Here is a 72,089-nt window from a genome sequence, read left to right on the forward strand (position 1 = left end):
CCTGGTGAAGATCCTGGGACCCAGAGGTCCAGGTGACACCACGTAGGAGACAGAAGGAGTCGCAGGGCCACGGGTAGTCCTAGAGGTACCACGAGCAGTCCTAGAGGTCCCAAGGAGAGAGGGCCTAGAGGCGCCACGGGTAGTTGTAGGCTGCGGTGGCCTGTTGCACAATAACATCGGTGGAGTGATCAAGCTGCGACAGGGGACGGTCCCTAGAGACTGGAGGAGTGCAAAGACAATCTCCAAACAGTAAAAACCGAGGCCCAGGGAAGGTTGTAGACTCCCAGGGCCAGAACCCATAGCAGACTTCCAGAAAAGGGGCAATCAGCCGACAGGTGACCCCCCAGCCTGGAGGCTGTAGTGGAGGCCAAGCCAGGTCCATCCTAACAAAGGCAAGGCTAAGGAAGACAGCAGAAGAAGGAGACACTAAGAGAAGGGCACCGGCATTCACTCTCAGAATCACCCAGAAACAGCGGAGGTCCCTGACAGTGGTCCCAGCAGTCCAAGGGTTCCCGGGACCCGACAAGATTTGTGAGTAAAGAACTTGAACTGCACCCTTGGAGTAGTCTCTGTTATTTCTGCTGCATAGACACTTACAAGCACCAACAGTGCCCCGGGCATTGCTCCACCTGTGGGGAGCAGTACCACCATTGCTGCCATATCATCCCCCGGAGGCCTCATACAGCAGCGGCGGCCTATTAGCTGCATACCACAGGTGGCGTCACGAACATAACCTTTATTCACCAAGCCACATAAGCTACTGACACCCACCAGGGCCACGGAGCCGGGCCCAGCCACCACTGACTACCACCGGACTAGTCCGGCCCGGCACCGGGTGTCCCACAGCCCTGGGGTGGGCGAGTCAATTACGGCTTACAGACAGTGAAAACTCAAATGTCATTATCTCAGAAAATGTCCCAAAAAAGTGCCAATCCTTGTCCCCTGTAGTAACGTGCCCATTCTTGTCTCCTGTAGTATTGTGCCCATCCTTGTCCCCTGTAGTATTGTGTCCATCCATGTGCCTTTCCTTGTCCCTTGTAGTAATGCACCCATCCTTGTCCCTTGTAGTAATGTGCCCATCCTTGTTCCAATTATTGTCTCCTGTAGTAATGTGCCCATTCTTGTGCCCTGTAGTAATGTGTCCGTTTTTGTCTCCTGTAGTATTGTGCCCATCCTTGTGCCCTGTACTAATGTGTCCATCCTTGTCCCCTGTAGTATTGTGAGCATCCTTGTGCCCATCCTTGTCCTCTGTAGTAATGTGTACATCCTTGTTCCCATCCTTGTATCCTGTAGTATTGTGCTTATTCTTTTCCCCTATAGTAATTTGCCCATTCTTGTCTCCTGTAGTATTGTGCCCATCTTTGTACCCCACAGTAATGTACCAATATTTATCTCCTGTAGTATTGTGCCCATCTTTATCCTTTGTAGTATTGTGTCCATCCTTATCTCCATTAGTGATGTGCCCATCCTTGTCCCTTGTAGTATAGTGCCCATCCTTGTCCCCCAATGTAATGTGCCCATCCTTCTTTCATGTAGTATTGTGCTCATCCTTATCTCGTGTAGTATTTTGCCCATCCTTGTCCCCTGTAGTATTATGCCCAGCCCTGTCCCCTGTAGTATTGTGCCCATCCTTGTCTCCTTTAGTAATGTGCCCATCCGTGTATCTTGTAGTAATGTGCCAATTCTTGCACCCATCCTTGTCCCCTCTAGTAATGTGCATATCCGGGGAAAGAGACAGATCGGGGAAAGAGACAGATGAAGACAGACGGGGAAAGAGACAAGACTGGGAAAGAGACAAGACTGGGAAAGAGACAAGACTGGGAAAGAGACAAGACGGGGAAAGAGACAAGACGGGGAAAGAGACCAGACGGGGAAAGAGACCAGACGGGGAAAGAGACCAGACGGGGAAAGAGACAGACAAGGAGAGAGACAGACAAGGAGAGAGACAGACAAGGAGAGAGACAGACAAGGAGAGGGACAGACAAGGAGAGAGACAGAGAGAGAGACAGACAAGGAGAGAGACAGACAAGGAGAGAGATAGACAAGGAAAGAGACAGACAAGGAGAGAGACAGACAAGGAGAGAGAGACAGACGGGGAGAGAGACAAACTGGGAGAGAGAGATGGAGACAGACCAGGGAAAGAGACAGACCGGGGAAAGAGTCAGACGTGGAAAGAGTCAGACGTGGAAAGAGTCAGACGTGGAAAGAGTCAGACGTGGAAAGAGTCAGAAGTGGAAAGAGTCAGAAGTGGAAAGAGTCAGAAGTGGAAAGAGTCAGAAGTGGAAAGAGTCAGAAGTGGAAAGAGTCAGAAGTGGAAAGAGACAGACGGGGAAAGAGACAGACAGAGACTGGGAGAGAGACAGAGAGACAGTTACTATCCCGGGCAACGCCCAGGCACTACAGCTAGTTGTTAATACATTTAAGTTGAAAAAAAGTTTATTCCCTTCACGACCTTGGACTTTTATACTGTACATCTAAGGTTGTGTACCGCCGTTTACCGCGGGCTGCGTTAGCGAGCTTGCGGTAAATCACGCATATGTCTGCTGATCTGATCAACAGACTGTAGCATTTGCTGGCTCCTCTTCCTCTCCTCTTCCCCTTACTGTCAGAGTTCCTCAGGGTTCCCTTCTCTTCTCTCTATACACTGCTCCTATTGGACAAACCATCAGCAGATTTGGTTTCCAGTACCATCTCTATGCTGATGACACCCAATTATAAACATCACCTCCTGACATCACCCCTGCATTATTACAAAATACCAGGGATTGTCTGTCTGCAGTCTCCAACATCATGTCCTCCCTCTATCTAAAACTTGAATCTGTTCAAAACTGAACTTCTCATGTTTCCTCCCTCTCGTAACCTTCCCAAACCGAATTTTACCATTTCTGTGTGTGGTTCTGCCATTACTCCCCAGTAGCACGCTTGCTGTCTTGGGGTCTTATTTGACTCCGATCTCTCCTTCACTCCCCACATTCGTTCACTCGTTCGTTCATGTCACTTCCACCTCAAACACATCTCTAGAATTTGGCCTTTTCTTACAGTTGACTCTGCAAAAACTCTTACTGCTGCTCTTATTCATTCTCACCTTCATTACTGTAATTCTCTACTAAGTGGTTTCCCTATAACAAAACTCTCCCCTCTCCAATCTATCCTGAATGCTGCAGCCAGGATCATTTTCATCTCCAACTGCTTCACCGATGCCTCTGCTCTGTGCCAGTCATTGCACTGGTTGCCCATCCGTTACAGAATCCAACATAAACTTATCACTCTGACCCACATAGCTCTTTTCAGTGCAGCACTACCCTACATCACCTCCCTCATCTTTGTCTATCATCCTACCCGTGCCCTCTGTTCTGCTAATGACTTAAGACTGACATCCTCAATAATTCGAACCTCCCACTCCCGCTTGTAAGATTTCTTGCGAGCTGCGCCTATGCTCTGGAACACACTACCAAGGACAATCTAATTAATTCCCAAAATCCACACTTTTAAGCGGGCCCTAGAAATGCTTTTCTTTAGACTAGCCTATCACCTCACCTCCCTCATCTAATCTAGTCCCATTCTAAATTTTCTTCCAATTCTTGTCCCCTGTATCTTCTGGTTGCTTTTCTCTTTATGTACTTTCTTATACTCTGTACTTGTATAAATTCTGGCTGGTGACCGGTTCATACAGCTGGTTTTGAATCCCCTATTATATTGATAGCTGGACCATATATGACAAGCTTTTTCTCCCCAGCCCATCCCCCCCTATCCAATTTTTACCTTTTGTACCTCCCCTATTTCCTCATAGATTGTAAGCTTGCAGGCAGGGCCTTCACTCTTAGTATCTGAATTTTGTTATTCTATAATGTCTGATAATCTGTACATGTCCCTTTTGATTTGGAAAGTACTGCGGAAAATGTTGGCGCTATATAAAAAAAATATTATTAGAACAGACATGTGGGACTAACAGGTGAGGGTTGCGCCGGCTCTCACAGGAACACAGCATTTCTGCTGAATCATTGCTCTGATCAGCACAGGCGATTGGACACTGCAGTTATAAAGTCCCCCCAGGAGACTAAAGGGTGCTTTACATGTTGCAACATCGCTAGTGATAGCTAGCGATGTCGTGCGTGATAGCACCCGCCCCCGTCGTTCATGCGACATTTGGCTACGGCAGCTTCACACGCACATACCTTTTTAGCGACGTCGCTGTGACCGCCGAACAATCCCTCCTTCAAGGGGGAGGTGCGCTTTGCGTCATAGCGACGTCACTTCGGCGACACTACGCGGCTGCCCAATAGCAGAGGAGGGGAGGAGATGAGCGGCCGGAACATGCCGCCCACCTCCTTCATTCCTCATTGCCGGTGGACTCAGATAGGATGATGTTCGTTGTTCCTGCGGCGTCACACATAGCAATGTGTGATGCCGCAGGAACGACGAACAACCAGCGGCATGCACCACCAACGATATTATGAAAAGGAGCGACGTGTCAACGATCAACGATTTTTGATGCTTTTCCGATTGTTGATCGTCGCTCCTTGGTGTCACACGCTGCGATGTCGCTAACGGCGCTGGATGTGCGTCACTAACGACATGACCCCGACGATATATCGTTAGCGATGTTGCAGCGTGTAAAGCACCCTTAAGGCTATGTGCCCACGGGACAATATACCCGCGGATTTTGCCGTGGAAAACCTGCGGATTTATCTGGATTTTCTAGATAAATCCGCAGGTTCCAGCAGGTACAGACACTCCCCATGTTATCCTATGGAATTTGGGGAGTACTGTATCAATGCTCCGGTATGTGTGGCTGCAGAATATGCTGCGGATGTCCCGCAGCCGCATGTGATTGCATGTCAATTATTCATGCGAAAATATCTGCGGAATTACCGTTCCTCCACTATGGAGATACAGGGTGGGAAATCCGCTGGAATTCTGCACGAAATCGGCACTGTTTCCACAGGTTTTCCGCAACAACTCCGCAGATATACCGCAGGAATTGATAGCTGCGGATTCCGGGGATCAGCTGCGGGAAACCTGCGGACAAACCTGCGGAAATATCCGCAGGTACATTGTCCCGTGGGCACATAGCCTAATAAAATCAGTAAAAAGAAATAAAAAACCTAAGAAGTTCAAATCATCCCCTTCTTTCGCTCCATGAAAATAAAACAAAATTGTTTAAAAAAAATATGCATATTTGGTATTGCCGAGTTCAGAATTGCCCGCTCTATCAAAATGTTACATCAATTGATGTGATCAGTACACAACGCAGCAAGTTAAATATTCCAACCACCAAAATTACATTTTTTTCGTCGTCGCAACATTGTATTAAAATACAATAAATGGCGATGAAAATGTGGCATGTACGCAAAAATGGTATTAAAAACGTCAGCTCAAGATGCAAAAAATAAGCCATGAATGAGCCCCAGGCCCCGAAAAATGTGAACACTATGGGTCTTGGAAAATGGCACCACAAGCACTATGCTTTTTTTGGACAGACTTCGGAGTTTTTTTTTCACCCCTTAGGTAAAAGTAAACCTATACATGTTTGGTATCTCCAAACTCGTACTGACATATTGCATCACACTGACCCATCAGTTTTACCATATAGTGAACATAATAAATAAAATACCATCAAAACAATCGTGCAATTGCACTTTTGTTTTGCAATTTCACCGTAGTTGGAATTTTTTGTTGCGTTCTCCAATACACTATATAGTAAAACTATTGGTATCAATCAATAGTACAACTCATCCCACAAAAAATAGGTCCTCATATGGCTATATTGATGGAAAATTAGAAGTTTTGGCTCTTAGAAAAAACGAAAATTAAAAAAAAAAAATCACTTTGAGTAAAGAGGTTAAATTGAAAAAGTTTTTATTTCTAAGATATCCGCAGCATTAAACACATATTATATAGTGGCAGAATCCCTTTACCTATGACAGGAGATCCCAGCTGGATCCATGATGGTTGGGAGCTAGACATATTGACATAGTGATGACATCACAATGACGGGTGCTGGAATGTGGAGCATTATGACATCACAATGGCGGGTTCCATACACAGGCGCACAGCTAACGTGCTTTGCACTCATTCACTGCAGGACAGCAGAGACACATGTGAGCGCTCATAGTGGGGAAAGCGAAGAAGACAAAGGATTTGGAAACCAAAAGGATGGGAAGAAAAGTGTGGAGACAGGAAGTAATAGGGAATATGGACAGTGAAAGGCGAGAAAAGCCAAGAAAAACAGGATTTACAGCAAATCTTCCAGAGACCCAGGATCCAGTCACATCGGCCTGGTGGCCAAGAAAGGTGAGAAGTTATTTAGATTATATATCAGTATTACCACGGTTCTTGTTACCCATAGCAACCAGTCAGGACTTAGCTGTTATTAATCCTGACTGGTCTCTATGGATAACTAGGTGAGGGTTTTATAAAATTACAAAGCTTTGATTAATGAGGAGAGATTTTACTAGACTAAGTGGAAAAACAAATCAACATCCAAAAACGTCTGCGTCAGTATGGTAGGCCTCACATTGTGTCACTTCACTCCAGGGGCGCACATAGCATTAATGCAGTTCAGCTGCACGGGGGCCTAATAGGTGAGGGGGTCACTTACATTCTGCCCATAGTCCCTTGCCCATGTCGCGGAGCTTTATAGTTATTCGCCAAAAAAACACTCATGGTTAGTGGTTGGGTGAAGCCATTTTTTGTCAAACTACTGTTTCCTCTTTTTAAAAATTACAAGCAAACAGGTGACAGGTGAGGATGTTACCTTTATTAGCCGTTCACACCCATTTGTGTCATCTTCTGTGCATGTCATCAGGCCAAAATCACCAGGGTGTGTAAACTTTTGATCAGCGTCATTTGGATGTTTTTGGTTTCCTTTATGATTTAAAAAGAGAAAACACAGTAGTTTCACAATAAATGGCTTCACCGAACCACTAACCATGAGTGGAATAAAAGTTTTTGTGTTATTATTCATATTTTCTGAAAGAAGGCCAAGAAAGCAAAAAATCTGCCGGAGTATGTAAACTTTTGAGCACAACTATATACACAGCCAGCAACCTCTATAATATATACAGTACATATATTGTGAAGCAGCGGGTGTCGGAATGTGGCAGCATTATGACATCACAATGGCGGGTTCCATACACAGGCGCACAGCTAACGTGCTTTGCACTCACTCACTGCAGGACAGCGGAGACACATGTGAGCCCTCATAGTGGGGAAAGCGAAGAAGACAAAGGATTTGGAAACCAAAGGATGAGAAGAAAAGTGTGGAGAGAGAAAGTGATGGAGAACATGGACACTGAAAAGCGGGAAAGGCCAAGAAAAACATAATGGATAACTGTTTCTTAGCGCACCGTCATGGAGCAATGGCAAGACTCACCAGATGTAAGTGCAGGACGAGCCAATACAGCAAATCTTCCAGAGACCCAGGATCCAGTCACATCGGCCTGGTGGCCAGGAAAGGTGAGAAGTTATGGAGATTATATATCAGTATCACCATGGTTCTTGTTACCCATAGCAACCAGTCAGGACTCAGCTGTTATTAATCCTGACTGGTTTCCATGGATATCTAGGAGAGGGTTTTATAAAATTACAAAGCTTTGATAAATGTGGGGAGATTTTACTAGACTAAGTGGAAAAACAAATCAACATCCAAAAATGGCTGCGTCAGTATGGTAGGCCTCACATTGTATCACTTCACTCCAGGGGCGCACATAACATTAATGTAGTTCAGCTGCACGGGGGCCTAATAGGTTAGGGGGTCACTTACATTCTGCTCATAGTCCCTTACCCATGTAGCAGAGCTGCGTGTGTTAGACATTATATCTAAGGTGCACTTTTTTCTTGACATATGTCTTTATAGCACAAAATAGCCTCTATATTAAACCGGAATGACATGAATCAAACCCATCAACTGAGCAGCTAATGTAAACAATTAAAGCAGCAGTGACCTATCGTTCATAGCGTGAGACCACGCAATGGGGTAGGGGAGAGGCAGGGCTGTCACCAGGAATTTTAGGGCCCCATAATAGAAACATTTTTGGCCCCCTTGAGACTCTGCCCAGGCTCCAACCCAACTTCAGAATGTTGGTGTGTCACAATGCAGACAGGGAAAGAGGCAGAGACAGACAGACAGACAAAGAGACAGACAGCGAAAAAGGGAAAGAGACAGACAGGGAAAGATACAGACAGGGAAAGAGACAGACAGGGAAAGATATATAAAGACAGACAGATAGACAGAAATATAGAGATTGACAGGAAAAGAGACAGAGAGGGAAACGGACAGAGACTGGGAGAGAGGGAGAGAGAGAGACAGAGAGACAGTTACTATCTTGGGCAACGTCGGGTTCTACAGTGAGTATATATATTACGTGAGGCAGTGACAGGTGTCATTTATGAAGGTCGCTATATATCCCCCAGAATCTGCTTGGAGACCTTGTGAGACCCGCTGTAGTGTGTTGTAATTACAGTCACCACTGTGAGTGCAACACAAAATAAGAGGATGGACTGGGTCAAGATATTTGACCAAGTATTTTGTTTAACTAAACCAGTTTGGGTTTTTAATTTTGGAGAGTTCTGTAGGTTTGGTAGTAGGACGGAACTCTCCCTCCAGTCCGGGTTTTTCAATTAGCCCCTGTCCGGGAAACACATTTAGGCCGGTTTCAGACGTCCGTGTTTAATCAGGTACCAGTCACACGCATGGTTATGGTCATACGTGTGACACCCGTGTTTGCATATGTGTGACAGGTACCGGAGAAAACACGGGTCTGTGAAATAAGAAGATTTTCCATATTTACCTGCTGTCTTTGGCTCTGCTGCATCCCGCTCCTGACCCCCGCTCATTATATTCATCGAATTATTCACCGCACTCAGGACCTGGAAGCCTGAGCATCGCGGGGACAGCGCTGGATACAGCACCGCCAAGGACAGCACTGCGGGGACAGGTGAGTATTCTGCACGCACAATGACATCCAGGAGGTCATTGGAGTTCCCAATGAACTCTCATGACATCCTGATGACCCCCTAGACACCCGCGCTACAGCTTCACGGGTTCATCAGGGTTTATTGGGAACTGTGATGAGTCCCTGCGATGATTTGGCTTCCAGGTTCTCACTACACACACACACACTCAGGACACACACACAGGAATACATTGAGCACATATACACACACATATGTATACACACATAGCGTACACACATGGATACACCGAGCACATGCACACACATAGCGCACATGCATGTACTGAACACACACACACACTGCTGTATACTCACCCAGCGATGCGGTCCCCGGCACTGAAGTCCCCCGAATATTCAGCAGTGCCACAGAGAGCATCACTAGATACAGTTAAATATAGAAAATCTTTTTATTAAAAAGACCCGTACTTTCTCCGGTACGTGTCACACTGATGTCACACAGATCACATCAGTGTGCGATCTGTGTGACACCCGTGCTGCCGGAGAAAAAACGGACATGTCTGCGTGTAATCGTGCGGGGTCATGAGCGGTCACATGGTCCGTGTGAAAACACGGACGTGTGAGTAACAGCAAACAACAACATGAGTACGTGTGGCATCCGTGTTGAAAACGGATATCACACGTACCTGAAACACGGACGTCTGAAACCAGCCTTAATCCTGTAGAGCCAACATGGTGTGTCTCGCTCTGGTATCCACACTGGCGGAGCAACATGTGCTATGTATGCTGCCTGTGTAGAGCAAACACAGGCAGCACTGAATGATCTGGATGTTTAGTTGTGGACTGCATGTTATGGGAACCGGCTGCGCCTGGGTGTACAGGTGAGTAACCCTTTATCGTGTGAAATAAAGACTGTGGTGTGAAGAACCTAGGTCACTGTCTCACTGGGCTGGCTCTGTGTAGCCGCTGCCTCACAATATATATACAGTACTGTATATATTATAGAGGTTGCTGGCTGTGTATATAGCTGTGCTCAAAAGTTTACATACCCCGGCAGATTTTTTGCTTTCTTGGCCTTTTTTTCAGAAAATACAAATAATACACAAAATCTTTTTTTCCACTTATGGTTAGTGGTTGGGTGAAGCCATTTTTTGTCAAACTACTGTGTTTTCTCAATTTTAAAAATTACAAGCAAACAGGTGACAGGTGAGGATGTTACCTTTATTAGCCGTTCAAACCCATTTGTGTCATCTTCTGTGCATGTTATCAGGCCAAAATCACCAGGGTGTGTAAACTTTTGATCAGCGTCATTTGGATGTTTTTGGTTTCCTTTATGATTTAAAAAGAGAAAACACAGTAGTTTCACAATAAATGGCTTCACCGAACCACTAACCATGAGTGGAATAAAAGTTTTTGTGTTATTATACATATTTTCTGAAAGAAGGCCAAGAAAGCAAAAAATCTGCCGGGGTATGTAAACTTTTGAGGACAAATGTACATACACAGCCAGCAACCTCTATAATATATACAGTACATATATTGTGAGGCAGCGGGTGTCGGAATGTGGCAGCATTATGACATCACAATGGCGGGTTCCATACACAGGCGCACAGCTAACGTGCTTTGCACTCACTCACTGCAGGACAGCGGAGACACATGTGAGTCCTTATAGTGGGGAAAGCGAAGAAGACAAAGGATTTGGAAACCAAAAGGATGAGAAGAAAAGTGTGGAGAGAGAAAGTGATGGAGAACATGGACACTGAAAAGCGGGAAAGGCCAAGAAAAACATAATGGATAACTGCTTCTTAGCGCACCGTCATGGAGCAATGGCAAGACTCACCAGATGTAAGTGCAGGACGAGCCAATACAGCAAATCTTCCAGAGACCCAGGATCCAGTCACATCGGCCTGGTGGCCAGGAAAGGTGAGAAGTTATGGAGATTATATATCAGTATTACCATGGTTCTTGTTACCCATAGCAACCAGTCAGGACTCAGCTGTTATTAATCCTGACTGGTTTCTTTGGATATCTAGGAGAGGGTTTTATAAAATGACAAAGCTTTGATAAATGTGGAGAGATTTTACTAGACTAAGTGGAAAAACAAATCAACATCCAAAAATGGCTGCGTCAGTATGGTAGGCCTCACATTGTGTCACTTCACTCCAGGGGCGCACATAGCATTAATGCAGTTCAGCTGCACGGGGGCCTAATAGGTTAGGGGGTCACTTACATTCTGCCCATAGTCCCGTACCCATGTAGCAGAGCTGCGTGTATTAGACATTATATCTAAGGTGCACTTTTTTCTTGACATATGTCTTTATAGTATAAATAGCCTCTATATTAAACCAGAATAACATGAATCAAACCCATCAACTGAGCAGCTAATGTAAACAATTATAGCAGCAGTGACCTATCGTTCATAGCGTGAGACCACACAATGGGGTAGGGGAGAGGCAGGGCCGTCACCAGGAATTTTAGGGCCCCATAATAGAAACATTTTTGGCCCCCTGAGACTCTGCCCAGGCTTCACCCCACTCTTGGCAAAACTCCAATTCTGCAAAATGCCCTCACCAATCATACATTAAGGGTATGTGCGCACGTTGCTTTTTACCTGCTTTTTACCTGCTTTTTTGCTGCTTTTTCTTCTGCGCTGTTTAATGCCAAAATGGATGTGTTCTTCTATTCAAGCAAAGTCTATGGGAATTTGGGTTTCTTGTTCACACTATGTTGTTCAAAATGCTGCCTTTTTGTGGCAGAACTTTGGTCAAAAACTCAGCTTTTCAAAGAAGCAACATGTCAATTGTTTTTGCCATTTGGGTTTTGCACTGCAAAGCTGAGTTTTTGACCAAATTTCTGCCACAAAAAGGCAGCATTTTGAACAACATAGTGTGAACAAGAAACCCAAATTCCCATAGACTTTGCTTGAATAGAAGAACACATCCATTTTGGCATTAAACAGCGCAGAAGAAAAAGCAGCAAAAAAGCAGGTAAAAAGCAGGTAAAAAGCAACGTGCGCACATACCCTAACAGTTCAAATCAAACACCATCTGTCGGCTGAAAATATACACATATATATATATATATATATATATATATATAAATAAATAAATATCTATTATATAAAGCTGAGTGTATGAATGTATATGTGTGTGTGTATGTCCGCTAAAGGAATCCGCACCGTCGCATGTACAATCACGAAATTTTGCACAGACACCCCATTTGACTCAGGGAACGTCAGACTATGTTTTGAGGGGAAATTTTAACCCCACGCTTTATAGATATTCGCCAAAACACCTGCCTCCATTAAAGTCAATGGAGCTGGGAGCCACAATGCAGACAGAATTTCAGAATGTTGGCGTGTCACAATGCGCAGCCACGACCTTGAATGGAAAGTTGGTGTGTCACAATGCAGACAGGGAAAGAGACAGACAGACAAAGAGACAGAGACAGACAGGGAAAGAGACAAAGATATACAAAGACAGACAGATAAACAAAGGTATAGAGATTGACAGCAAAAGAGACAGACAGAGAGGGAGACAGAGACTGGGAGAGCGACAGAGAGACAGTTACTATCTCGGGCAACTCCAGGTACTACAGCTAGTTATTATATATTATGTGAGGCAGTGAGAGGTGTTAATTATGAGGGTCACTATAAATCCCCCAGAATGTGTTTGGAGACCTTGTGAGACCCGCTGGAGTGTGTTGTAATTACAGTCACCACTGTGAGTGCAACACAAAATAAGAGGATGGACTGGGTCAAGATATTTGACCAAGTATTTTGTTTAACTAAACCAGTTTGGGCTTTTAATTTTGGAGAGTTCTGTAGGTTTGGTAGTAGGACGGAACTCTCCCTCCAGTCCGGGTTTTTCAATTAGCCCCTGTCCGGGAAACACATTTAGGCCGGTTTCAGACGTCCGTATTTAATCAGGTACCAGTCACACGCATGGTTATGGTCGTACGTGTGTCATACATGTGTCACACGTGTGACACCCGTGTTTTCATACGTGTAACAGGTACCGGAGAAAACACGGGTGTGTGAAATAAGAAGATTTTCCATATTTATCTGCTGTCTTCCGCTCTGCTGCATCCCGCTCCCGACAGCCACTCATTATATTCATCGATTATTCACTGCACTCAGGACCTGGAAGCCTGAGCATCGCGGGGACAGCGCTGGATACAGCACCGCCAAGGACAGCACTGCGGGGACAGGTGAGTATTCTGCACGCACAGTGACATCCAGGAGGTCATTGGAGTTCCCAATAAACTCTCATGACATCCTGATGACCCCCGCGCTACAGTTTCACGGGTTCATCAGAGTTCATTGGGAACTGTGATGAGTCCCCGATGCTGTCCCCACGGTGATTCGGCTTCCAGGTTCTCACTACACACACACACTCAGGACACACACACAAGAATACATTGAGCACATATACACACATATGTATACACACATCGCGTACACACATGGATACACCAAGCACATACACACACATAGCGCACATGCATGTATACACTGAACACACACACATACTGCTGTATACTCACCAAGTGATGCGGTCCCCGGCACTGAAGTCCCCCGAATATTCAGCAGTGCCGCAGAGAGCATCGCTAGATACAGGTAAATATAGAAAATCTTATTAAAAAGACCTGTGCTTTCTCCGGTACGTGTCACACTGATGTCACACAGATCACATCAGTGTGCGATCTGTGTGACACCCGTGCTGCCTGAGAAAAACAGAACGTATGCAGTGTAAGCGCTGTGAACATGTGGAAACCTACAGTCACCTACAGTGATTGCAGACATTCATCTCACACCTGGACAAGCCCTTTAATTATAAAATTAAGCCCTGTAGCATGCCCAATCTTAACATCGTGTAATATACTCACTGTCAGGATTCGTCTCTGCTTGCTGGTTCCAGCAGTCATCACATAGCCACCCCACTTATATGCGATTTTCATACTTACGCGATAATTAGCTTTTCTTCTGGCCACTCTTTTTTTCACTGAACATTGAGAGAATTAGGCCGCAGTCACAGTTGTGAGTGCCTCGCGTGTAACTCGCATGAGTCTCTCATTGAATCATCCGGCACAGAATCACACTCCCCTGACAGGAGCGGGTCGACTTCATGTATCTCTATGCAGCTGAGACGCTCCTGTCCGGAAAGTGTGCGGCCGTGACGGGTGATGCAATGAGAGACTCGCACGAGTTACACGCGAGGGCACTTGCAAGTGTGACTCTGATCTTAGGAAGAGTAGTTCGTCATCCCATGACTCTATAAGTATGAATAATACATACATACAGTATGATGGATTGGTCATATGATGACTACTCAAACAACTTTGGAAAAAATCCACTTCTGCACTCCACTCCCTCCCCCAATGTGGACAGTGGAACTATGAAAGGTAGTGATGTGTCGTTCGCGAACGAGCCGATTCTTTGAGCCGGCTCTTTGAAGTGAACGATATGAGCCGAATCATCAAAGTGAACGAGCCATAAAGAGCCGCTTTTTTTTTTTTTTTTTTTTTCTCTGCTTCAGGGGGAAGCAGGAGATAAGGAGAAGAGTAAAGTAAACACAAGCTCTGGGCAGGAGCTGACACTTAAAGCTATACACACATAGTGGTTCTTCCTTAGTTCAGTGGGCACAATTGAGTACCAGGGAATGATGTGCTAGGGTTAAGTTTTCTGACCTCGACTGGCACATATGGTAATGTGTAGGAGGAGAGGGGCTCAGCTTGTTTGCTGATAACAATGATCATCTTCTCTAGGTATTAATTAGGGTTCAGGACCACTACAGTAAAGACCTGACCAGTTGCTGGGTAATAGCATTTTAGACCAAACATATGTAAAGAAGTGTATACAGCTTCAATCATTGTATAGAGTTAGTGTCCAGTGTGTGCACAGCACAGATGACCGCTGACATGTTCATTTAACCCTGTAAGGTTTTCTTTCTGGCATAAAAAAGAGAAAATCATTGATCATAAGCCATGTCTCCATTCCTTCAATGTTTAGTGGAAGCTGCTGTGTGTGTGTGTGTGTGTGTGTGTGTGTGTGTGTGTGTGTGTGAGTGTCTGTGTGTGTGTGTGTGTGAGTGTCTGTGTGTGTGTGTATTTTTTTTTGTGACCACAATTGATATTTTTTTACTAGTTTGGTGACTACATACAACATATTCATTAGCCTCTATATGCATGTGTCTGTGGCGTTGCGGTGTCACAATTCTCGCAGTTGAGACTTTTTTTCTATTTCTGTTAACAAATCCTGGTATTTTTAGATGTAAATAGATCTGACATCTGCACACATCTATAAAACACTTTTTTTTGTATCGCTTCCTAATTATCAGTGGCATAACTAGAGTCTGGTGAGCCACAGTGTGAAATGTAGACCTGGGCACTCCCCCACCTGTCACACTCCGCGCGCACACATGTTGGTCAGATCATATGTATGGGCCCCGTGTATATATGTCCCTTATCCTGGTATATATGGTCTTCCCCTCCCACCACCATAGTCATCCAATTATTATAACGCATCCCCATATTCCTCCATATATCACAATGTACCCTCATAGTCATTTATATATTATAATGCATCCCATAGTCCCCATAGTCATCCAATTATAATAATGCACCCCCATTATCCTCCATATAGTATAATACTGCCTCACAGCCCTCCATATAGTATAATGCAGCCTCACAGCCTTCCACATAGCATAATGCAGCCTCACAACTCGCCATAGACTATAATGCACCCCCCTCCTCCCCCATAATCCTCTGGCGAGCGTGTACTCATTAAAAAATAAATCTGTACTTACCTTTCCTGGTTTCCCCGCAGCTTAATGTGACTCACGATATCGCCACAGCGATGTCACTGTGGCGATATCGTGAGTGCATCGCCACGTGTGACCCGGCAAAATCGCCCCACAATTTATCGCTGGTCGCAGTCGCGAAGTTTTCGGTCCGGACCGAAAACCACGCAACTGCAATCTAGCGACATCGCTGCATGTGACACCTTCACACCAGCGACTTCAGGAGCTGCACTATAGCTCCTGGAGACACTGGTGTGATGCTATGGCATCACACAGCGACATTGCAGGAGAAGTCGCAGGTGAGATCGTCACATATGACATCTCACCCGTGACGTTGATGCGGTGGGCGGGGTCACACGGTCATCAACGACGTTGCCCACCACATTGACATGTGTGACAGGGCCCTTACTTTAATTCAGAGATGGGAAACTTCAGGTCTTGAGTGCCACACACAGTGTAGATGATTCAATTATCAACTGTGCAATACTAAAGACCCCGTCAGACAGGGAGGTATCACTGGCGATGTTGCTGCAACTTAGTAGGCATGGTCAAGTTACAATGACATCGCCAGTGTGTCGCCTCGTGTGACAGGGCAATTTCCCGCTGCCACCGCTCATCTCCTGAATTCGGAGGTTGCCTAGCACTGCTGGGAAACCTGGCGATGAGGAGCAGGCGATCTGAACACATTGCCGCGTGTGACGCAGCAATAGTGTTCTGACACATGACGGGAGCCATACAAAGTATAGCCCCCTGCCTCGCCTGGACTACAGGCATGTTCAGAGGCGATCCTCCACCAGTGTGACAGTACCATAAGGAAATCCTGAACACATGACCTGCACCCTCCAGACCTGGAGGTCCTCACCTCTGCTTTAGTTGATCAATGTGTGATTGCTGTAGGGCAGCACCCGACACCTCGGATGATCAGCTGTTCTTAATGTTGGCCAGATTTGCTGTTATGAAGGTGCTCCGTCTTGTATGTAGTGACAGCGGCTAGATACCGCACATCCGCCCTCCAGCCATCACACATTGATTACCTATTATAATAAGGCCAGGCCATCAATGTTAGTCAGGACAACCTCTATACATTTGTTTTATGTGCAATACTACCTCAATGACATTTATTGTCACTTAACTGTTAAAAAAGTTGGTATGTAATTAGTGTTGCATTGCCATATTGTGTTCCACTTGCTGGGACTTGTAGTGCTGTGCACCACCAGCAGAAGGTGGACCCATGCTATGTTAGCATTTAAACATTTCTGTTCCAGGTTGTGTTGAAAAGAACTGATTTTGCTATTCAGTATCCTATGCTTCCATATGTTGGTGTGCGTACAGTGTGTGTGTACAATGTGTGTATGTATGTGTGTCCTTTGTGTTCAGTATGTACAGTGTGTGTGTGTTGCACATATAGTGACAGGCAGCACAGTAATTGCAACTCGCCTTTATTTTCAGGAATTATAATCTTTTGTAGGAGCGACACATATCAGAGCACTGACTAATGTAGAAAGGACATGTACAAAAAACACCACATAAAAGAGGAGCGAGGGCCCTGTCCAGAAGAGCTGACAATCTGAGGAAACGGAAACAATAATGCTAAAAACTGTTTTTACTGCTTCACTAGATACATACAAGGGTGTAGAATGAGGTTCCCAATGTACAGGGGAGGTTCTGCATCACCACAAGGTGTAGCAGAGGGTTTTTTTTAAAAAAAGAGCCGTTTTTTGAGCCGAAAGAGCCGATTCTTTTTGGTGAGCCGAGCCGAATGAGCCGGCTCATCAAAAAGAGCCGGACTGCCCATCACTAATGAAAGGTTTGAGAATTGGAGGCAGAGCTGGGTAGAGCCTGGGCGGAGTCTAGAGGGGGCCTGAAAATTTTGCTAATATGAGGCCCTAAAATTCCTGGTGGCAGCCCCAATATGTATGATGTGTATATCTATGTATGTCATTATATATGACTGTGTATCGATTTATGTCTGTTTATATGTGTTTTTGTGAATTTGTCTTCAAATATGTCTATGTAAGTATGCCTGTATGTATCTGGGTGCTCCTGTCACTGGCGTGACAACGTCATCAGCCAGCGGCGGCATCAAGAGGGCCTGGAGACAGGTGGATCTGAGCAGAGTGACGTAGAAAAAAAAGACAAAGGTGGGTATGTGTTTTTATTTTTCTTATACAGTATGTGTATTTTTCTTATATGTGTACCTATATATAGGGGCCACATGGGGGCCGCAGCTGCACACAGGGAGGCCTAGTGGGGGATCCAGCTGCACACAGGGAGGCCATGTGGGGGCTCCGGGATGCACACAGGGAGGCCATGTGGAGGCTCCGGGATGCACACAGGGAGGCCATGTGGGGGCTCCGGGATGCAACACAGGGAGGCCATTTGTTGGCTCCAGGATGCACACAGGGAGGCCATGGGTTGTCTCCATGATGCACACAGGGAGGACATGTGTTGTCTCCATGATGCACACAGGGAGGACATGTGGTGGCTCCAAGCTTCACACAGGGAGGCCATGTGTGGGCTCCATGATGCACACATGCAGACCATAAGTGGGCTCCACGATGCAACCAGGGAGACCATGTATGGGCTCCATGATGCAACAAGGGAGGCCATGTGGGGGCTCCATGATGCACACAGGGAGGCCATGTAGGAGCTCCATAATGCACACAGGGAGGCCATGTGGGGGCTCCAGGATGCACACAGGGAGGCCATGTGGTGGCTCCATGATGCAACCAGGGAGGCCATGTGGTGGCTCCACGATGCACACAGGGAGGCCATGTGGGGGCTCCATGATGCACACAGGGAGGCCATGTGGGGGCTCCTTTATGCACACAGGGAGGCCATGTGGGGGCTCCATGATGCACACAGGGAGGCCATGTGGGGGCTCCATGATGCTCACAGGGAGGCCATGTGGGGGCTCCATGATGCACACAGGGAGGCCATGTGGGGGCTCCATGATGCACACAGGCAGGCCAGGTGGGGGCTCGGGGCTTCAACACAGGCAGGCCAGGTGGGGGCTCGGGGCTGCAACACGGGCAGGCCAGGTGGGGGCTCGGGGCTGCAAGAAATGCAGGCCAGGTGGGGGGCTCGGGGCTGCAACACAGGCAGGCCAGGTGGGGGCTCGGGGCTGCAACACAGGCAGGCCAGGTGGGGGCTCGGGGCTGCAACACAGGCAGGCCAGGTGGGGGCTCGTGGGTGCAACACAGGCAGGCCAGGTGGGTGATCGGGGCTGCAACACAGGCAGGCCAGGTGGGGGCTCGGGGCTGCAACACAGGTTGGCCGGGTTCAGGCTCCGGGATGCACACAAGGAGGCTAGGTGGGGGCTCCAAGATGCACACAATGAGGCTAGGTGGGGGCTCCAAGCTGCACACAGGGAGGCCATGTGGGGGCTCCAAGCTGCACACAAGGAGGACATGTGGTGGCTCCAAGCTGCACACAGGGAGGACATGTGGTGGCTCCAGGATGCACACAGGGAGGCCATGTGGTGGCTCCAAACTGCACACAGGGAGGCCATGTGGTGGCTCCAGGATGCATACAGGGAGGCCATGTGATGGCTCCAGGATGCACGCAGGGAGGCCATGTGGTGGCTCCATGATGAAACCAGGGAGGCCATGTGGGGGCTCCATGATGCACACAGGGAGGCCATGTGGGGGCTCCATGATGCACACAGGCAGGCCAGGTGGGGGCTCGGGGCTGCAACACAGGCAGGCCAGGTGGGGGCTCGGGGCTGCAACACGGGCAGGCCAGATGGGGACTCGGGACTGTAAGAAATGCAGGCCAGGTGGGGGCTCGGGGCTGCAACACAGGCAGGCCATGTGGGGGCTCGGGGCTGCAACACAGGCAGGCCATGTGGGGGCTCGGGGCTGCAACACAGGCAGGCCAGGTGGGGGCTCGGGGCTGCAACACAGGCAGGCCAGGTGGACGCTCGGGGCTGCAACACAGGCAGGCCAGGTGGGGGCTCGGAGCTGCAACACAGGCAGGCCAGGTGGGGGCTCGGGGCTGCAACACAGGCAGGCCAGGTGGGGGCTCGGGGCTGCAACACAGGCAGGCCAGGTGGGGGCTCGGGGCTGCAACACAGGCAGGCCAGGTGGGGGCTCGGGGCTGCAACGCAGGCAGGCTAGGTGGGGGCTCGGGGCGGCAACACAGGCAGGCCAGGTGGGGGCTCGGAGCTGCAACACAGGCAGGCCAGGTGGGGGCTCGGGGCTGCAACACAGGCAGGCCAGGTGGGGGCTCGGGGCTGCAACACAGGTTGGCCGGGTTCGGGCTCCGGGATGCACACAAGGAGGCTAGGTGGGGGCTCCAAGATGGACACAAGGAGGCTAGGTGGGGGCTCCAAGATGCACACAGGGAGGCCATGTGGTGGCTCCAAGCTGCACACAGGGAGGCCATGTGGTGGCTCCAAGCTGCACACAGGGAGGACATGTGGTGGCTCCAAGCTGCACACAGGGAGGACATGTGGTGGCTCCAGGATGCACACAGGGAGGACATGTGGTGGCTCCAGGATGCACACAGGGAGGCCATGTGGTGGCTCCATGATGCAACCAGGGAGGCCATGTGGGGTCTCCATGATGCACACAAGGAAGCCATGTGGGGGCTCCATGATGCACACAGTGAGGCCATGTGGGGGCTCCATGATGCACACAGGGAGGCCATGTGGGGGCTCCATTATGCACACAGGCAGGCCAGGTGAGGGCTCGGGGCTTCAACACAGGCAGGCCAGGTGGGGGCTCGGGGCTGCAACACGGGCAGCCCAAGTGGGGGCTCGGGGCTGTAAGAAATGCAGGCCAGGTGGGGGCTCGGGGCTGCAACACAGGCAGGCCAGGTGGGGAATCGGGGCTGCAACACAGGCAGGCCAGGTGGGGGCTCGGGGCTGCAACGCAGGCAGGCCAGGTGGGGGCTCGTGGCTGCAAAACAGACAGGCCAGGTGGGTGCTCGGGGCTGCAACACAGGCAGGCCAGGTGGGGGCTCGGGGCTGCAACACAGGTTGGCCGGGTTCGGGCTCCGGGATGCACACAAGGAGGCTAGGTGGGGGCTCCAAGATACACACAAGGAGGCTAGGTGGGGGCTCCAAGATGCACACAAGGAGGCTAGGTGGGGGCTCCAAGATGCACACAGGGAGGCCATGTGGTGGCTCTAAGCTGCACACAGGGAGGCCATGTGGTGGCTCCAAGCTGCACACAAGGAGGACATGTGGTGGCTCCAAGCTGCACACAGGGAGGACATGTGGTGGCTCCAGGATGCACACAGGGAGGCCATGTGGTGGCTCTAAACTGCAGACAGGGAGGCCATGTGGTGGCTCCAGGATGCACACAGGGAGGCCATGTGATGGCTCCAGGATGCACGCAGGGAGGCCATGTGGGGGCTCCATGATGCACACAGGGAGGCCATGTGGGGGCTTCATAATGCACACAGGGAGGCCATGTGGGGGCTCCATGATGCACACAGGCAGGCCAGGTGGGATCTCGGGGCTGCAAAACAGGCAGGCCAGGTGGGGGCTCGGGGCTGTAAGAAATGCAGGCCAGGTGGGGGCTCGGGGCTGCAACACAGGAAGGCCTGGTGGGGGGGTTCGGGGCTGCAACACAGGCAGGCCAGGTGGGGGCTCGGGGCTGCAACACAGGCAGGCCAGGTGGGGGCTCGGGGCTGCAACACAGGCAGGCCAGGTGGGGGCTCGGAGCTGCAACACAGGCAGGCCAGGTGGGGGCTCGGGACTGCAACACCGACAGGCCAGGTGGGGGCTCGGGCCTGGATCACCGACAGGCCAGGTGGGGGCTCGGGGCTGCAACACGGGCTGGCCAGGTGGGGGCACGGGGCTGTAAGAAATGCAGGCCAGGTGGGGGCTCGGGGCTGCAACACAGGCAGGCCTTTTGGGGGGGCTCGGGGCTGCAACACAGGCAGGCCAGGTTGGGGCTCGGGGATGCAACACAGGCAGGCCAGGTGGGGGCTCGGGGCTGCAACACAGGCAGGCCAGGTGGAAGCTCGGGGCTGCAACACAGGCAGGTCAGGTGGGGGCTCGGAGCTGCAACACAGGCAGGCCAGGTGGGGGCTCGGGGCTGCAACACAGGCAGGCCAGGTGGGGGCTCGGGGCTGCAACACAGGCAGGCCAGGTGGGGGCTCGGGGCTGCAACACAGGCAGGCCAGGTGGGGGCTCGGGGCTGCAACACAGGTAGGCCAGGTGGGGGCTCGGGGCTGCAACACAGGCAGGCCAGGTGGGGGCTCGGGGCTGCAACACAGGAAGGCCAGGTGGGGGCTCGGGGCTGCAACACAGGCAGGCCAGGTGGGGGCTCGGGGCTGTAACACAGATTGGCCGGGTTCGGGCTCCGGGATGCACACAAGGAGGCTAGGTGGGGGCTCCAAGATGCACACAGGGAGGCCATGTGGTGGCTCCAAGCTGCACACAGGGAGGCCATGTGGTGGCTCCAAGCTGCACACAGGGAGGACATGTGGTGGCTCTAGGATGCACACAGGGAGGCCATGTGGTGGCTCATAACTGCACACAGGGAGGCCATGTGGTGGCTCCAGGATGCACACAGGGAGGCCATGTGGTGGCTCCATGATGCAACCAGGGAGGCCATGTGGTGGCTCCATGATGCAACCAGGGAGGCCATGTGGGGGCTCCATGATGCACACAGGGAGGCCATGTGGGGGCTCCATGATGCACACAGGGAGGCCATGTGGGGGATCCATTATGCACACAGGGAGGCCATGTGGGGGCTCCATGATGCACACAGGGAGGCCATGTGGGGGCTCCATGATGCACACAGGGAGGCCATGTGGGGGCTCCATGATGCACACAGGGAGGCCATGTGGGGGCTCCATGATGCACACAGGGAGGCCATGTGAGGGCTCCATGATGCACACAGGGAGGCCATGTGGGGGCTCCATGATGCACACAGGCAGGCCAGGTGGGGGCTCGGGGCTTCAACACAGGCAGGGCAGGTGGGGGCTCGGGGCTGCAACACGGGCAGGCCAGGTGGGGGCTCGGGGCTGTAAGAAATGCAGGCCAGGTGGGGGCTCGGGGCTGCAACACAGGCAGGCCAGGTGGGGGCTCGGGGCTGCAACACAGGCAGGCCAGGTGGGGGCTCGGGGCTGCAACACAGGCAGGCCAGGTGGGGGCTCGTGGGTGCAACACAGGCAGGCCAGGTGGGTGATCGGGGCTGCAACATAGGCAGGCCAGGTGGGGGCTCGGGGCTGCAACACAGGTTGGCCGGGTTCGGGCTCCGGGATGCACACAAGGAGGCTATGTGGGGGCTCCAAGATGCACACAATGAGGCTAGGTGGGGGCTCCAAGCTGCACACAGGGAGGCCATGTGGTGGCTCCAAGCTGAACACAGGGAGGCCATGTGGTGGCTCCAAGCTGCACACATGGAGGACATGTGGTGGCTCCAAGCTGCACACAGGGAGGACATGTGGTGGCTCCAGGATGCACACAGGGAGGCCATGTGGTGGCTCCATGATGCAACCAGGGAGGCCATGTGGGGGCTCCATGATGCACACAAGGAGGCCATGTGGGGGCTCCATGATGCACACAGGGAGGCCATGTGGTGGCTCCATGAAGCACACAGGGAGACCATGTGGGGGCTCCAGGATCTACACAGGGAGGCCATATGGGGGCTCCATGATGCACACAGGGAGGCCATGTGGGGGCTACATGATGCACACAGGGTGGCCATGTGGGGGCTGCATGATGCACACAGGGAGGCCATGTGGGGGCTCCATGATGCAAACAGGGAGGCCATGTGGGGGCTCGGGTCTGCAACACGGGGGGCTCGGGGCTGGAAGAAATGCAGGCCAGGTGGGGGCTCGGGGCTGCAACACAGGCAGGCCAGGTGGGGGCTCGGGGCTGCAACACGGGCAGGCCAGGTGGGGGCTCGGGGCTGCAACACAGGCAGGCCAGGTGGGGGCTCCAAGCTGCACACAGGGAGGACATGTGGTGGCTCCAAGCTGCACACAGGGAGGACATGTGGTGGCTCCAGGATGCACACAGGGAGGCCATGTGGTGGCTCCAAACTGCACACAGGGAGGCCATGTGGTGGCTCCAGGATGCACACAGGGAGGCCATGTGGTGGCTCCATGATGCAACCAGGGAGGCCATATGGGGGCTCCATGATGCACACAGGGAGGCCATGTGGGGGCTCCATGATGCACACAGGGAGGCCATGTGGGGGCTCCATGATGCACACAGGGAGGCCATGTGCGGGCTCCATGATGCACACAGGGAGGCCATGTGGGGGCTCCATGATGCACACAGGGAGGCCAGGTGGGGGCTCCATGATGCACACAGGCAGGCGCAGGCCAGGTGGGGGCTCGGGGCTGCAACACGGGCAGGCCAGGTGAGGGCTCGGGGCTGCAACACAGGCAGGCCAGGTGGGGGCTCGGGGCTGCAACACAGGCAGGCCAGGTGGGGGCTCGGGGCTGCAACACAGGCAGGCCAGGTGGGGGCTCGGGGCTGCAACACAGGTTGGCCGGGTTCGGGCTACGGGATGCACACAAGGAAACTAGGTGGAGGCTCCAAGATGCACACAGGGAGGCCATGTAGTGGCTCCAAGCTGCACACAGGGAGGCCATGTGGTGGCTCCAAGCTGCACACAGGGAGGACATGTGGTGGCTCCAAGCTGCACACAGGGAGGACATGTGGTGGCTCCAGGATGCACACAGGGAGGACATGTGGTGGCTCCAAACTGCACACAGGGAGGCCATGTGGTGGCTCCAGGATGCACACAGGGAGGCCATGTGGTGGCTCCATGATGCAACCAGGGAGGCCATGTGGGGGCTCCATGATGCACACAGGGAGGCCATGTGGGGGCTCCATGATGCACACAGGGAGGCCATGTGGGGGCTCCATGATGCACACAGGGAGGCCATGTGGGGGCTCCATGATGCACACAGGGAGGCCAGGTGGGGGCTCCATGATGCACACAGGGAGGCCAGGTGGGGGCTCCATGATGCACACAGGCAGGCGCAGGCCAGGTGGGGGCTCGGGGCTGCAACACGGGCAGGCCAGGTGGGGGCTCGGGGCTGCAACACGGGCAGGACAGGTGGGGGCTCGGGGCTGCAACACAGGCAGGCCAGGTGGGGGCTCGGGGCTGCAACACAGGCAGGCCAGGTGGGGGCTCGGGGCTGCAACACAGGCAGGCCAGGTGGGGGCTCGGGGCTGCAACACAGGTTGACCGGGTTCGGGCTCCGGGATGCACACAAGGAGGCTAGGTGGGGGCTCCAAGATGCACACAGGGAGGCCATGTGGTGGCTCCAAGCTGCACACAGGGAGGCCATGTGGTGGCTCCAAGCTGCACACAGGGAGGACATGTGGTGGCTCCAAGCTGCACACAGGGAGGACATGTGGTGGCTCCAGGATGCACACAGGGAGGCCATGTGGTGGCTCCAAACTGCACACAGGGAGGCCATGTGGTGGCTCCAGGATGCACATAGGGAGGCCTTGTGGTGGCTCCATTATGCAACCAGGGAGGCCATGTGGGGGCTCCATGATGCACACAGGGAGGCCATGTGGGGGCTCCATGATGCACACAGGGAGGCCATGTGGGGGCTCCATGATGCACACAGGGAGGCCATGTGGGGGCTCCATGATGCACACAGGGAGGCCATGTGGGGGCTCCATGATGCACACAGGGAGGCCATGTGGGGGCTCCATGATGCACACAGGGAGGCCATGTGGGGGCTCAATGATGCACACAGGGAGGCCAGGTGGGGGCTCCATGATGCACACAGGGAGGCCAGGTGGGGGCTCCATGATGCACACAGGCAGGCGCAGGCCAGGTGGGGGCTCGGGGCTGCAACACGGGCAGGCCAGGTGGGGGCTCGGGCCTGCAACACGGGCAGGCCAGGTGGGGGCTCGGGGCTGCAACACAGGCAGGCCAGGTGGGGGCTCGGGGCTGCAACACAGGCAGGCCAGGTGGGGGCTCGGGGCTGCAACACAGGTTGGCCGGGTTCGGGCTCCGGAATGCACACAAGGAGGCTAGGTGGGGGCTCCAAGATGCACACAGGGAGGCCATGTGGTGGCTCCAAGCTGCACACAGGGAGGCCATGTGGTGGCTCCAAGCTGCACACAGGGAGGCCATGTGGTGGCTCCAAGCTGCACACAGGGAGGACATGTGGTGGCTCCAGGATGCACACAGGGAGGCCATGTGGTGGCTCCAAACTGCACGCAGGGAGGCCATGTGGTGGCTCCAGGATGCACACAGGGAGGCCATGTGGTGGCTCCATGATGCAACCAGGGAGGCCATGTGGGGGCTCCATGATGCACACAGGGAGGCCATGTGGGGGCTCCATGATGCACACAGGGAGGCCATGTGGGGGCTCCATGATGCACACAGGGAGGCCATGTGGGGGCTCCATGATGCACACAGGGAGGCCAGGTGGGGGCTCCATGATGCACACAGGCAGGCGCAGGCAAGGTGGGGGCTCGGGGCTGCAACACGGGCCGGCCAGGTGGGGGCTCGGGGCTGTAAGAAATGCAGGCCAGGTGGGGGCTCGGGGCTGCAACACAGGCAGGCCAGGTGGGGGCTCGGGGCTGCAACACGGGCAGGCCAGGTGGGGCCTCGGGGCTGTAAGAAATGCAGGCCAGGTGGGGGCTCGGGGCTGCAACACAGGCAGGCCAGGTGGGGGCTCGGGGCTGCAACACAGGCAGGCCAGGTGGGGGCTCGGGGCTGCAACACAGGTTGGCCGGGTTCGGGCTCCGGGATGCACACAAGGAGGCTAGGTGGGGGCTCCAAGATGCACACAGGGAGGCCATGTGGTGGCTCCAAGCTGCACACAGGGAGGCCATGTGGTGGCTCCAAGCTGCACACAGGGAGGACATGTGGTGGCTCCAAGCTGCACACAGGGAGGACATGTGGTGGCTCCAGGATGCACACAGGGAGGCCATGTGGTGGCTCCAAACTGCACACAGGGAGGCCATGTGGTGGCTCCAGGATGCACACAGGGAGGTATGTGGTGGCTCCATGATGCAACCAGGGAGGCCATGTGGGGGCTCCATGATGCACACAGGGAGGCCATGTGGGGGCTCCATGATGCACACAGGGAGGCCATGTGGGGGCTCCATGATGCACACAGGGAGGCCATGTGGGGGCTCCATGATGCACACAGGGAGGCCATGTGGGGGCTTTATGATGCACACAGGGAGGCCAGGTGGGGGCTCCATGATGCACACAGGCGGGCGCAGGCCAGGTGGGGACTCGGGGCTGCAACACGGGCAGGCCAGGTGGGGGCTCGGGGCTGCAACACAGGCAGGCCAGGTGGGGGCTCGGGGCTGCAACACAGGCAGGCCAGGTGGGGGCTCGGGGCTGCAACACAGGTTAGCCGGGTTCGGGCTCCGGGATGCACACAAGGAGACTAGGTGGGGGCTCCAAGATGCACACAGGGAGGCCATGTGGTGGCTCCAAGCTGCACACAGGGAGGCCATGTGGTGGCTCCAAGCTGCACACAGGGAGGACATGTGGTGGCTCCAAGCTGCACACAGGGAGGACATGTGGTGGCTCCAAGCTGCACACAGGGAGGACATGTGGTGGCTCCAGGATGCACACAGGGAGGCCATGTGGTGGCTCCAAACTGCGCACAGGGAGGCCATGTGGTGGCTCCATGATGCACACAGGGAGACCATGTGGGGGCTCCAGGATCTACACAGGGAGGCCATATGGGGGCTCCATGATGCACACAGGGAGGCCATGTGGGGGCTACATGATGCACACAGGGTGGCCATGTGGGGGCTGCATGATGCACACAGGGAGGCCATGTGGGGGCTCCATGATGCAAACAGGGAGGCCATGTGGGGGCTCGGGTCTGCAACACGGGCAGGCCAGGTGGGGGCTCGGGGCTGGAAGAAATGCAGGCCAGGTGGGGGCTCGGGGCTGCAACACAGGCAGGCCAGGTGGGGGCTCGGGGCTGCAACACGGGCAGGCCAGGTGGGGGCTCGGGGCTGCAACACAGGCAGGCCAGGTGGGGGCTCGGGGCTGCAACACAGGCAGGCCAGGTGGGGGCTCGGGGCTGCATCACAGGTTGGCCGGGTTCGGGCTCCGGGATGCACACAAGGAGGCTAGGTGGGGGCTCCAAGATGCACACAGGGAGGCCATGTGGTGGCTCCAAGCTGCACACAGGGAGGCCATGTGGTGGCTCCAAGCTGCACACAGGGAGGACATGTGGTGGCTCCAAGCTGCACACAGGGAGGACATGTGGTGGCTCCAGGATGCACACAGGGAGGCCATGTGGTGGCTCCAAACTGCACACAGGGAGGCCATGTGGTGGCTCCAGGATGCACACAGGGAGGCCATGTGGTGGCTCCATGATGCAACCAGGGAGGCCATATGGGGGCTCCATGATGCACACAGGGAGGCCATGTGGGGGCTTCATGATGCACACAGGGAGGCCATGTGGGGGCTCCATGATGCACACAGGGAGGCCATGTGGGGGCTCCATGATGCACACAGGGAGGCCATGTGGGGGCTCCATGATGCACACAGGGAGGCCAGGTGGGGGCTCCATGATGCACACAGGCAGGCGCAGGCCAGGTGGGGGCTCGGGGCTGCAACACGGGCAGGCCAGGTGAGGGCTCGGGGCTGCAACATAGGCAGGCCAGGTGGGGGCTCGGGGCTGCAACACAGGCAGGCCAGGTGGGGGCTCGGGGCTGCAACACAGGCAGGCCAGGTGGGGGCTCGGGGCTGCAACACAGGCAGGCCAGGTGGGGGCTCGGGGCTGCAACACAGGTTGGCCGGGTTCGGGCTACGGGATGCACACAAGGAAACTAGGTGGAGGCTCCAAGATGCACACAGGGAGGCCATGTAGTGGCTCCAAGCTGCACACAGGGAGGCCATGTGGTGGCTCCAAGCTGCACACAGGGAGGACATGTGGTGGCTCCAAGCTGCACACAGGGAGGACATGTGGTGGCTCCAGGATGCACACAGGGAGGACATGTGGTGGCTCCAAACTGCACACAGGGAGGCCATGTGGTGGCTCCAGGATGCACACAGGGAGGCCATGTGGTGGCTCCATGATGCAACCAGGGAGTCCATGTGGGGGCTCCATGATGCACACAGGGAGGCCATGTGGGGGCTCCATGATGCACACAGGGAGGCCATGTGGGGGCTCCATGATGCACACAGGGAGGCCATGTGGGGGCTCCATGATGCACACAGGGAGGCCATGTGGGGGCTCCATGATGCACACAGGGAGGCCAGGTGGGGCTCCATGAAGCACACAGGCAGGCGCAGGCCAGGTGGGGGCTCGGGGCTGCAACACGAGCAGGCCAGGTGGGGGCTCGGGGCTGCAACACAGGCAGCCCAGGTGGGGGCTTGGGGCTGCAACACAGGAAGGCCAGGTGGGGGCTCGGGGCTGCAACACAGGTTGGCCGGGTTCGGGCTCCGGGATGCACACAAGGAGGCTAGGTGGGGGCTCCAAGATGCACACAGGGAGGCCATGTGGTGGCTCCAAGCTGCACACAGGGAGGCCATGTGGTGGCTCCAAGCTGCACACAGGGAGGACATGTGGTGGCTCCAAGCTGCACACAGGGAGGACATGTGGTGGCTCCAAGCTGCACACAGGGAGGACATGTGGTGGCTCCAGGATGCACACAGGGAGGCCATGTGGTGGCTCCAAACTGCACACAGGGAGGCCATGTGGTGGCTCCAGGATGCACACAGGGAGGACATGTGGTGGCTCCATGATGCAACCAGGGAGGCCATGTGGGGGCTCCATGATGCACACAGGGAGGCCATGTGGGGGCTCCATGATGCACAAAGGGAGGCCATGTGGGGGCTCCATGATGCACACAGGGAGGCCATGTGGGGGCTCCATGATGCACACAGGGAGGCCAGGTGGGGGCTCCATGATGCACACAGGCAGGCGCAGGCCAGGTGGGGGCTCGGGGCTGCAACACGGGCAGGCCAGGTGGGGGCTCGGGGCTGCAACACAGGCAGGCCAGGTGGGGGCTCGGGGCTGCAACACAGGCAGGCCAGGTGGGGGCTCGGGGCTGCAACACAGGCAGGCCAGGTGGGGGCTCGGGGCTGCAACACAGGTTGGCCGGGTTTGGGCTCCGGGATGCACACAAGGAGGCTAGGTGGGGGCTCCAAGATGCACACAGGGAGGCTATGTGGTGGCTCCAAGCTGCACACAGGGAGGCCATGTGGTGGCTCCAAGCTGCACACAGGGAGGACATGTGGTGGCTCCAAGCTGCACACAGGGAGGACATGTGGTGGCTCCAGGATGCACACAGGGAGGCCATGTGGTGGCTCCAAACTGCACACAGGGAGGCCATGTGGTGGCTCCAGGATGCACATAGGGAGGCCTTGTGGTGGCTCCATGATGCAACCAGGGAGGCCATGTGGGGGCTCCATGATGCACACAGGGAGGCCATGTGGGGGCTCCATGATGCACACAGGGAGGCCATGTGGGGGCTCCATGATGCACACAGGGAGGCCATGTGGGGGCTCCATGATGCACACAGGGAGGCCATGTGGGGGCTCCATGATGCACACAGGGAGGCCATGTGGGGGCTCCATGATGCACACAGGGAGGCCATGTGGGGGCTCAATGATGCACACAGGGAGGCCAGGTGGGGGCTCCATGATGCACACAGGGAGGCCAGGTGGGGGCTCCATGATGCACACAGGCAGGCGTAGGCCAGGTGGGGGCTCGGGGCTGCAACACGGGCAGGCCAGGTGGGGGCTCGGGGCTGCAACACGGGCAGGCCAGGTGGGGGCTCGGGGCTGCAACACAGGCAGGCCAGGTGGGGGCTCGGGGCTGCAACACAGGCAGGCCAGGTGGGGGCTCGGGGCTGCAACACAGGCAGGCCAGGTGGGGGCTCGGGGCTGCAACACAGGTTGACCGGGTTCGGGCTCCGGGATGCACACAAGGAGGCTAGGTGGGGGCTCCAAGATGCACACAGGGAGGCCATGTGGTGGCTCCAAGCTGCACACAGGGAGGCCATGTGGTGGCTCCAAGCTGCACACAGGGAGAACATGTGGTGGCTCCAAGCTGCACACAGGGAGGACATGTGGTGGCTCCAGGATGCACACAGGGAGGCCATGTGGTGGCTCCAAGCTGCACACAGGGAGGCCATGTGGTGGCTCCAAGCTGCATACAGGGAGGACATGTGGTGGCTCCAAGCTGCACACAGGGAGGACATGTGGTGGCTCCAGGATGCACACAGGGAGGCCATGTGGTGGCTCCAAACTGCACACAGGGAGGCCATGTGGTGGCTCCAGGATGCACATAGGGAGGCCTTGTGGTGGCTCCATGATGCAACCAGGGAGGCCATGTGGGGGCTCCATGATGCACACAGGGAGGCCATGTGGGGGCTCCATGATGCACACAGGGAGGCCATGTGGGGGCTCCATGATGCACACAGGGAGGCCATGTGGGGGCTCCATGATGCACACAGGGAGGCCATGTGGGGGCTCCATGATGCACACAGGGAGGCCATGTGGGGGCTCCATGATGCACACAGGGAGGCCATGTGGGGGCTCAATGATGCACACAGGGAGGCCAGGTGGGGGCTCCATGATGCACACAGGGAGGCCAGGTGGGGGCTCCATGATGCACACAGGCAGGCGCAGGCCAGGTGGGGGCTCGGGGCTGCAACACGGGCAGGCCAGGTGGGGGCTCGGGGCTGCAACACGGGCAGGCCAGGTGGGGGCTCGGGGCTGCAACACAGGCAGGCCAGGTGGGGGCTCGGGGCTGCAACACAGGCAGGCCAGGTGGGGGCTCGGGGCTGCAACACAGGTTGGCCGGGTTCGGGCTCCGGGATGCACACAAGGAGGCTAGGTGGGGGCTCCAAGATGCACACAGGGAGGCCATGTGGTGGCTCCAAGCTGCACACAGGGAGGCCATGTGGTGGCTCCAAGCTGCACACAGGGAGGACATGTGGTGGCTCCAAGCTGCACACAGGGAGGACATGTGGTGGCTTCAGGATGCACACAGGGAGGCCATGTGGTGGCTCCAAACTGCACACAGGGAGGCCATGTGGTGGCTCCAGGATGCACACAGGGAGGCCATGTGGTGGCTCCATGATGCAACCAGGGAGGCCATGTGGGGGCTCCATGATGCACACAGGGAGGCCATGTGGGGGCTCCATGATGCACACAGGGAGGCCATGTGGGGGCTCCATGATGCACAAAGGGAGGCCATGTGGGGGCTCCATGATGCACACAGGGAGGCCATGTGGGGGCTCCATGATGCACACAGGGAGGCCAGGTGGGGGCTCCATGATGCACACAGGCAGGCGCAGGCCAGGTGGGGGCTCGGGGCTGCAACACGGGCAGGCCAGGTGGGGGCTCGGGGCTGCAACACAGGCAGGCCAGGTGGGGGCTCGGGGCTGCAACACAGGCAGGCCAGGTGGGGGCTCGGGGCTGCAACACAGGCAGGCCAGGTGGGGGCTCGGGGCTGCAACACAGGCAGGCCAGGTGGGGGCTCGGGGCTGCAACACAGGTTGGCCGGGTTCGGGCTCCGGGATGCACGCAAGGAGGCTAGGTGGGGGCTCCAAGATGCACACAAGAAGGCTAGGTGGGGGCTCCAAGATGCACACAGGGAGGCCATGTGGTGGCTCCGAACTGCACACAGGGAGGACATGTGGTGGCTCCAGGATGCACACAGGGAGGCCATGTGGTGGCTCCAAACTGCACACAGGGAGGCCATGTGGTGGCTCCAGGATGCACACAGGGAGGCCATGTGGGGGCTCCATGATGCACACAGGGAGGCCATGTGGGTGCTCCATGATGCACACAGGGAGGCCATGTGGGTGCTCCATGATGCACACAGGGAGGCCATGTGGTGGCTCCAGGATGCACACAGGGAGGCCATGTGGGGGCTCCATGATGCACACAGGGAGGCCATGTGGGTGCTCCATGATGCACACAGGGAGGCCATGTGGGGGCTCCATGATGCACACAGGGAGGCCATGTGGGGGCTCGGGTCTGCAACACGGGCAGGCCAGGTGGGGGCTCGGGGCTGTAAGAAATGCAGGCCAGGTGGGGGCTCGGGGCTGCAACACAGGCAGGCCAGGTGGGGGCTCGGGGCTGCAACACGGGCAGGCCAGGTGGGGGCTCGGGGCTGTAAGAAATGCAGGCCAGGTGGGGGCTCGGGGCTGCAACACAGGCAGGCCAGGTGGGGGCTCGGGGCTGCAACACAGGTTGGCCGGGTTCGGGATCCGGGTAGCACACAAGGAGGCTAGGTTGGGGCTCCAAGATGCACACAGGGAGGCCATGTGGTGGCTCCAAGCTGCACACAGGGAGGCCATGTGGTGGCTCCAAGCTGCACACAGGGAGGACATGTGGTGGCTCCAAGCTGCACACAGGGAGGACATGTGGTGGCTCCAAGCTGCACACAGGGAGGACATGTGGTGGCTCCAGGATGCACACAGGGAGGCCATGTGGTGGCTCCAAACTGCACACAGGGAGGCCATGTGGTGGCTCCAGGATGCACACAGGGAGGCCATGTGGTGGCTCCATGATGCAACCAAGGAGGCCATGTGGGGGCTCCATGATGCACACAGGGAGGCCATGTGGGGGCTCCATGATGCACACAGGGAGGCCATGTGCGGGCTCCATGATGCACACAGGGAGGCCATGTGGGGGCTCCATGATGCACACAGGGAGGCCATGTGGGGGCTCCATGATGCACACAGGGAGGCCATGTGGGGGCTCCATGATGCACACAGGGAGGCCAGGTGGGGGCTCCATGATGCACACAGGCAGGCGCAGGCCAGGTGGGGGCTCGGGGCTGCAACACGGGCAGGCCAGGTGGGGGCTCGGGGCTGCAACACAGGCAGGCCAGGTGGGGGCTCGGGGCTGCAACACAGGCAGGCCAGGTGGGGGCTCGGGGCTGCAACACAGGTTGGCCGGGTTCGGGCTCCGGGATGCACACAAGGAGGCTAGGTGGGGGCTCCAAGATGCACACAGGGAGGCCATGTGGTGGCTCCAAGCTGCACACAGGGAGGCCATGTGGTGGCTCCAAGCTGCACACAGGGAGGACATGTGGTGGCTCCAAGCTGCACACAGGGAGGACATGTGGTGGCTCCAGGATGCACACAGGGAGGCCATGTGGTGGCTCCAAACTGCACACAGGGAGGCCATGTGGTGGCTCCAGGATGCACACAGGGAGGCCATGTGGTGGCTCCATGATGCAACCAGGGAGGCCATGTGGGGGCTCCATGATGCACACAGGGAGGCCATGTGGGGGCTCCATGATGCACACAGGGAGGCCATGTGGGGGCTCCATGATGCACACAGGGAGGCCATGTGGGGGCTCCATGATGCACACAGGGAGGCCATGTGGGGGCTCCATGATGCACACAGGGAGGCCAGGTGGGGGCTCCATGATGCACACAGGCAGGCGCAGGCCAGGTGGGGGCTCGGGGCTGCAACACGGGCAGGCCAGGTGGGGGCTCGGGGCTGCAACACGGGCAGGCCAGGTGGGGGCTCGGGGCTGCAACACAGGCAGGCCAGGTGGGGGCTCGGGGCTGCAACACAGGCAGGCCAGGTGGGGGCTCGGGGCTGCAACACAGGCAGGCCAGGTAGGGGCTCCATGATGCACACAGGCAGGCGCAGGCCAGGTGGGGGCTCGGGGCTGCAACACAGGCAGGCCAGGTGAGGGCTCGGGGCTGCAACAAAGGCAGGCCAGGTGGGGGCTCGGGGCTGCAACACAGGCAGGCCAGGTGGGGGCTCGGGGCTGCAACACAGGTTGGCCGGGTTCGGGCTCCGGGATGCACACAAGGAGGCTAGGTGGGGGCTCCAAGATGCACACAGGGAGGCCATGTGGTGGCTCCAAGCTGCACACAGGGAGGCCATGTGGTGGCTCCAAGCTGCACACAGGGAGGACATGTGGTGGCTCCAAGCTGCACACAGGGAGGACATGTGGTGGCTCCAAGCTGCACACAGGGAGGCCATGTGGTGGCTCCAAACTGCACACAGGGAGGCCATGTGGTGGCTCCAGGATGCACACAGGGAGGCCATGTGGTGGCTCCATGATGCAACCAGGGAGGCCATGTGGGGGCTCCATGATGCACACAGGGAGGCCATGTGGGGGCTCCATGATGCACACAGGGAGGCCATGTGGGGGCTCCATGATGCACACAGGGAGGCCATGTGGGGGCTCCATGATGCACACAGGGAGGCCATGTGGGGGCTCCATGATGCACACAGGGAGGCCAGGTGGGGGCTCCATGATGCACACCGGCAGGCGCAGGCCAGGTGGGGGCTCGGGGCTGCAACACGGGCAGGCCAGGTGGGGGCTCGGGGCTGCAACACGGGCAGGCCAGGTGGGGGCTCGGGGCTGCAACACAGGCAGGCCAGGTGGGGGCTCGGGGCTGCAACACAGGCAGGCCAGGTGGGGGCTCGGGGCTGCAACACAGGCAGGCCAGGTAGGGGCTCCATGATGCACACAGGCAGGCGCAGGCCAGGTGGGGGCTCGGGGCTGCAACACAGGCAGGCCAGGTGGGGGCTCGGGGCTGCAACAAAGGCAGGCCAGGTGGGGGCTCGGGGCTGCAACACAGGCAGGCCAGGTGGGGGCTCGGGGCTGCAACACAGGTTGGCCGGGTTCGGGCTCCGGGATGCACACAAGGAGGCTAGGTGGGGGCTCCAAGATGCACACAGGGAGGCCATGTGGTGGCTCAAAGCTGCACACAGGGAGGCCATGTGGTGGCTCCAAGCTGCACACAGGGAGGACATGTGGTGGATCCAAGCTGCACACAGGGAGGACATGTGGTGGCTCCAAGCTGCACACAGGGAGGCCATGTGGTGGCTCCAAACTGCACACAGGGAGGCCATGTGGTGGCTCCAGGATGCACACAGGGAGGCCATGTGGTGGCTCCATGATGCAACCAGGGAGGCCATGTGGGGGCTCCATGATGCACACAGGGAGGCCATGTGGGGGCTCCATGATGCACACAGGGAGGCCATGTGGGGGCTCCATGATGCACACAGGGAGGCCATGTGGGGGCTCCCGGATGCACACAGGGAGGCCATGTGGGGGCTCCATGATGCACACAGGGAGGCCAGGTGGGGGCTCCATGATGCACACAGGCAGGCGCAGGCCAGGTGGGGGCTCGGGGCTGCAACACGGGCAGGCCAGGTGGGGGCTCGGGGCTGCAACACGGGCAGGCCAGGTGGGGGCTCGGGGCTGCAACACGGGCAGGCCAGGTGGGGGCTCGGGGCTGCAACACGGGCAGGCCAGGTGGGGGCTCGGGGCTGCAACACAGGCAGGCCAGGTGGGGGCTCGGGGCTGCAACACAGGCAGGCCAGGTGGGGGCTCGGGGCTGCAACACAGGTTGGCCGGGTTCGGGCTCCGGGATGCACACAAGGAGGCTAGGTGGGGGCTCCAAGATGCACACAGGGAGGCCATGTGGTGGCTCCAAGCTGCACACAGAGAGGCCATGTGGTGGCTCCAAGCTGCACACAGGGAGGACATGTGGTGGCTCCAAGCTGCACACAGGGAGGACATGTGGTGGCTCCAGGATGCACACAGGGAGGCCATGTGGTGGCTCCAAACTGCACACAGGGAGGCCATGTGGTGGCTCCAGGATGCACACAGGGAGGCCATTTGGTGGCTCCATGATGCAACAAGGGAGGCCATGTGGTGGCTCCAAGCTGCACACAGGGAGGACATGTGGTGGCTCCAAGCTGCACACAGGGAGGACATGTGGTGGCTCCAAGCTGCACACAGGGAGGACATGTGGTGGCTCCAGGATGCACACAGGGAGGCCATGTGGTGGCTCCAAACTGCACACAGGGAGGCCATGTGGTGGCTCCAGGATGCACACAGGGAGGACATGTGGTGGCTCCATGATGCAACCAGGGAGGCCATGTGGGGGCTCCATGATGCACACAGGGAGGCCATGTGGGGGCTCCATGATGCACAAAGGGAGGCCATGTGGGGGCTCCATGATGCACACAGGGAGGCCATGTGGGGGCTCCATGATGCACACAGGGAGGCCAGGTGGGGGCTCCATGATGCACACAGGCAGGCGCAGGCCAGGTGGGGGCTCGGGGCTGCAACACGGGCAGGCCAGGTGGGGGCTCGGGGCTGCAACACAGGCAGGCCAGGTGGGGGCTCGGGGCTGCAACACAGGCAGGCCAGGTGGGGGCTCGGGGCTGCAACACAGGCAGGCCAGGTGGGGGCTCGGGGCTGCAACACAGGTTGGCCGGGTTTGGGCTCCGGGATGCACACAAGGAGGCTAGGTGGGGGCTCCAAGATGCACACAGGGAGGCCATGTGGTGGCTCCAAGCTGCACACAGGGAGGCCATGTGGTGGCTCCAAGCTGCACACAGGGAGGACATGTGGTGGCTCCAAGCTGCACACAGGGAGGACATGTGGTGGCTCCAGGATGCACACAGGGAGGCCATGTGGTGGCTCCAAACTGCACACAGGGAGGCCATGTGGTGGCTCCAGGATGCACATAGGGAGGCCTTGTGGTGGCTCCATGATGCAACCAGGGAGGCCATGTGGGGGCTCCATGATGCACACAGGGAGGCCATGTGGGGGCTCCATGATGCACACAGGGAGGCCATGTGGGGGCTCCATGATGCACACAGGGAGGCCATGTGGGGGCTCCATGATGCACACAGGGAGGCCATGTGGGGGCTCCATGATGCACACAGGGAGGCCATGTGGGGGCTCCATGATGCACACAGGGAGGCCATGTGGGGGCTCAATGATGCACACAGGGAGGCCAGGTGGGGGCTCCATGATGCACACAGGGAGGCCAGGTGGGGGCTCCATGATGCACACAGGCAGGCGCAGGCCAGGTGGGGGCTCGGGGCTGCAACACGGGCAGGCCAGGTGGGGGCTCGGGGCTGCAACACGGGCAGGCCAGGTGGGGGCTCGGGGCTGCAACACAGGCAGGCCAGGTGGGGGCTCGGGGCTGCAACACAGGCAGGCCAGGTGGGGGCTCGGGGCTGCAACACAGGCAGGCCAGGTGGGGGCTCGGGGCTGCAACACAGGTTGACCGGGTTCGGGCTCCGGGATGCACACAAGGAGGCTAGGTGGGGGCTCCAAGATGCACACAGGGAGGCCATGTGGTGGCTCCAAGCTGCACACAGGGAGGCCATGTGGTGGCTCCAAGCTGCATACAGGGAGGACATGTGGTGGCTCCAAGCTGCACACAGGGAGGACATGTGGTGGCTCCAGGATGCACACAGGGAGGCCATGTGGTGGCTCCAAACTGCACACAGGGAGGCCATGTGGTGGCTCCAGGATGCACATAGGGAGGCCTTGTGGTGGCTCCATGATGCAACCAGGGAGGCCATGTGGGGGCTCCATGATGCACACAGGGAGGCCATGTGGGGGCTCCATGATGCACACAGGGAGGCCATGTGGGGGCTCCATGATGCACACAGGGAGGCCATGTGGGGGCTCCATGATGCACACAGGGAGGCCATGTGGGGGCTCCATGATGCACACAGGGAGGCCATGTGGGGGCTCCATGATGCACACAGGGAGGCCATGTGGGGGCTCAATGATGCACACAGGGAGGCCAGGTGGGGGCTCCATGATGCACACAGGGAGGCCAGGTGGGGGCTCCATGATGCACATAGGCAGGCGCAGGCCAGGTGGGGGCTCGGGGCTGCAACACGGGCAGGCCAGGTGGGGGCTCGGGGCTGCAACACGGGCAGGCCAGGTGGGGGCTCGGGGCTGCAACACAGGCAGGCCAGGTGGGGGCTCGGGGCTGCAACACAGGCAGGCCAGGTGGGGGCTCGGGGCTGCAACACAGGTTGGCCGGGTTCGGGCTCCGGGATGCACACAAGGAGGCTAGGTGGGGGCTCCAAGATGCACACAGGGAGGCCATGTGGTGGCTCCAAGCTGCACACAGGGAGGCCATGTGGTGGCTCCAAGCTGCACACAGGGAGGACATGTGGTGGCTCCAAGCTGCACACAGGGAGGACATGTGGTGGCTTCAGGATGCACACAGGGAGGCCATGTGGTGGCTCCAAACTGCACACAGGGAGGCCATGTGGTGGCTCCAGGATGCACACAGGGAGGCCATGTGGTGGCTCCATGATGCAACCAGGGAGGCCATGTGGGGGCTCCATGATGCACACAGGGAGGCCATGTGGGGGCTCCATGATGCACACAGGGAGGCCATGTGGGGGCTCCATGATGCACAAAGGGAGGCCATGTGGGGGCTCCATGATGCACACAGGGAGGCCATGTGGGGGCTCCATGATGCACACAGGGAGGCCAGGTGGGGGCTCCATGATGCACACAGGCAGGCGCAGGCCAGGTGGGGGCTCGGGGCTGCAACACGGGCAGGCCAGGTGGGGGCTCGGGGCTGCAACACAGGCAGGCCAGGTGGGGGCTCGGGGCTGCAACACAGGTTGGCCGGGTTCGGGCTCCGGGATGCACACAAGAAGGCTAGGTGGGGGCTCCAAGATGCACACAAGAAGGCTAGGTGGGTGCTCCAAGATGCACACAGGGAGGCCATGTGGTGGCTCCAAGCTGCACACAGGGAGGACATGTGGTGGCTCCAGGATGCACACAGGGAGGCCATGTGGTGGCTCCAAACTGCACACAGGGAGGCCATGTGGTGGCTCCAGGATGCACACAGGGAGGCCATGTGGGGGCTCCATGATGCACACAGGGAGGCCATGTGGGTGCTCCATGATGCACACAGGGAGGCCATGTGGGTGCTCCATGATGCACACAGGGAGGCCATGTGGTGGCTCCAGGATGCACACAGGGAGGCCATGTGGGGGCTCCATGATGCACACAGGGAGGCCATGTGGGTGCTCCATGATGCACACAGGGAGGCCATGTGGGGGCTCCATGATGCACACAGGGAGGCCATGTGGGGGCTCGGGTCTGCAACACGGGCAGGCCAGGTGGGGGCTCGGGGCTGTAAGAAATGCAGGCCAGGTGGGGGCTCGGGGCTGCAACACAGGCAGGCCAGGTGGGGGCTCGGGGCTGCAACACGGGCAGGCCAGGTGGGGGCTCGGGGCTGTAAGAAATGCAGGCCAGGTGGGGGCTCGGGGCTGCAACACAGGCAGGCCAGGTGGGGGCTCGGGGCTGGAACACAGGTTGGCCGGGTTCGGGCTCCGGGTAGCACACAAGGAGGCTAGGTTGGGGCTCCAAGATGCACACAGGGAGGCCATGTGGTGGCTCCAAGCTGCACACAGGGAGGCCATGTGGTGGCTCCAAGCTGCACACAGGGAGGACATGTGGTGGCTCCAAGCTGCACACAGGGAGGACATGTGGTGGCTCCAAGCTGCACACAGGGAGGACATGTGGTGGCTCCAGGATGCACACAGGGAGGCCATGTGGTGGCTCCAAACTGCACACAGGGAGGCCATGTGGTGGCTCCAGGATGCACACAGGGAGGCCATGTGGTGGCTCCATGATGCAACCAAGGAGGCCATGTGGGGGCTCCATGATGCACACAGGGAGGCCATGTGGGGGCTCCATGATGCACACAGGGAGGCCATGTGCGGGCTCCATGATGCACACAGGGAGGCCATGTGGGGGCTCCATGATGCACACAGGGAGGCCATGTGGGGGCTCCATGATGCACACAGGGAGGCCAGGTGGGGGCTCCATGATGCACACAGGCAGGCGCAGGCCAGGTGGGGGCTCGGGGCTGCAACACGGGCAGGCCAGGTGGGGGCTCGGGGCTGCAACACAGGCAGGCCAGGTGGGGGCTCGGGGCTGCAACACAGGCAGGCCAGGTGGGGGCTCGGGGCTGCAACACAGGTTGGCCGGGTTCGGGCTCCGGGATGCACACAAGGAGGCTAGGTGGGGGCTCCAAGATGCACACAGGGAGGCCATGTGGTGGCTCCAAGCTGCACACAGGGAGGCCATGTGGTGGCTCCAAGCTGCACACAGGGAGGACATGTGGTGGCTCCAAGCTGCACACAGGGAGGACATGTGGTGGCTCCAGGATGCACACAGGGAGGCCATGTGGTGGCTCCAGGATGCACACAGGGAGGCCATGTGGTGGCTCCAAACTGCACACAGGGAGGCCATGTGGTGGCTCCAGGATGCACACAGGGAGGCCATGTGGTGGCTCCATGATGCAACCAGGGAGGCCATGTGGGGGCTCCATGATGCACACAGGGAGGCCATGTGGGGGCTCCATGATGCACACAGGGAGGCCATGTGGGGGCTCCATGATGCACACAGGGAGGCCATGTGGGGGCTCCATGATGCACACAGGGAGGCCATGTGGGGGCTCCATGATGCACACAGGGAGGCCAGGTGGGGGCTCCATGATGCACACAGGCAGGCGCAGGCCAGGTGGGGGCTCGGGGCTGCAACACGGGCAGGCCAGGTGGGGGCTCGGGGCTGCAACACGGGCAGGCCAGGTGGGGGCTCGGGGCTGCAACACAGGCAGGCCAGGTGGGGGCTCGGGGCTGCAACACAGGCAGGCCAGGTGGGGGCTCGGGGCTGCAACACAGGCAGGCCAGGTAGGGGCTCCATGATGCACACAGGCAGGCGCAGGCCAGGTGGGGGCTCGGGGCTGCAACACAGGCAGGCCAGGTGGGGGCTCGGGGCTGCAACACAGGCAGGCCAGGTGGGGGCTCGGGGCTGCAACACAGGTTGGCCGGGTTCGGGCTCCGGGATGCACACAAGGAGGCTAGGTGGGGGCTCCAAGATGCACACAGGGAGGCCATGTGGTGGCTCCAAGCTGCACACAGGGAGGCCATGTGGTGGCTCCAAGCTGCACACAGGGAGGACATGTGGTGGCTCCAAGCTGCACACAGGGAGGACATGTGGTGGCTCCAAGCTGCACACAGGGAGGCCATGTGGTGGCTCCAAACTGCACACAGGGAGGCCATGTGGTGGCTCCAGGATGCACACAGGGAGGCCATGTGGTGGCTCCATGATGCAACCAGGGAGGCCATGTGGGGGCTCCATGATGCACACAGGGAGGCCATGTGGGGGCTCCATGATGCACACAGGGAGGCCATGTGGGGGCTCCATGATGCACACAGGGAGGCCATGTGGGGGCTCCCGGATGCACACAGGGAGGCCATGTGGGGGCTCCATGATGCACACAGGGAGGCCAGGTGGGGGCTCCATGATGCACACAGGCAGGCGCAGGCCAGGTGGGGGCTCGGGGCTGCAACACGGGCAGGCCAGGTGGGGGCTCGGGGCTGCAACACGGGTAGGCCAGGTGGGGGCTCGGGGCTGCAACACGGGCAGGCCAGGTGGGGGCTCGGGGCTGCAACACAGGCAGGCCAGGTGGGGGCTCGGGGCTGCAACACAGGCAGGCCAGGTGGGGGCTCGGGGCTGCAACACAGGCAGGCCAGGTGGGGGCTCGGGGCTGCAACACAGGTTGGCCGGGTTCGGGCTCCGGGATGCACACAAGGAGGCTAGGTGGGGGCTCCAAGATGCACACAGGGAGGCCATGTGGTGGCTCCAAGCTGCACACAGGGAGGCCATGTGGTGGCTCCAAGCTGCACACAGGGAGGACATGTGGTGGCTCCAAGCTGCACACAGGGAGGACATGTGGTGGCTCCAGGATGCACACAGGGAGGCCATGTGGTGGCTCCAAACTGCACACAGGGAGGCCATGTGGTGGCTCCAGGATGCACACAGGGAGGCCATTTGGTGACTCCATGATGCAACAAGGGAGGCCATGTGAGGGCTCCATGATGCACACAGGGAGGCCATGTGGGGGCTCCATGATGCACACAGGGAGGCCATGTGGGGGCTCCATGATGCACACAGGGAGGCCATGTGGGGGCTCCATGATGCACACAGGGAGGCCATGTGGGGGCTCCATGATGCACACAGGGAGGCCAGGTGGGGGCTCCATGATGCACACAGGCAGGCGCAGGCCAGGTGGGGGCTCGGGGCTGCAACACGGGCAGGCCAGGTGGGGGCTCGGGGCTGCAACACAGGCAGGCCAGGTGGGGGCTCGGGGCTGCAACACAGGCAGGCCAGGTGGGGGCTCGGGGCTGCAACACAGGCAGGCCAGGTGGGGGCTCGGGGCTGCAACACAGGTTGGCCGGGTTCGGGCTCCGGGATGCACACAAAGAGGCTAGGTGGGGGCTCCAAGATGCACACAAGAAGGCTAGGTGGGGGCTCCAAGATGCACACAGGGAGGCCATGTGGTGGCTCCAAGCTGCACACAGGGAGGACTTGTGGTGGCTCCAGGATGCACACAGGGAGGCCATGTGGTGGCTCCAAACTGCACACAGGGAGGCCATGTGGTGGCTCCCGGATGCACACAGGGAGGCCATGTGGGGGCTCCAGGATCTACACAGGGAGGCCATGTGGGGGCTCCAAGATGCACACAGGGAGGCCATGTGGGGGCTCCATGATGCACACAAGGAGGCCATGTGGGGGCTCCATGATGCACACAGGGAGGCCATGTGGGGGCTCCATGATGCACACAGGGAGGCCATGTGGGGGCTCGGGTCTGCAACACGGGCAGGCCAGGTGGGGGCTCGGGGCTGTAAGAAATGCAGGCCAGGTGGGGGCTCGGGGCTGCAACACAGGCAGGCCAGGTGGGGGCTCGGGGCTGCAACACGGGCAGGCCAGGTGGGGGCTCGGGGCTGTAAGAAATGCAGGCCAGGTGGGGGCTCGGGGCTGCAACACAGGCAGGCCAGGTGGGGGCTCGGGGCTGCAACACAGGTTGGCCGGGTTCGGGCTCCGGGATGCACTCAAGGAGGCTAGGTGGTGGCTCCAAGCTGCACACAGGGAGGCCATGTGGTGGCTCCAAGCTGCACACAGGGAGGCCATGTGGTGGCTCCAAGCTGCACACAGGGAGGACATGTGGTGGCTCCAAGCTGCACACAGGGAGGACATGTGGTGGCTCCAAGCTGCACACAGGGAGGACATGTGGTGGCTCCAGGATGCACACAGGGAGGCCATGTGGTGGCTCCAAACTGCACACAGGGAGGCCATGTGGTGGCTCAAGGATGCACACAGGGAGGCCATGTGGTGGCTCCATGATGCAACCAGGGAGGCCACGTGGGGGCTCCATGATGCACAAAGGGAGGCCATGTGGGGGCTCCATGATGCACACAGGGAGGCCATGTGGGGGCTCCATGATGCACGCAGGGAGGCCATGTGGGGGCTCCATGATGCACACAGGGAGGCCATGTGGGGGCTCCATGATGCACACAGGGAGGCCAGGTGGGGGCTCCATGATGCACACAGGCAGGCGCAGGCCAGGTGGGGGCTCGGGGCTGCAACACGGGCAGGCCAGGTGGGGGCTCGGGGCTGCAACACAGGCAGGCCAGGTGGGGGCTCGGGGCTGCAACACAGGCAGGCCAGGTGGGGGCTCGGGGCTGCAACACAGGTTGGCCGGGTTCGGGCTCCGGGATGCACACAAAGAGGCTAGGTGGGGGCTCCAAGATGCACACAGGGAGGCCATGTGGTGGCTCCAAGCTGCACACAGGGAGGACATGTGGTGGCTCCAAGCTGCAAACAGGGAGGACATGTGGTGGCTCCAGGATGCACACAGGGAGGCCATGTGGTGGCTCCAAACTGCACACAGGGAGGCCATGTGGTGGCTCCAGGATGCACACAGGGAGGCCATGTGGTGGCTCCATGATGCAAACAGGGAGGCCATGTGGGGGCTCCATGATGCACACAGGGAGGCCATGTGGGGGCTCCATGATGCACACAGGGAGGCCATGTGGGGGCTCCATGATGCACACAGGGAGGCCATGTGGGGGCTCCATGATGCACACAGGGAGGCCATGTGGGGACTCCATGATGCACACAGGGAGGCCATGTGGGGGCTCCATGATGCACACAGGGAGGCCAGGTGGGGGCTCCATGATGCACACAGGCAGGCGCAGGCCAGGTGGGGGCTCGGGGCTGCAACACGGGCAGGCCAGGTGGGGGTTCGGGGCTGCAACATGGGCAGGCCAGGTGGGGGCTCGGGGCTGCAACACAGGCAGGCCAGGTGGGGGCTCGGGGCTGCAACACAGGCAGGCCAGGAGGGGGCTCGGCGCAGCAACATGGGCAGGCCAGGTGGGGGCTCGGGGCTGCAACATGGGCAGGCCAGGTGGGGGCTCGGGGCTGCAACACAGGCAGGCCAGGTGGGGGCTCGGGGCTGCAACACAGGCAGGCCAGGAGGGGGCTCGGGGCTGCAACACAGGCAGGCCAGGTGGAGGCTCGGGGCTGCAACACAGGTTGGCCGGGTTCGGGCTCCGGGATGCACACAAGGAGGCTAGGTGAGGGCTCCAAGATGCACACAGGGAGGCCATGTGGTGGCTCCAAGCTGCACACAGGGAGGCCATGTGGTGGCTCCAAGCTGCACACAGGGAGGACATGTGGTGGCTCCAAGCTGCACACAGGGAGGACATGTGGTGGCTCCAAGCTGCACACAGGGAGGACATGTGGTGGCTCCAGGATGCACACAGGGAGGACATGTGGTGGCTCCAAACTGCACACAGGGAGGCCATGTGGTGGCTCCAGGATGCACACAGGGAGGCCATGTGGTGGCTCCATGATGCAACCAGGGAGGCCATGTGGGGGCTCCATGATGCACACAGGGAGGCCATGTGGGGGCTCCATGATGCACACAGGGAGGCCATGTGGGGGCTCCATGATGCACACAGGGAGGCCATGTGGGGGCTCAATGATGCACACAGGGAGGCCATGTGGGGGCTCCATGATGCACACAGGGAGGCCAGGTGGGGGCTCCATGATGCACACAGGCAGGCGCAGGCCAGGTGGGGGCTCGGGGCTGCATCACGGGCAGGCCAGGTGGGGGCTCGGGGCTGCAACACAGGCAGGCCAGGTGGGGGCTCGGGGCTGCAACACAGGCAGGCCAGGTGGGGGCTCGGGGCTGCAACACAGGTTGGCCGGGTTCGGGCTCCGGGATGCACACAAGGCGGCCATGTGGTGGCTCCAAGCTGCACACAGGGAGGCCATGTGGTGACTCCAAGCTGCACACAGGGAGGACATGTGGTGGCTCCAAGCTGCACACAGGGAGGACATGTGGTGGCTCCAAGCTGCACACAGGCAGGCCATGTGGTGGCTCCAAGCTGCACACAGGGAGGCCATGTGGTGGCTCCAAGCTGCACACAGGGAGGACATGTGGTGGCTCCAAGCTGCACACAGGGAGGACATGTGGTGGCTCCAAGCTGCAAACAGGGAGGCCATGTGGTGGCTCCAAACTGCACACAGGGAGGCCATGTGGTGGCTCCGAGATGCACACAGGGAGGCCATGTGGTGGCTCCATGATGCAACCAGGGAGGCCATGTGGGGGCTCCATGATGCACACAGGGAGGCCATGTGGGGGCTCCATGATGCACACAGGGAGGCCATGTGGGGGCTCCATGATGCACACAGGGAGGCCATGTGGGGGCTCCATGATGCACACAGGGAGGCCAGGTGGGTGCTCCATGATGCACACAGGCAGGCGCAGGCCAGGTGGGGGCTCGGGGCTGCAACACGGGCAGGCCAGGTGGGGGTTCGGGGCTGCAACACAGGCAGGCCAGGTGGGGGCTCGGGGCTGCAACACAGGCAGGCCAGGTGGGGGCTCGGGGCTGCAACACAGGCAGGCCAGGTGGGGGCTCGGGGCTGCAACACAGGTTGGCCGGGTTCGGGCTCCGAGATGCACACAAGGAGGCCAGGTTGGGGCTCCAAGATGCACACAGGGAGGCCATGTGGTGGCTCCAAGCTGAACACAGGGAGGCCATGTGGTGGCTCCAAGCTGCACACAGGGAGGACATGTGGTAGCTCCAAGCTGCACACAGGGAGGACATGTGGTGGCTCCAGGATGCACACAGGGAGGCCATGTGGTGGCTCCAAACTGCACACAGGGAGGCCATGTGGTGGCTCCAGGATGCACACAGGGAGGCCATGTGGTGGCTCCATAATGCAACCAGGGAGCCCATGTGGGGGCTCCATGATGCACACAGGGAGGCCATGTGGGGGCTCCATGATGCACACAGGGAGGCCATGTGGGGGCTCCATGATGCACACAGGGAGGCCATGTGGGGGCTCCATGATGCACACAGGGAGGCCATGTGGGGGCTCCATGATGCACACAGGGAGGCCATGTGGGGGCTCCATGATGCACACAGGGAGGCCAGGTGGGGGCTCCATGATGCACACAGGCAGGGGCAGGCCAGGTGGGGGCTCGGTACTGCAACACGGGCAGGCCAGGTGGGGGCTCGGGGCTGCAACACGGGCAGGCCAGGTGGGGGCTCGGGGCTGCAACACAGGGAGGACATGTGGTGGCTCCAAACTGGACACAGGGAAGCCATGTGGTGGCTCCAGGATGCACACAGGGAGGCCATGTGGTGGCTCCATGATGCAACCAGGGAGGCCATGTGGGGGCTCCATGATGCACACAGGGAGGCCATGTGGGGGCTCCATGATGCACACAGGGAGGCCATGTGCGGGCTCCATGATGCACACAGGGAGGCCATGTGGGGGCTCCATGATGCACACAGGGAGGCCATGTGGGGGCTCCATGATGCACACAGGGAGGCCATGTGGGGGCTCCATGATGCACACAGGGAGGCCAGGTGGGGGCTCCATGATGCACACAGGCAGGCGCAGGCCAGGTGGGGGCTCGGGGCTGCAACACAGGCAGGCCAGGTGGGGGCTCGGGGCTGCAACACAGGCAGGCCAGGTGGGGGCTCGGGGCTGCAACACAGGCAGGCCAGGTGGGGGCTCGGGGCTGCAACACAGGTTGGCCGGGTTCGGGCTCCGGGATGCACACAAGGAGGCTAGGTGGGGGCTCCAAGATGCACACAGGGAGGCCATGTGGTGGCTCCAAGCTGCACACAGGGAGGCCATGTGGTGGCTCCAAGCTGCACACAGGGAGGACATGTGGTGGCTCCAAGCTGCACACAGGGAGGACATGTGGTGGCTCCAGGATGCACACAGGGAGGCCATGTGGTGGCTCCAAACTGCACACAGGGAGGCCGTGTGGTGGCTCCAGGATGCACACAGGGAGGCCATGTGGTGGCTCCATGATGCAACCAGGGAGGCCATGTGGGGGCTCCATGATGCACACAGGGAGGCCATGTGGTGGCTCCAGGATGCACACAGGGAGGCCATGTGGGGGCTCCAGGATGCACACAGGGAGGCCATGTGGGGGCTCCATGATGCACACAGGGAGGCCATGTGGGGGCTCCATGATGCACACAGGGAGGCCAGGTGGGGGCTCCATGATGCACACAGGCAGGCGCAGGCCAGGTGGGGGCTCGGGGCTGCAACACGGGCAGGCCAGGTGAGGGCTCGGGGCTGCAACACAGGCAGGCCAGGTGGGGGCTCGGGGCTGCAACACAGGCAGGCCAGGTGGGGGCTCAGGGCTGCAACACAGGCAGGCCAGGTGGGGGCTCGGGGCTGCAACACAGGTTGGCCGGGTTCGGGCTCCGGGATGCACACACGGAGGCTAGGTGGGGGCTCCAAGATGCACACAGGGAGGCCATGTGGTGGCTCCAAGCTGCACACAGGGAGGCCATGTGGTGGCTCCAAGCTGCACACAGGGAGGACATGTGGTGGCTCCAAGCTGCACACAGGGAGGACATGTGGTGGCTCCAGGATGCACACAGGGAGGCCATGTGGTGGCTCCAAACTGCACACAGGGAGGCCATGTGGTGGCTCCAGGATGCACACAGGGAGGCCATGTGGTGGCTCCATGATGCAACCAGGGAGGCCATGTGGGGCTCCATGATGTACACAGGGAGGCCATGTGGGGGCTCCATGATGCACACAGGGAGGCCATGTGGGGGCTCCATGATGCACACAGGGAGGCCATGTGGGGGCTCCATGATGCACACAGGGAGGCCATGTGGGGGCTCCATGATGCACACAGGGAGGCCATGTGGGGGCTCCATAATGCACACAGGGAGGCCAGGTGGGGGCTCCATGATGCACACAGGCAGGCGCAGGCCAGGTGGGGGCTCGGGGCTGCAACACGGGCAGGCCAGGTGGGGGCTCGGGGCTGCAACACGGGCAGGCCAGGTGGGGGCTCGGGGCTGCAACACGGGCAGGCCAGGTGGGGGCTCGGGGCTGCAACACAGGCAGGCCAGGTGGGGGCTCGGGGCTGCAACACAGGCAGGCCAGGTGGGGGCTCGGGGCTGCAACACAGGTTGGCCGGGTGCGGGCTCCGGGATGCACACAGGGAGGCCATGTGGTGGCTCCAAACTGCACACAGGGAGGCCATGTGGTGGCTCCAGGATGCACACAGGGAGGCCATGTGGTGGCTCCATGATGCAACCAGGGAGGACATGTGGTGGCTCCAAGCTGCACACAGGGAGGACATGTGGTGGCTCCAGGATGCACACAGGGAGGCCATGTGGTGGCTCCAAACTGCACACAGGGAGGCCATGTGGTGGCTCCAGGATGCACACAGGGAGGCCATGTGGTGGCTCCATGATGCAACCAGGGAGGCCATGTGGGGGCTCCATGATGCACACAGGGAGGCCATGTGGGGGCTCCATGATGCACACAGGGAGGCCATGTGGGGGCTCCATGATGCACACAGGGAGGCCATGTGGGGGCTCCATGATGCACACAGGGAGGCCATGTGGGGGCTCCATGATGCACACAGGGAGGCCAGGTGGGGGCTCCATGATGCACACAGGCAGGCGCAGGCCAGGTGGGGGCTCGGGGCTGCAACACGGGCAGGCCAGGTGGGGGCTCGGGGCTGCAACATGGGCAGGCCAGGTGGGGGCTCGGGGCTGCAACACAGGCAGGCCAGGTGGGGGCTCGGGCTGCAACACAGGCAGGCCAGGTGGGGGCTCGGGGCTGCAACACAGGCAGGCCAGGTGGGGGCTCGGGGGCTGCAACACGGGCAGGCCAGGTGGGGGCTCGGGGCTGCAACACAGGCAGGCCAGGTGGGGGCTCGGGGCTGCAACACAGGTTGGCCGGGTGCGGGCTCCGGGATGCACACAAGGAGGCTAGGTGGGTGCTCCAAGATGCACACAGGGAGGCCATGTGGTGGCTCCAAGCTGCACACAGGGAGGCCATGTGGTGGCTCCAAGCTGCACACAGGGAGGACATGTGGTGGCTCCAAGCTGCACACAGGGAGGACATGTGGTGGCTCCAGGATGCACACAGGGAGGCCATGTGGTGGCTCCAAACTGCACACAGGGAGGCCATGTGGTGGCTCCAGGATGCACACAGGGAGGCCATGTGGTGGCTCCATGATGCAACCAGGGAGGCCATGTGGGGGCTCCATGATGCACACAGGGAGGCCATGTGGGGGCTCCATGATGCACACAGGGAGGCCATGTGGGGGCTCCATGATGCACACAGGGAGGCCATGTGGGGGCTCCATGATGCACACAGGGAGGCCATGTGGGGGCTCCATGATGCACACAGGGAGGCCAGGTGGGGGCTCCATGATGCACACAGGCAGGCGCAGGCCAGGTGGGGGCTCGGGGCTGCAACACGGGCAGGCCAGGTGGGGGCTCGGGGCTGCAACATGGGCAGGCCAGGTGGGGGCTCGGGGCTGCAACACAGGCAGGCCAGGTGGGGGCTCGGGCTGCAACACAGGCAGGCCAGGTGGGGGCTCGGGGCTGCAACACAGGCAGGCCAGGTGGGGGCTCGGGGGCTGCAACACAGGTTGGCCGGGTTCGGGCTCCGGGATGCACACAAGGAGGCTAGGTGGGGGCTCCAAGATGCACACAGGGAGGCCATGTGGTGGCTCCAAGCTGCACACAGGGAGGCCATGTGGTGGCTCCAAGCTGCACACAGGGAGGACATGTGGTGGCTCCAAGCTGCACACAGGGAGGACATGTGGTGGCTCCAGGATGCACACAGGGAGGCCATGTGGTGGCTCCAAACTGCACACAGGGAGGCCATGTGGTGGCTCCAGGATGCACACAGGGAGGCCATTTGGTGGCTCCATGATGCAACAAGGGAGGCCATGTGGGGGCTCCATGATGCACACAGGGAGGCCATGTGGGGGCTCCATGATGCACACAGGGAGGCCATGTGGGGGCTCCATGATGCACACAGGGAGGCCATGTGGGGGCTCCATGATGCACACAGGGAGGCCATGTGGGGGCTCCATGATGCACACAGGGAGGCCAGTTGGGGGCTCCATGATGCACACAGGCAGGCGCAGGCCAGGTGGGGGCTCGGGGCTGCAACACGGGCAGGCCAGGTGGGGGCTCGGGGCTGCAACACAGGCAGGCCAGGTGGGGGCTCGGGGCTGCAACACAGGCAGGCCAGGTGGGGGCTCGGGGCTGCAACACAGGCAGGCCAGGTGGGGGCTCGGGGCTGCAACACAGGTTGGCCGGGTTCGGGCTCCGGGATGCACACAAGGAGGCTAGGTGGGGGCTCCAAGATGCACACAAGAAGGCTAGGTGAGGGCTCCAAGATGCACACAGGGAGGCCATGTGGTGGCTCCAAGCTGCACACAGGGAGGACTTGTGGTGGCTCCAGGATGCACACAGGGAGGCCATGTGGTGGCTCCAAACTGCACACAGGGAGGCCATGTGGTGGCTCCAGGATGCACACAGGGAGGCCATGTGGGGGCTCCAGGATCTACACAGGGAGGCCATGTGGGGGCTCCAAGATGCACACAGAGAGGCCATGTGGGGGCTCCATGATGCACACAAGGAGGCCATGTGGGGGCTCCATGATGCACACAGGGAGGCCATGTGGGGGCTCCATGATGCACACAGGGAGGCCATGTGGGGGCTCGGGTCTGCAACACGGGCAGGCCAGGTGGGGGCTCGGGGCTGTAAGAAATGCAGGCCAGGTGGGGGCTCGGGGCTGCAACACAGGCAGGCCAGGTGGGGGCTCGGGGCTGCAACACGGGCAGGCCAGGTGGGGGCTCGGGGCTGTAAGAAATGCAGGCCAGGTGGGGGCTCGGGGCTGCAACACAGGCAGGCCAGGTGGGGGCTCGGGGCTGCAACACAGGTTGGCCGGGTTCGGGCTCCGGGATGCACACAAGGAGGCTAGGTGGTGGCTCCAAGCTGCACACAGGGAGGCCAGGTGGGGGCTCCAAGCTGCACACAGGGAGGCCATGTGGTGGCTCCAAGCTGCACACAGGGAGGACATGTGGTGGCTCCAAGCTGCACACAGGGAGGACATGTGGTGGCTCCAAGCTGCACACAGGGAGGACATGTGGTGGCTCCAGGATGCACACAGGGAGGCCATGTGGTGGCTCCAAACTGCACACAGGGAGGCCATGTGGTGGCTCAAGGATGCACACAGGGAGGCCATGTGGTGGCTCCATGATACAACCAGGGAGGCCATGTGGGGGCTCCATGATGCACAAAGGGAGGCCATGTGGGGGCTTCATGATGCACACAGGGAGGCCATTTGGGGGCTCCATGATGCACACAGGGAGGCCATGTGGGGGCTCCATGATGCACACAGGGAGGCCATGTGGGGGCTCCATGATGCACACAGGGAGGCCAGGTGGGGGCTCCATGATGCACACAGGCAGGCGCAGGCCAGGTGGGGGCTCGGGGCTGCAACACGGGCAGGCCAGGTGGGGGCTCGGGGCTGCAACACAGGCAGGCCAGGTGGGGGCTCGGGGCTGCAACACAGGCAGGCCAGGTGGGGGCTCGGGGCTGCAACACAGGTTGGCCGGGTTCGGGCTCCGGGATGCACACAAGGAGGCTAGGTGGGGGCTCCAAGATGCACACAGGGAGGCCATGTGGTGGCTCCAAGCTGCACACAGGGAGGCCATGTGGTGGCTCCAAGCTGCACACAGGGAGGACATGTGGTGGCTCCAAGCTGCACACAGGGAGGACATGTGGTGGCTCCAGGATGCACACAGGGAGGCCATGTGGTGGCTCCAAACTGCACACAGGGAGGCCATTTGGTGGCTCCAGGATGCACACAGGGAGGCCATGTGGTGGCTCCATGATGCAACCAGGGAGGCCATGTGGGGGCTCCATGATGCACACAGGGAGGCCATGTGGGGGCTCCATGATGCACACAGGGAGGCCATGTGGGGGCTCCATGATGCACACAGGGAGGCCATGTGGGGGCTCCATGGTGCACACAGGGAGGCCAGGTGGGGGCTCCATGATGCACACTGGCAGGCGCAGGCCAGGTGGGGGCTCGGGGCAGCAACATGGGCAGGCCAGATGGGGTCTCGGGGCTGCAACATGGGCAGGCCAGGTGGGGGCTCGGGGCTGCAACACAGGCAGGCCAGGTGGGGGCTCGGGGCTGCAACACAGGCAGGCCAGGTGGGGGCTCGGGGCTGCAACACAGGCAGGCCAGGTGGGGGCTCGGGGCTGCAACACAGGTTGGCCGGGTTCGGGCTCCGGGATGCACACAAGGAGGCTAGGTGGGGGCTCCAAGATGCACACAGGGAGGCCATGTGGTGGCTCCAAGCTGCACACAGGGAGGCCATGTGGTGGCTCCAAGCTGCACACAGGGAGGACATGTGGTGGCTCCAAGCTGCACACAGGGAGGACATGTGGTGGCTCCAGGATGCACACAGGGAGGCCATGTGGTGGCTCCAAACTGCACACAGGGAGGCCGTGTGGTGGCTCCAGGATGCACACAGGGAGGCCATGTGGTGGCTCCATGATGCAACCAGGGAGGCCATGTGGGGGCTCCATGATGCACACAGGGAGGCCATGTGGTGGCTCCAGGATGCACACAGGGAGGCCATGTGGGGGCTCCAGGATGCACACAGGGAGGCCATGTGGGGGCTCCATGATGCACACAGGGAGGCCATGTGGGGGCTCCATGATGCACACAGGGAGGCCAGGTGGGGGCTCCATGATGCACACAGGCAGGCGCAGGCCAGGTGGGGGCTCGGGGCTGCAACACGGGCAGGCCAGGTGAGGGCTCGGGGCTGCAACACAGGCAGGCCAGGTGGGGGCTCGGGGCTGCAACACAGGCAGGCCAGGTGGGGGCTCAGGGCTGCAACACAGGCAGGCCAGGTGGGGGCTCGGGGCTGCAACACAGGTTGGCCGGGTTCGGGCTCCGGGATGCACACACGGAGGCTAGGTGGGGGCTCCAAGATGCACACAGGGAGGCCATGTGGTGGCTCCAAGCTGCACACAGGGAGGCCATGTGGTGGCTCCAAGCTGCACACAGGGAGGACATGTGGTGGCTCCAAGCTGCACACAGGGAGGACATGTGGTGGCTCCAGGATGCACACAGGGAGGCCATGTGGTGGCTCCAAACTGCACACAGGGAGGCCATGTGGTGGCTCCAGGATGCACACAGGGAGGCCATGTGGTGGCTCCATGATGCAACCAGGGAGGCCATGTGGGGCTCCATGATGTACACAGGGAGGCCATGTGGGGGCTCCATGATGCACACAGGGAGGCCATGTGGGGGCTCCATGATGCACACAGGGAGGCCATGTGGGGGCTCCATGATGCACACAGGGAGGCCATGTGGGGGCTCCATGATGCACACAGGGAGGCCATGTGGGGGCTCCATAATGCACACAGGGAGGCCAGGTGGGGGCTCCATGATGCACACAGGCAGGCGCAGGCCAGGTGGGGGCTCGGGGCTGCAACACGGGCAGGCCAGGTGGGGGCTCGGGGCTGCAACACGGGCAGGCCAGGTGGGGGCTCGGGGCTGCAACACGGGCAGGCCAGGTGGGGGCTCGGGGCTGCAACACAGGCAGGCCAGGTGGGGGCTCGGGGCTGCAACACAGGCAGGCCAGGTGGGGGCTCGGGGCTGCAACACAGGTTGGCCGGGTGCGGGCTCCGGGATGCACACAGGGAGGCCATGTGGTGGCTCCAAACTGCACACAGGGAGGCCATGTGGTGGCTCCAGGATGCACACAGGGAGGCCATGTGGTGGCTCCATGATGCAACCAGGGAGGACATGTGGTGGCTCCAAGCTGCACACAGGGAGGACATGTGGTGGCTCCAGGATGCACACAGGGAGGCCATGTGGTGGCTCCAAACTGCACACAGGGAGGCCATGTGGTGGCTCCAGGATGCACACAGGGAGGCCATGTGGTGGCTCCATGATGCAACCAGGGAGGCCATGTGGGGGCTCCATGATGCACACAGGGAGGCCATGTGGGGGCTCCATGATGCACACAGGGAGGCCATGTGGGGGCTCCATGATGCACACAGGGAGGCCATGTGGGGGCTCCATGATGCACACAGGGAGGCCATGTGGGGGCTCCATGATGCACACAGGGAGGCCATGTGGGGGCTCCATGATGCACACAGGGAGGCCATGTGGGGGCTCCATGATGCACACAGGCAGGCGCAGGCCAGGTGGGGGCTCGGGGCTGCAACACGGGCAGGCCAGGTGGGGGCTCGGGGCTGCAACATGGGCAGGCCAGGTGGGGGCTCGGGGCTGCAACACAGGCAGGCCAGGTGGGGGCTCGGGCTGCAACACAGGCAGGCCAGGTGGGGGCTCGGGGCTGCAACACAGGCAGGCCAGGTGGGGGCTCGGGGGCTGCAACACGGGCAGGCCAGGTGGGGGCTCGGGGCTGCAACACAGGCAGGCCAGGTGGGGGCTCGGGGCTGCAACACAGGTTGGCCGGGTGCGGGCTCCGGGATGCACACAAGGAGGCTAGGTGGGTGCTCCAAGATGCACACAGGGAGGCCATGTGGTGGCTCCAAGCTGCACACAGGGAGGCCATGTGGTGGCTCCAAGCTGCACACAGGGAGGACATGTGGTGGCTCCAAGCTGCACACAGGGAGGACATGTGGTGGCTCCAGGATGCACACAGGGAGGCCATGTGGTGGCTCCAAACTGCACACAGGGAGGCCATGTGGTGGCTCCAGGATGCACACAGGGAGGCCATGTGGTGGCTCCATGATGCAACCAGGGAGGCCATGTGGGGGCTCCATGATGCACACAGGGAGGCCATGTGGGGGCTCCATGATGCACACAGGGAGGCCATGTGGGGGCTCCATGATGCACACAGGGAGGCCATGTGGGGGCTCCATGATGCACACAGGGAGGCCATGTGGGGGCTCCATGATGCACACAGGAAGGCCAGGTGGGGGCTCCATGATGCACACAGGCAGGCGCAGGCCAGGTGGGGGCTCGGGGCTGCAACACGGGCAGGCCAGGTGGGGGCTCGGGGCTGCAACATGGGCAGGCCAGGTGGGGGCTCGGGGCTGCAACACAGGCAGGCCAGGTGGGGGCTCGGGCTGCAACACAGGCAGGCCAGGTGGGGGCTCGGGGCTGCAACACAGGCAGGCCAGGTGGGGGCTCGGGGGCTGCAACACAGGTTGGCCGGGTTCGGGCTCCGGGATGCACACAAGGAGGCTAGGTGGGGGCTCCAAGATGCACACAGGGAGGCCATGTGGTGGCTCCAAGCTGCACACAGGGAGGCCATGTGGTGGCTCCAAGCTGCACACAGGGAGGACATGTGGTGGCTCCAAGCTGCACACAGGGAGGACATGTGGTGGCTCCAGGATGCACACAGGGAGGCCATGTGGTGGCTCCAAACTGCACACAGGGAGGCCATGTGGTGGCTCCAGGATGCACACAGGGAGGCCATTTGGTGGCTCCATGATGCAACAAGGGAGGCCATGTGGGGGCTCCATGATGCACACAGGGAGGCCATGTGGGGGCTCCATGATGCACACAGGGAGGCCATGTGGGGGCTCCATGATGCACACAGGGAGGCCATGTGGGGGCTCCATGATGCACACAGGGAGGCCATGTGGGGGCTCCATGATGCACACAGGGAGGCCAGGTGGGGGCTCCATGATGCACACAGGCAGGCGCAGGCCAGGTGGGGGCTCGGGGCTGCAACACGGGCAGGCCAGGTGGGGGCTCGGGGCTGCAACACAGGCAGGCCAGGTGGGGGCTCGGGGCTGCAACACAGGCAGGCCAGGTGGGGGCTCGGGGCTGCAACACAGGCAGGCCAGGTGGGGGCTCGGGGCTGCAACACAGGTTGGCCGGGTTCGGGCTCCGGGATGCACACAAGGAGGCTAGGTGGGGGCTCCAAGATGCACACAAGAAGGCTAGGTGGGGGCTCCAAGATGCACACAGGGAGGCCATGTGGTGGCTCCAAGCTGCACACAGGGAGGACTTGTGGTGGCTCCAGGATGCACACAGGGAGGCCATGTGGTGGCTCCAAACTGCACACAGGGAGGCCATGTGGTGGCTCCAGGATGCACACAGGGAGGCCATGTGGGGGCTCCAGGATCTACACAGGGAGGCCATGTGGGGGCTCCAAGATGCACACAGAGAGGCCATGTGGGGGCTCCATGATGCATACAAGGAGGCCATGTGGGGGCTCCATGATGCACACAGGGAGGCCATGTGGGGGCTCCATGATGCACACAGGGAGGCCATGTGGGGGCTCGGGTCTGCAACACGGGCAGGCCAGGTGGGGGCTCGGGGCTGTAAGAAATGCAGGCCAGGTGGGGGCTCGGGGCTGCAACACAGGCAGGCCAGGTGGGGGCTCGGGGCTGCAACACGGGCAGGCCAGGTGGGGGCTCGGGGCTGTAAGAAATGCAGGCCAGGTGGGGGCTCGGGGCTGCAACACAGGCAGGCCAGGTGGGGGCTCGGGGCTGCAACACAGGTTGGCCGGGTTCGGGCTCCGGGATGCACACAAGGAGGCTAGGTGGTGGCTCCAAGCTGCACACAGGGAGGCCAGGTGGGGGCTCCAAGCTGCACACAGGGAGGCCATGTGGTGGCTCCAAGCTGCACACAGGGAGGACATGTGGTGGCTCCAAGCTGCACACAGGGAGGACATGTGGTGGCTCCAAGCTGCACACAGGGAGGACATGTGGTGGCTCCAGGATGCACACAGGGAGGCCATGTGGTGGCTCCAAACTGCACACAGGGAGGCCATGTGGTGGCTCAAGGATGCACACAGGGAGGCCATGTGGTGGCTCCATGATACAACCAGGGAGGCCATGTGGGGGCTCCATGATGCACAAAGGGAGGCCATGTGGGGGCTCCATGATGCACACAGGGAGGCCATTTGGGGGCTCCATGATGCACACAGGGAGGCCATGTGGGGGCTCCATGATGCACACAGGGAGGCCATGTGGGGGCTCCATGATGCACACAGGGAGGCCAGGTGGGGGCTCCATGATGCACACAGGCAGGCGCAGGCCAGGTGGGGGCTCGGGGCTGCAACACGGGCAGGCCAGGTGGGGGCTCGGGGCTGCAACACAGGCAGGCCAGGTGGGGGCTCGGGGCTGCAACACAGGCAGGCCAGGTGGGGGCTCGGGGCTGCAACACAGGTTGGCCGGGTTCGGGCTCCGGGATGCACACAAGGAGGCTAGGTGGGGGCTCCAAGATGCACACAGGGAGGCCATGTGGTGGCTCCAAGCTGCACACAGGGAGGCCATGTGGTGGCTCCAAGCTGCACACAGGGAGGACATGTGGTGGCTCCAAGCTGCACACAGGGAGGACATGTGGTGGCTCCAGGATGCACACAGGGAGGCCATGTGGTGGCTCCAAACTGCACACAGGGAGGCCATTTGGTGGCTCCAGGATGCACACAGGGAGGCCATGTGGTGGCTCCATGATGCAACCAGGGAGGCCATGTGGGGGCTCCATGATGCACACAGGGAGGCCATGTGGGGGCTCCATGATGCACACAGGGAGGCCATGTGGGGGCTCCATGATGCACACAGGGAGGCCATGTGGGGGCTCCATGGTGCACACAGGGAGGCCAGGTGGGGGCTCCATGATGCACACTGGCAGGCGCAGGCCAGGTGGGGGCTCGGGGCAGCAACATGGGCAGGCCAGATGGGGTCTCGGGGCTGCAACATGGGCAGGCCAGGTGGGGGCTCGGGGCTGCAACACAGGCAGGACAGGTGGGGGCTCGGGGCTGCAACACAGGCAGGCCAGGTGGGGGCTCGGGGCTGCAACACAGGCAGGCCAGGTGGAGGCTCGGGGCTGCAACACAGGTTGGCCGGGTTCGGGCTCCGGGATGCACACAAGGAGGCTAGGTGAGGGCTCCAAGATGCACACAGGGAGGCCATGTGGTGGCTCCAAGCTGCACACAGGGAGGCCATGTGGTGGCTCCAAGCTGCACACAGGGAGGACATGTGGTGGCTCCAAGCTGCACACAGGGAGGACATGTGGTGGCTCCAAGCTGCACACAGGGAGGACATGTGGTGGCTCCAGGATGCACACAGGGAGGACATGTGGTGGCTCCAAACTGCACACAGGGAGGCCGTGTGGTGGCTCCAGGATGCACACAGGGAGGCCATGTGGTGGCTCCATGATGCAACCAGGGAGGCCATGTGGGGGCTCCATGATGCACACAGGGAGGCCATGTGGGGGCTCCATGATGCACACAGGGAGGCCATGTGGGGGCTCCATGATGCACACAGGGAGGCCATGTGGGGGCTCAATGATGCACACAGGGAGGCCATGTGGGGGCTCCATGATGCACACAGGGAGGCCAGGTGGGGGCTCCATGATGCACACAGGCAGGCGCAGGCCAGGTGGGGGCTCGGGGCTGCAACACGGGCAGTCCAGGTGGGGGCTCGGGGCTGCAACACAGGCAGGCCAGGTGGGGGCTCGGGGCTGCAACACAGGCAGGCCAGGTGGGGGCTCGGGGCTGCAACACAGGCAGGCCAGGTGGGGGCTCGGGGCTGCAACACAGGTTGGCCGGGTTCGGGCTCCGGGATGCACACAAGGAGGCTAGGTGGGGGCTCCAAGATGCACACAAGAAGGCTAGGTGGGGGCTCCAAGATGCACACAGGGAGGCCATGTGGTGGCTCCAAGCTGCACACAGGGAGGACTTGTGGTGGCTCCAGGATGCACACAGGGAGGCCATGTGGTGGCTCCAAACTGCACACAGGGAGGCCATGTGGTGGCTCCAGGATGCACACAGGGAGGCCATGTGGGGGCTCCAGGATCTACACAGGGAGGCCATGTGGGGGCTCCAAGATGCACACAGAGAGGCCATGTGGGGGCTCCATGATGCACACAAGGAGGCCATGTGGGGGCTCCATGATGCACACAGGGAGGCCATGTGGGGGCTCCATGATGCACACAGGGAGGCCATGTGGGGGCTCGGGTCTGCAACACGGGCAGGCCAGGTGGGGGCTCGGGTCTGTAAGAAATGCAGGCCAGGTGGGGGCTCGGGGCTGCAACACAGGCAGGCCAGGTGGGGGCTCGGGGCTGCAACACGGGCAGGCCAGGTGGGGGCTCGGGGCTGTAAGAAATGCAGGCCAGGTGGGGGCTCGGGGCTGCAACACAGGCAGGCCAGGTGGGGGCTCGGGGCTGCAACACAGGTTGGCCGGGTTCGGGCTCCGGGATGCACACAAGGAGGCTAGGTGGTGGCTCCAAGCTGCACACAGGGAGGCCAGGTGGGGGCTCCAAGCTGCACACAGGGAGGCCATGTGGTGGCTCCAAGCTGCACACAGGGAGGACATGTGGTGGCTCCAAGCTGCACACAGGGAGGACATGTGGTGGCTCCAAGCTGCACACAGGGAGGACATGTGGTGGCTCCAGGATGCACACAGGGAGGCCATGTGGTGGCTCCAAACTGCACACAGGGAGGCCATGTGGTGGCTCAAGGATGCACACAGGGAGGCCATGTGGTGGCTCCATGATACAACCAGGGAGGCCATGTGGGGGCTCCATGATGCACAAAGGGAGGCCATGTGGGGGCTCCATGATGCACACAGGGAGGCCATTTGGGGGCTCCATGATGCAAACAGGGAGGCCATGTGGGGGCTCCATGATGCACACAGGGAGGCCATGTGGGGGCTCCATGATGCACACAGGGAGGCCAGGTGGGGGCTCCATGATGCACACAGGCAGGCGCAGGCCAGGTGGGGGCTCGGGGCTGCAACACGGGCAGGCCAGGTGGGGGCTCGGGGCTGCAACACAGGCAGGCCAGGTGGGGGCTCGGGGCTGCAACACAGGCAGGCCAGGTGGGGGCTCGGGGCTGCAACACAGGTTGGCCGGGTTCGGGCTCCGGGATGCACACAAGGAGGCTAGGTGGGGGCTCCAAGATGCACACAGGGAGGCCATGTGGTGGCTCCAAGCTGCACACAGGGAGGCCATGTGGTGGCTCCAAGCTGCACACAGGGAGGACATGTGGTGGCTCCAAGCTGCACACAGGGAGGACATGTGGTGGCTCCAGGATGCACACAGGGAGGCCATGTGGTGGCTCCAAACTGCACACAGGGAGGCCATTTGGTGGCTCCAGGATGCACACAGGGAGGCCATGTGGTGGCTCCATGATGCAACCAGGGAGGCCATGTGGGGGCTCCATGATGCACACAGGGAGGCCATGTGGGGGCTCCATGATGCACACAGGGAGGCCATGTGGGGGCTCCATGATGCACACAGGGAGGCCATGTGGGGGCTCCATGGTGCACACAGGGAGGCCAGGTGGGGGCTCCATGATGCACACTGGCAGGCGCAGGCCAGGTGGGGGCTCGGGGCAGCAACATGGGCAGGCCAGATGGGGTCTCGGGGCTGCAACATGGGCAGGCCAGGTGGGGGCTCGGGGCTGCAACACAGGCAGGACAGGTGGGGGCTCGGGGCTGCAACACAGGCAGGCCAGGTGGGGGCTCGGGGCTGCAACACAGGCAGGCCAGGTGGAGACTCGGGGCTGCAACACAGGTTGGCCGGGTTCGGGCTCCGGGATGCACACAAGGAGGCTAGGTGAGGGCTCCAAGATGCACACAGGGAGGCCATGTGGTGGCTCCAAGCTGCACACAGGGAGGCCATGTGGTGGCTCCAAGCTGCACACAGGGAGGACATGTGGTGGCTCCAAGCTGCACACAGGGAGGACATGTGGTGGCTCCAAGCTGCACACAGGGAGGACATGTGGTGGCTCCAGGATGCACACAGGGAGGACATGTGGTGGCTCCAAACTGCACACAGGGAGGCCGTGTGGTGGCTCCAGGATGCACACAGGGAGGCCATGTGGTGGCTCCATGATGCAACCAGGGAGGCCATGTGGGGGCTCCATGATGCACACAGGGAGGCCATGTGGGGGCTCCATGATGCACACAGGGAGGCCATGTGGGGGCTCCATGATGCACACAGGGAGGCCATGTGGGGGCTCAATGATGCACACAGGGAGGCCATGTGGGGGCTCCATGATGCACACAGGGAGGCCAGGTGGGGGCTCCATGATGCACACAGGCAGGCGCAGGCCAGGTGGGGGCTCGGGGCTGCAACACGGGCAGTCCAGGTGGGGGCTCGGGGCTGCAACACAGGCAGGCCAGGTGGGGGCTCGGGGCTGCAACACAGGCAGGCCAGGTGGGGGCTCGGGGCTGCAACACAGGTTGGCCGGGTTCGGGCTCCGGGATGCACACAAGGAGGCTAGGTGGGGGCTCCAAGATGCACACAGGGAGGCCATGTGGTGGCTCCAAGCTGCACACAGGGAGGCCATGTGGTGGCTCCAAGCTGCACACAGGGAGGACATGTGGTGGCTCCAAGCTGCACACAGAGAGGACATGTGGTGGCTCCAAGCTGCACACAGGGAGGCCATGTGGTGGCTCCAAGCTGCACACAGGGAGGCCATGTGGTGGCTCCAAGCTGCACACAGGGAGGACATGTGGTGGCTCCAAGCTGCACACAGGGAGGACATGTGGTGGCTCCAAGCTGCAAACAGGGAGGCTATGTGGTGGCTCCAAACTGCACACAGGGAGGCCATGTGGTGGCTCCGAGATGCACACAGGGAGGCCATGTGGTGGCTCCATGATGCAACCAGGGAGGCCATGTGGGGGCTCCATGATGCACACAGGGAGGCCATGTGGGGGCTCCATGATGCACACAGGGAGGCCATGTGGGGGCTCCATGATGCACACAGGGAGGCCATGTGGGGGCTCCATGATGCACACAGGGAGGCCAGGTGGGTGCTCCATGATGCACACAGGCAGGCGCAGGCCAGGTGGGGGCTCGGGGCTGCAACACGGGCAGGCCAGGTGGGGGCTCGGGGCTGCAACACAGGCAGGCCAGGTGGGGGCTCGGGGCTGCAACACAGGCAGGCCAGGTGGGGGCTCGGGGCTGCAACACAGGCAGGCCAGGTGGGGGCTCGGGGCTGCAACACAGGTTGGCCGGGTTCGGGCTCCGAGATGCACACAAGGAGGCTAGGTTGGGGCTCCAAGATGCACACAGGGAGGCCATGTGGTGGCTCCAAGCTGAACACAGGGAGGCCATGTGGTGGCTCCAAGCTGCACACAGGGAGGACATGTGGTAGCTCCAAGCTGCACACAGGGAGGACATGTGGTGGCTCCAGGATGCACACAGGGAGGCCATGTGGTGGCTCCAAACTGCACACAGGGAGGCCATGTGGTGGCTCCAGGATGCACACAGGGAGGCCATGTGGTGGCTCCATGATGCAACCAGGGAGGCCATGTGGGGGCTCCATGATGCACACAGGGAGGCCATGTGGGGGCTCCATGATGCACACAGGGAGGCCATGTGGGGGCTCCATGATGCACACAGGGAGGCCATGTGGGGGCTCCATGATGCACACAGGGAGGCCATGTGGGGGCTCCATGATGCACACAGGGAGGCCAGGTGGGGGCTCCATGATGCACACAGGCAGGCACAGGCCAGGTGGGGGCTCGATACTGTAACACGGGCAGGCCAGGTGGGGGCTCGGGGCTGCAACACGGGCAGGCCAGGTGGGGGCTCGGGGCTGCAACACAGGGAGGACATGTGGTGGCTCCAAACTGCACACAGGGAAGCCATGTGGTGGCTCCAGGATGCACACAGGGAGGCCATGTGGTGGCTCCATGATGCAACCAGGGAGGCCATGTGGGGGCTCCATGATGCACACAGGGAGTCCATGTGGGGGCTCCATGATGCACACAGGGAGGCCATGTGCGGGCTCCATGATGCACACAGGGAGGCCATGTGGGGGCTCCATGATGCACACAGGGAGGCCATGTGGGGCCTCCATGATGCACACAGGGAGGCCATGTGGGGGCTCCATGATGCACACAGGGAGGCCAGGTGGGGGCTCCATTATGCACACAGGCAGGCGCAGGCCAGGTGGGGGCTCGGGGCTGCAACTCAGGCAGGCCAGGTGGGGGCTCGGGGCTGCAACACAGGCAGGCCAGGTGGGGTCTCGGGGCTGCAACACAGGCAGGCCAGGTGGGGGCTCGGGGCTGCAACACAGGTTGGCCGGGTTCGGGCTCCGGGATGCACACAAGGAGGCTAGGTGGGGGCTCCAAGATGCACACAGGGAGGCCATGTGGTGGCTCCAAGCTGCACACAGGGAGGCCATGTGGTGGCTCCAAGCTGCACACAGGGAGGACATGTGGTGGCTCCAAGCTGCACACAGGGAGGACATGTGGTGGCTCCAGGATGCACACAGGGAGGCCATGTGGTGGCTCCAAACTGCACACAGGGAGGCCATGTGGTGGCTCCAGGATGCACACAGGGAGGCCATGTGGGGGCTCCATGATGCAACCAGGGAGGCCATGTGGGGGCTCCATGATGCACACAGGGAGGCCATGTGGGGGCTCCATGATGCACACAGGGAGGCCATGTGGGGGCTCCAAGATGCACACAGGGAGGCCATGTGGGGGCTCCATGATGCACACAGGGAGGCCATGTGGGGGCTCCATGATGCACACAGGGAGGCCAGGTGGGGGCTCCATGATGCACACAGGCAGGCGCAGGCCAGGTGGGCGCTCGGGGCTGCAACACGGGCAGGCCAGGTGGGGGCTCGGGGCTGCAACACAGGCAGGCCAGGTGGGGGCTCGGGGCTGCAACACAGGCAGGCCAGGTGGGGGCTCGGGGCTGCAACACAGGCAGGCCAGGTGGGGGCTCGGGGCAGCAACACAGGTTGGCCGGGTTCGGGCTCCGGGATTCACACACGGAGGCTAGGTGGGGGCTCCAAGATGCACACAGGGAGGCCATGTGGTGGCTCCAAGCTGCACACAGGGAGGCCATGTGGTGGCTCCAAGCTGCACACAGGGAGGACATGTGGTGGCTCCAAGCTGCACACAGGGAGGACATGTGGTGGCTCCAGGATGCACACAGGGAGGCCATGTGGTGGCTCCAAACTGCACACAGGGAGGCCATGTGGTGGCTCCAGGATGCACACAGGGAGGCCATGTGGTGGCTCCATGATGCAACCAGGGAGGCCATGTGGGGCTCCATGATGTACACAGGGAGGCCATGTGGGGGCTCCATGATGCACACAGGGAGGCCATGTGGGGGCTCCATGATGCACACAGGGAGGCCATGTGGGGGCTCCATGATGCACACAGGGAGGCCATGTGGGGGCTCCATGATGCACACAGGGAGGCCATGTGGGGGCTCCATAATGCACACAGGGAGGCCAGGTGGGGGCTCCATGATGCACACAGGCAGGCGCAGGCCAGGTGGGGGCTCGGGGCTGCAACACGGGCAGGCCAGGTGGGGGCTCGGGGCTGCAACACGGGCAGGCCAGGTGGGGGCTCGGGGCTGCAACACAGGCAGGCCAGGTGGGGGCTCGGGGCTGCAACACAGGCAGGCCAGGTGGGGGCTCGGGGCTGCAACACAGGTTGGCCGGGTGCGGGCTCCGGGATGCACACAAGGAGGCTAGGTGGGGGCTCCAAGATGCACACAGGGAGGCCATGTGGTGGCTCCAAGCTGCACACAGGGAGGCCATGTGGTGGCTCCAAGCTGCACACAGGGAGGACATGTGGTGGCTCCAAGCTGCACACAGGGAGGACATGTGGTGGCTCCAGGATGCACACAGGGAGGCCATGTGGTGGCTCCAAACTGCACACAGGGAGGCCATGTGGTGGCTCCAGGATGCACACAGGGAGGCCATGTGGTGGCTCCATGATGCAACCAGGGAGGCCATGTGGGGGCTCCATGATGCACACAGGGAGGCCATGTGGGGGCTCCATGATGCACACAGGGAGGCCATGTGGGGGCTCTAGGATGCACACAGGGAGGCCATGTGGGGGCTCCATGATGCACACAGGGAGGCCATGTGGGGGCTCCATGATGCACACAGGGAGGCCAGGTGGGGGCTCCATGATGCACACAGGCAGGCGCAGGCAAGGTGGGGGCTCGGGGCTGCAACACGGGCAGGCCAGGTGGGGGCTCGGGGCTGCAACACGGGCAGGCCAGGTGGGGGCTCGGGGCTGCAAGACAGGCAGGCCAGGTGGGGGCTCGGGGCTGCAACACAGGCAGGCCAGGTGGGGGCTCGGGGCTGCAACACAGGTTGGCCGGGTGCGGGCTCCGGGATGCACACAAGGAGGCTAGGTGGGGGCTCCAAGATGCACACAGGGAGGCCATGTGGTGGCTCCAAGCTGCACACAGGGAGGCCATGTGGTGGCTCCAAGCTGCACACAGGGAGGACATGTGGTGGCTCCAAGCTGCACACAGGGAGGACATGTGGTGGCTCCAGGATGCACACAGGGAGGCCATGTGGTGGCTCCAAACTGCACACAGGGAGGCCATGTGGTGGCTCCAGGATGCACACAGGGAGGCCATGTGGTGGCTCCATGATGCAACCAGGGAGGCCATGTGGGGGCTCCATGATGCACACAGGGAGGCCATGTGGGGGCTCCATGATGCACACAGGGAGGCCAGGTGGGGGCTCCATGATGCACACAGGCAGGCGCAGGCAAGGTGGGGGCTCGGGGCTGCAACACGGGCAGGCCAGGTGGGGGCTCGGGGCTGCAACACGGGCAGGCCAGGTGGGGGCTCGGGGCTGCAACACAGGCAGGCCAGGTGGGGGCTCGGGGCTGCAAAACAGGCAGGCCAGGTGGGGGCTCGGGGCTGCAACACAGGTTGGCCGGGTGCGGGCTCCGGGATGCACACAAGGAGGCTAGGTGGGGGCTCCAAGATGCACACAGGGAGGCCATGTGGTGGCTCCAAGCTGCACACAGGGAGGCCATGTGGTGGCTCCAAGCTGCACACAGGGAGGACATGTGGTGGCTCCAAGCTGCACACAGGGAGGACATGTGGTGGCTCCAGGATGCACACAGGGAGGCCATGTGGTGGCTCCAAACTGCACACAGGGAGGCCATGTGGTGGCTCCAGGATGCACACAGGGAGGCCATGTGGTGGCTCCATGATGCAACCAGGGAGGCCATGTGGGGGCTCCATGATGCACACAGGGAGGCCATGTGGGGGCTCCATGATGCACACAGGGAGGCCATGTGGGGGCTCCATGATGCACACAGGGAGGCCATGTGGGGGCTCCATGATGCACACAGGGAGGCCATGTGGGGGCTCCATGATGCACACAGGGAGGCCAGGTGGGGGCTCCATGATGCACACAGGCAGGCGCAGGCCAGGTGGGGGCTCGGGGCTGCAACACGGGCAGGCCAGGTGGGGGCTCGGGGCTGCAACACGGGCAGGCCAGGTGAGGGCTCGGGGCTGCAACACAGGCAGGCCAGGTGGGGGCTCAGGGCTGCAACATAGGCAGGCCAGGTGGGGGCTCGGGGCTGCAACACAGGCAGGCCAGGTGGGGGCTCGGGGCTGCAACACAGGTTGGCCGGATTCGGGCTCCGGGATGCACACAAGGAGGCTAGGTGGCGGCTCCAAGATGCACACAGGGAGGCCATGTGGTGGCTCCAAGCTGCACACAGGGAGGCCATGTGGTGGCTCCAAGCTGCACACAGGGAGGACATGTGGTGGCTCCAAGCTGCACACAGGGAGGACATGTGGTGGCTCCAGGATGCACACAGGGAGGCCATGTGGTGGCTCCAAACTGCACACAGGGAGGCCATGTGGTGGCTCCAGGATGCACACAGGCAGGCCATTTGGTGGCTCCATGATGCAACAAGGGAGGCCATGTGGGGGCTCCATGATGCACACAGGGAGGCCATGTGGGGGCTCCATGATGCACACAGGGAGGCCATGTGGGGGCTCCATGATGCACACAGGGAGGCCATGTGGGGGCTCCATGATGCACACAGGGAGGCCATGTGGGGGCTCCATGATGCACACAGGGAGGCCAGGTGGGGGCTCCATGATGCACACAGGCAGGCGCAGGCCAGGTGGGGGCTCGGGGCTGCAACACGGGCAGGCCAGGTGGGGGCTCGGGGCTGCAACACGGGCAGGCCAGGTGGGGGCTCGGGGCTGCAACACAGGCAGGCCAGGTGGGGGCTCGGGGCTGCAACATAGGCAGGCCAGGTGGGGGCTCGGGGCTGCAACACAGGCAGGCCAGGTGGGGGCTCGGGGCTGCAACACAGGTTGGCCGGGTTCGGGCTCCGGGATGCACACAAGGAGGCTAGGTGGGGGCTCCAAGATGCACACAGGGAGGCCATGTGGTGGCTCCAAGCTGCACACAGGGAGGCCATGTGGTGGCTCCAAGCTGCACACAGGGAGGACATGTGGTGGCTCCAAGCTGCATACAGGGAGGACATGTGGTGGCTCCAGGATGCACACAGGGAGGCCATGTGGTGGCTCCAAACTGCACACAGGGAGGCCATGTGGTGGCTCCAGGATGCACACAGGGAGGCCATTTGGTGGCTCCATGATGCAACAAGGGAGGCCATGTGGGGGCTCCATGATGCACACAGGGAGGCCATGTGGGGGCTCCATGATGCACACAGGGAGGCCATGTGGGGGCTCCATGATGCACACAGGGAGGCCATGTGGTGGCTCCATGATGCACATAGGGAGGCCTTGTGGTGGCTCCATGATGCAACCAGGGAGGCCATGTGGGGGCTCCATGATGCACACAGGGAGGCCATGTGGGGGCTCCATGATGCACACAGGGAGGCCATGTGGGGGCTCCATGATGCACACAGGGAGGCCATGTGGGGGCTCCATGATGCACACAGGGAGGCCATGTGGGGGCTCCATGATGCACACAGGGAGGCCATGTGGGGGCTCCATGATGCACACAGGGAGGCCATGTGGGGGCTCAATGATGCACACAGGGAGGCCAGGTGGGGGCTCCATGATGCACACAGGGAGGCCATGTGGGGGCTCCATGATGCACACAGGGAGGCCATGTGGGGGCTCCATGATGCACACAGGGAGGCCATGTGGGGGCTCCATGATGCACACAGGGAGGCCATGTGGGGGCTCCATGATGCACACAGGGAGGCCAGGTGGGGGCTCCATGATGCACACAGGCAGGCGCAGGCAAGGTGGGGGCTCGGGGCTGCAACACGGGCAGGCCAGGTGGGGGCTCGGGGCTGCAACACGGGCAGGCCAGGTGGGGGCTCGGGGCTGCAACACAGGCAGGCCAGGTGGGGGCTCGGGGCTGCAACACAGGCAGGCCAGGTGGGGGTTCGGGGCTGCAACACAGGTTGGCCGGGTGCGGGCTCCGGGATGCACACAAGGAGGCTAGGTGGGGGCTCCAAGATGCACACAGGGAGGCCATGTGGTGGCTCCAAGCTGCACACAGGGAGGCCATGTGGTGGCTCCAAGCTGCACACAGGGAGGACATGTGGTGGCTCCAAGCTGCACACAGGGAGGACATGTGGTGGCTCCAGGATGCACACAGGGAGGCCATGTGGTGGCTCCAAACTGCACACAGGGAGGCCATGTGGTGGCTCCAGGATGCACACAGGGAGGCCATGTGGTGGCTCCATGATGCAACCAGGGAGGCCATGTGGGGGCTCCATGATGCACACAGGGAGGCCATGTGGGGGCTCCATGATGCACACAGGGAGGCCATGTGGGGGCTCCATGATGCACACAGGGAGGCCATGTGGGGGCTCCATGATGCACACAGGGAGGCCATGTGGGGGCTCCATGATGCACACAGGGAGGCCAGGTGGGGGCTCCATGATGCACACAGGCAGGCGCAGGCCAGGTGGGGGCTCGGGGCTGCAACACGGGCAGGCCAGGTGGGGGCTCGGGGCTGCAACACGGGCAGACCAGGTGGGGGCTCGGGGCTGCAACACAGGCAGGCCAGGTGGGGGCTCGGGGCTGCAACATAGGCAGGCCAGGTGGGGGCTCGGGGCTGCAACACAGGCAGGCCAGGTGGGGGCTCGGGGCTGCAACACAGGTTGGCCGGGTTCGGGCTCCGGGATGCACACAAGGAGGCTAGGTGGCGGCTCCACGATGCACACAGGGAGGCCATGTGGTGGCTCCAAGCTGCACACAGGGAGGCCATGTGGTGGCTCCAAGCTGCACACAGGGAGGACATGTGGTGGCTCCAAGCTGCACACAGGGAGGACATGTGGTGGCTCCAGGATGCACACAGGGAGGCCATGTGGTGGCTCCAAACTGCACACAGGGAGGCCATGTGGTGGCTCCAGGATGCACACAGGGAGGCCATTTGGTGGCTCCATGATGCAACAAGGGAGGCCATGTGGGGGCTCCATGATGCACACAGGGAGGCCATGTGGGGGCTCCATGATGCACACAGGGAGGCCATGTGGGGGCTCCATGATGCACACAGGGAGGCCATGTGGGGGCTTCATGATGCACACAGGGAGGCCATGTGGGGGCTCCATGATGCACACAGGGAGGCCAGGTGGGGGCTCCATGATGCACACAGGCAGGCGCAGGCCAGGTGGGGGCTCGGGGCTGCAACACGGGCAGGCCAGGTGGGGGCTCGGGGCTGCAACACGGGCAGGCCAGGTGGGGGCTCGGGGCTGCAACACAGGCAGGCCAGGTGGGGGCTCGGGGCTGCAACATAGGCAGGCCAGGTGGGGGCTCGGGGCTGCAACACAGGCAGGCCAGGTGGGGGCTCGGGGCTGCAACACAGGTTGGCCGGGTTCGGGCTCCGGGATGCACACAAGGAGGCTAGGTGGGGGCTCCAAGATGCACACAGGGAGGCCATGTGGTGGCTCCAAGCTGCACACAGGGAGGCCATGTGGTGGCTTCAAGCTGCACACAGGGAGGACATGTGGTGGCTCCAAGCTGCATACAGGGAGGACATGTGGTGGCTCCAGGATGCACACAGGGAGGCCATGTGGTGGCTCCAAACTGCACACAGGGAGGCCATGTGGTGGCTCCAGGATGCACACAGGGAGGCCATTTGGTGGCTCCATGATGCAACAAGGGAGGCCATGTGGGGGCTCCATGATGCACACAGGGAGGCCATGTGGGGGCTCCATGATGCACACAGGGAGGCCATGTGGGGGCTCCATGATGCACACAGGGAGGCCATGTGGGGGCTCCATGATGCACACAGGGAGGCCATGTGGGGGCTCCATGATGCACACAGGGAGGCCAGGTGGGGGCTCCATGATGCACACAGGCAGGCGCAGGCCAGGTGGGGGCTCAGGGCTGCAACACAGGCAGGCCAGGTGGGGGCTCGGGGCTGCAACACAGGCAGGCCAGGTGGGGGCTCGGGGCTGCAACACAGGCAGGCCAGGTGGGGGCTCGGGGCTGCAACACAGGTTGGCCGGGTTCAGGCTCCGGGATGCACACAAGGAGGCTAGGTGGGGGCTCCAAGATGCACACAGGGAGGCCATGTGGTGGCTCCAAGCTGCACACAGGGAGGCCATGTGGTGGCTCCAAGCTGCACACAGGGAGGACATGTGGTGGCTCCAAGCGGCACACAGGGAGGACATGTGGTGGCTCCAGGATGCACACAGGGAGGCCATGTGGTGGCTCCAAACTGCACACAGGGAGGCCATGTGGTGGTTCCAGGATGCACACAGGGAGGCCATGTGGTGGCTCCATGATGCAACCAGGGAGGCCATGTGGGGCTCCATGATGCACACAGGGAGGCCATGTGGGGGCTCCATGATGCACACAGGGAGGCCATGTGGGGGCTCCATGATGCACACAGGGAGGCCATGTGGGGGCTCCATGATGCACACAGGGAGGCCATGTGGGGGCTCCATGATGCACACAGGGAGGCGCAGGCCAGGTGGGGGCTCGGGGCTGCAACACGGGCAGGCCAGGTGGGGGCTCGGGGCTGCAACACAGGCAGGCCAGGTGGGGGCTCGGGGCTGCAACACAGGCAGGCCAGGTGGGGGCTCGGGGCTGCAACACAGGTTGGCCGGGTGCGGGCTCCGGGATGCACACAAGGAGGCTAGGTGGGGGCTCCAAGATGCACACAGGGAGGCCATGTGGTGGCTCCAAGCTGCACACAGGGAGGCCATGTGGTGGCTCCAAGCTGCACACAGGGAGGACATGTGGTGGCTCCAAGCTGCACACAGGGAGGACATGTGGTGGCTCCAGGATGCACACAGGGAGGCCATGTGGTGGCTCCAAACTGCACACAGGGAGGCCATGTGGTGGCTCCAGGATGCACACAGGGAGGCCATGTGGTGGCTCCATGATGCAACCAGGGAGGCCATGTGGGGGCTCCATGATGCACACAGGGAGGCCATGTGGGGGCTCCATGATGCACACAGGGAGGCCATGTGGGGGCTCCATGATGCACACAGGGAGGCCATGTGGGGGCTCCATGATGCACACAGGGAGGCCATGTGGGGGCTCCATGATGCACACAGGGAGGCCATGTGGGGGCTCCATGATGCACACAGGGAGGCCAGGTGGGGGCTCCATGATGCACACAGGCAGGCGCAGGCCAGGTGGGGGCTCGGGGCTGCAACACGGGCAGGCCAGGTGGGGGCTCGGGGCTGCAACACGGGCAGGCCAGGTGGGGGCTCGGGGCTGCAACACCGGCAGGCCAGGTGGGGGCTCGGGGCTGCAACATAGGCAGGCCAGGTGGGGGCTCGGGGCTGCAACACAGGTTGGCCGGGTTCGGGCTCCGGGATGCACACAAGGAGGC

This window comes from Anomaloglossus baeobatrachus, unplaced genomic scaffold (assembly GCF_048569485.1).
Source record: "Anomaloglossus baeobatrachus isolate aAnoBae1 unplaced genomic scaffold, aAnoBae1.hap1 Scaffold_299, whole genome shotgun sequence".
Lineage (NCBI taxonomy): Eukaryota > Metazoa > Chordata > Amphibia > Anura > Aromobatidae > Anomaloglossus > Anomaloglossus baeobatrachus.